Raw genomic sequence first — 72,089 nt, forward strand, 5'->3', positions numbered from 1 at the left:
GCAGGCAACTCTTTTAAATGCATTGCACTGTGCTGCCTGGCCACTGATGCCATGCATCACACACTCTGAAGTGAGAACAAGGTGCCCAGCCATGTCACTGATGCTGATTGCCTCATTCTGACCCTGAGTGAGTGACACACAGCAGTGGTGACAGCACTAGGCAGCACAGTGGGATGCACATGCAAACAGCCATCTAGTGTCAGAATGGAGGGTCTTAAGTAACGGGGGGAGGTTGGGACATTTCTGAGGCCAGGATTCTCTGGGCCGCTCCTGGAGTGTCTTAGCCCATACAGACACCAACTCAGTCAAGGGTGGCCCTCCTAATTTTTCTAGACTGCAAATTTCTATCTACTCTGACCAGCAGAATGGCCCACCCTGACTGAAATATATATTCATTTGGGGAAAAAATCCAAACATATTTAAACACACACATTAATGTGAAAATAGAACATAACTATGATAAATTGTACCAGAAACAGAGAGATCCATCCATGCCTTCCTTAGATGTATACCTCCACTGGAGACAGAAGCATTGCCCCTACACCATGTAACTGTACCATTTCAGGATAACATATATCAATCTATGTCTGGCAGTTAGAGTGTGACATTATGGACTTCCGGGAAAGATGGCGGAGTGAAAGCTGCAACTTGCGGTAGCAGGCAAGAAGCAGTAACCGCTTATAGTGTCTTTGGTGGGGAAAATTGTTCCCCCCGGTAAAGGGGACTCGGGTGGGCCCGCGGGGTCCTCTAGGAACCACTAGATTTTGCAGAAGGAGCCACTAAAAGGGCTTCTTGTGGGGGATCGGTGGGGGAAAGGAGGACGAGGGCAAACCGCGACTATAGGCAGGGCGCAAGCAAAGCCCCGCCAGCCCGTTTTTTAGGGGGAGAAAGAAGAAAGAAGGAAGAATAAGAGTGAGAGGAAGAAGCTGTTGCTGTAGATTGAGATCCTCATCAAATATACTTTATTGGAGGTAGAGAGGAGGAGGGTTGGAATGAGAGAAAGTCAAATTAAGACTATAAAATAATAAGAAGAAGAACGTGTGTTATCAGAAGGGGAATTACAAACCGAGGAGTGAAGCAACCCGACCGCTAGCTCGGAGGAAGGGAGAGGAGGGAAGACGGCGGGTATAGATGAGAAGATAGACTAAAGGAGAAGCAGATACGGAGGAGAGGAAGGGGACAGCGGACCAGGAGGAGAAGAAGACGACAGCAGACTAGGACGAGAAGAAGACGACAGCGGACCAGGAGGAGAAGAAGACGACAGCGGACCAGGAGGAGAAAAAGACGACAGCGGACCAGGAGGAGAAAAAGACGACAGTGGACCAGGAGGAGAAAAAGACAACAGCGGACCAGGGGGAGAAAAAGACGACAGCGGACCAGGAGGAGAAGAAGACGACAGCGAACCAGGAGGAGAAGAAGACGATTTGGGACTGGGAAGAGAGGCAGTGGATGACAGGACTAAAAACTTACTGTTCAGCTTTTTCAAGGTCAGGCGCCACGTGTGGGGAAGGGAAGTGAAGGGACAGGAACAGGAAATGTGAGAGAAAGGAGAGGAGGCAAGAAGGTCCCAGTAAAGAGTTAACAGAAGGGAAAAAGGAAACGACATCTAGTGGCGAGGAGGTATAACTGCACCGGGAAATAGAAAAAAGGAAACAGAAGAGAATTTAAAAGGAATAAGAAATAGAGCGACACGTGGTGGCAAAGAGGTATAATAGCATCGACAACTGGAATTAGAGGAACTTAAAATGATGACCAGAGGACAAGAAAAAGAGAAAGAGAAAAAGATGATGCAAGGTGTAGAAACAAGACAAATGATACCGCGAAGAGCTTCAGTGGAACTTAAAACAACAGACCCTAACTGGAAAATACTAGAGGCGATACAAAAAATAGAGACAAATATAAGACAAGAAATCAAAGACTCTAGAGATGAACTAAGGGCAGATTTCAAGAAAGATATGGAGGAATTGAAAAGCACAATGGCAGAACTATCAGAAGACATGAAAGGAATTAAGAAGAAAGTGAATAAGCTGGAAATGAAAACTGAGGAATTAGAGAGTGACGCAAGAACTATCCCAAGTACAAACACAAGAAAAAGAACAAAATAAAATAAAAGATATGAAAGAAAGAAGAAAATGCATTAAAATAAGAGGCCTGAAAGAAAGATACAATGAGAATCTATATGATAAAGTAGTTCCAGTGTTAGCAAACCTGATAGAATGTCAACCAGAACTTCTAGATCTGGACGTGGATAAGATCTTCAGGATAAATTCAGTTGCAGCTAAAAATAGAAACTTGCCACAGGACATTGTGGTTTATTTTACACGAGAGAGAGTGAAAGATAGAATAATTCAGGAAAGCTATAAAAAGAAAATTACTGTAGATGGGAATGAGGTTCAAATCTTTAAGGACATACCTGGTGACATTTTGAGGAGGAGAAGAGAGTACTCAAACTTAACAAGAGCGCTACAAATAAAGAACATAAGATATAAATGGGAGCCATTGGAGGGAATTTCCTTCATGTGGAGGCAGAGACACTATAAAATAGATACAGTGGAAAAGGCGTAAATATTCTACAATAGATGGTTCAAGGAAGAAGAAAAACTGGACAAAGACTTAGAAGCTAAAAGGAGAAGAGAAGAACAGGAGCAGAATCAAATGCAAAAGGAAGAAGAAGAGAAAGAAAAGAAAAAGAAAGAAGAAAAGGAAGACGAAGAGAAAGATGGAGTAGATGATGAGGATCTCCCTGCAGGAGCAACAGGGGGAGCAGATTTGGAATGGGAAGAGGAATTAAGGAGTCTAGGAGACAATACAGAAATTACAATTGAAGAAAGGAAGGAGTGGGAAGAAGGGAAGGAGTAAGAAGGAGCAAAAAGTCCGAAAGAAGGAGTAAGAAGAGAATAACAATAACAAGAGGAAAGTCAAATAATAACGAAAATGAAGTTCCTTTCATGGAACATAAAAGGAATGAACTCGAGTTACAAAAGGAAAAAAATATTTCATGAATTAGAAAAACAGAAATGGGATATTTGCAGCATCCAAGAGACGAGAATAAAGAAAAAAGATGAAAAATATTTAAGAAATCCAAAATTGGGGGAGGTGGTTGTATCAGCAGGCACAAGGAAAAGAAATGGAGTAGCTATATATATCAAAAATAAAATCCCGATAAAAAAAGTGCTAAACGATGAGGAGGGCAGGTATGTTGGAATAGAAGCAATGGTTAATGGGAAACAGACATTGATAGTGGGAATATATGGCCCAAAGGGAAAAAAAGCAAAATTTTATAAAAATCTATTAAAGAAAATAACAAATTTGGAATATGAATACCATATATTTATGGGAGATTGGAATGGGGTAATAAATCCAAAATTAGATAGAATGTCAAATAAAAAGATAGCAGAGAACCAAGGGAAACTTCCAGAGAACTTTTTCGATATGTTAGATATACTATCCCTATTGGACCCTTGGAGAACCAAAAACAAGGAACTTAAAGACCATACCTTTTTTTCAATTCCACATAGCTCTGCGTCTAGGATAGATATGTTTTTTATATCAGCAGAAATGATGAGAGAAGTAACAGAGGTTAAAATAAAAATAAACAAGAATTCAGATCACAACCAAATATGGTTAGAATTAGAACAAAAAGGAAAAGAATATAATTGGAGATTGGATAATACACTATTAAAAAATAAAGAACTTATAAAAGAATTAAAAGAGCAAATGAAATACTTTTTTTTAGAAAACATTGAAAAAGATACCAGTATGAAAACTATATGGGACACACATAAGGCTGTAATCAGAGGACTTTTAATAAAGAAAAAAAGTGAGAGAGACAGGAGAAATAAAGAGGAGGTCAAAAAAATTTCAGATGAGATACAAGATATAGAAAAAAGAATAATAGAGAAGCCAGGAAATGCGAAACTAGGGAAAAAATTAAAAATATTAAAGAAACAATTAGAGGTAAATATGGCAGATGAGGTAAGTAAAAAAATGAAATTTATAAAACAAAGACAATTTGAACAAGGGAACAAAGTAGGCAAATTTTTACCTTATAAAGTTAAAAAAATGAAAGAGGCTAGGCAAATTGTTGAAATATTAGGAGATCAAGGAATCACAACAGAACAAACAAAAATAAGAGATATATTTTATGAATACTATAAAGAACTGTACGGGGAAAGGGAATATGGCCAAGGGAAACTCAGGAAATTAGAGAAATATATAGAGAAAATAGAGAGAATAGAAATAGAGGAAGGAATAAAGGAAAGTATAAATCAAGAGATCACGAAAAAAGAGATCAGGGAAGCGATAAAAAAAGGGAAAAAAGGGAAAGCACCCGGGCCTGACGGGTTCACTTTAGAATACTACAAGATATTTGAAGAGGAATTGTTAGAACCCATGGAGAGAGTTTTTAATAAAATACTGGTAGAGGGAATACCAAACACTTGGAAAGAGGCAAATGTAACTTTGATCCCTAAAGAAGGGAAAGATTTGAGATATCCTCAAAACTATAGGCCTATTTCGTTACTCAATGTTGATTATAAAATATTTACAATTATAATGGCAGAAAGAATTAAAAAAGTATTAAAGGATTGGATAAAGGAAGATCAATGTGGCTTTTTACCAAACAGACAGGCAAAGCAAAACATAAGGATAATATTAAATTTGATAGAATATTATGAAAAAAAACCAGGAAAGGAAGCAGCTATGCTATTTTTGGACGCAGAAAAGGCCTTTGATAATTTGAATTGGGTTTTCTTGATAAAATTGTTAAAAAAATTGGGTTTTGGGATCAATGTTCAGTCATGGATAGAGGAGATATATAAAGAACAAAAAGCAAAAGTTATAATAAATAATATTAAAACAAAAGAATTTATAATCAATAAAGGTACAAGACAGGGTTGTCCCTTGTCACCCCTTTTATTTATAATGTGTCTAGAAATATTATGTAGCAGAATAAGGCAGGAAGAAAGGATACAAGGAGCCAGGATTAAAGGAGAGGAAATAAGGATTCGGGCATTCGCAGATGATCTAATGGTAATAGTAGAAAATCCAGTTGAAAACATTATCAGAATTTTGGAAATAATAAATGAATTTGGAAATCTAGCAGGATTAAAAATTAATAAAGAAAAGTCAGAAATAATTGCATTTAATATTAAGGAAAGCAAACAAAAAGAATTACAGGGAAAATCAGGAATACAAATACAGAAAAAGGTTAAATATTTGGGAATTCAGATTACGAAAAAAAATAGTGAATTATTTGACAACAATTATAAAACAAATTGGCAAGATATAAAAAAGAATCTGGAAAAATGGTCGAAGCTACAATTATCTCTATTAGGGAGAATAGCGATTGTGAAAATGAGTGTATTACCAAAAATCTTATTTCTATTCCAAAATATACCAATAATAGTTAACAATAAAGTGTTCAGTGAATGGGAGAAAGATTTAAGAAAGTTCATTTGGGCAGGAAGGAAAGCGAGAATTAAATGGGAAACCTTGACAGATGCTAAGGAAAGAGGAGGACTAGGAATGCCAAATTTTAAATTGTATTTTGATGCATGCTGTATGGAGTGGATAAGGACGTGGATAGAGTTGAAAGATGAAAAAACATTAAAATTAGAAGGATTCAATCTGAGATATGGCTGGCATGCTTATATATGGTTAGATAGGGTGGAATTAAATAAAGAGTTCAAAGATCATATTATAAGAAGATCATTATGGAGGGTATGGAAAATATATAAAGAAAAAATTTATAGCCAACTACCAGATTGGACCTCCCCACACGAGGCACTTTTTCAAAGAGGGAAAATAGAGGGTAAGGCATGGCTAAAGTATAAAGATTTATTGAAATGGGAGGAAGGGAAAACAATTATGAAAACAAGGGAAAATTTATATGCGGAGGGTTATAATATATCTTGGTTTTTGTATTATCAGCTAAGGGAAAGATACCGAATAGATGTGAATCAATATGGCATAACGGACAAAAAAACAGAATTAGATATAATATTAGAAGATGGGAAAGGAAAAAAGATAGCAAAATTCTATAAAAAATTTTTAAAGTTGGAACTAGAACAAAATCATATAAAACAAGGAATGGTAAAATGGGCACAAAACATAGGTCATAATATCCAATTAGAAAGCTGGGAAAAAGCATGGGGGAAAGATCTCAAGTTTACATTATGCATGGATATTAAAGAAAACTATTACAAAATGATACATAGATGGTATCTTACCCCGAGCAGAATAGCAAAAATATATAAAAAGGATAAAGCACTGTGCTGGAAGTGTGGAAAAGGTATAGGTAGTTTTTACCATATGTGGTGGACATGCCCCGTAATAAAATATTTTTGGATTAAAGTGCATAGGATTTTAATGAAAATAACCCAAATAGAATTTCCATTACTCCCAGAAATGTGCCTGCTGAATATAATCGAAAATAAAGAATTAAGAAAAGAAAAGAAGACCATACTATATTTGATTACGGTAGCAAGGATAGTATTAGCAAAGCAATGGAAAAGCAAAGAGGCGCCGGATATAGAGATCTGGCTAGAAAAAAGTCTAGGGGTATGGGAAATGGACAAATTAACAACGGCATTAAATGAGAAAGAGGAAGAAGAAGGGAACGATACTTGGATAAGGCTGCTGCAAATATACCAATCTGATAAGAGATAGAAAAATAACTAAGCAAAAATAGATAAGTATATAGTGAATATGTAAAAAATGTATTAAGTAAAGGTGAAGGGACAATACTTGGTTTGTTAAAACAAGAAAAAAGAGGACATATGAAAAATATAGTCTTAGTAATTAAGCATAAGAGTAAGGATAAATAAGAGATAAAGAGTTAATATCTGATTGATTTTATGCGGAATTAAAAATTGTAGCTAAGAGTTCAGCAACACAAAGAACAATAAAGGGGGGAGGGGGGAGGGGGAGGGGGAGAGAAGAGTAAAGGAACAATGTATGACTATATTGACTAGAAATGTGCTTGACTTTCCCTTTTTTATACATTAAAATTCAATAAAGATTATTAAAAAAAAAGAGTGTGACATTATGGGGAAAATTACTATTGTAAAAACATGCCTCTTGATGCTTATTCTGAAATAAGGAAAAAAGTCATTTAAGGAACTCAAAATATAAATATTTTAATTTAATTTTCAACTTTAATGAGAGTTTTAAAATATTTCCTGTAATTTTCTACAACTGTCAAACTCAAGAAAAAAGTGAATATGTTTACAAAAAATAGGGAAGGAAATTGACATTTCTGATAAAATACACTGTATATTGCACTAAACATTTGCAGGCTGCTAGATTTTTTTAAAATACCAGTACAAAATATATCTTCATCCACTGGGCATTAGATGTCAATTGGGTCTTAACCAAACCGTGGCCCGATACAAATGGCAGGGAAGCTCTGGCCTTCTTTGCTGTGCAGCGTTGCTGCAACAACCAAATCACGTGGCACAGCTGCGCAGCAAAAAAGAAGCCTAGAGCAGCTTCTTTTTTGAAGCGTCGTAAGGGCTGCAACGCAGCCCTATTATGCTGCTTGCTGTACAAGACATGCTGTAATAGACATGCCCCCGTGTGGGCAGTGCCACGCAATAATGGTGCCACCCACACATAGTAGGGCTTGAGAGCATGTGGTTGTTGCGCGCTCCCGAGCCCTACTATTGCCTCCAGGACATTGCTTTCTGGTGGTGTGTACCGGCAGTGTGTACCATATTACTTTATCGCACAGGGCTCCAGGCACGGACGAGAATGGGACAAAAGGAGCCTGGCAGGGAACGGAATGAGTGGGGGACGCATTTTACCTCATTCGTTCTGTTCCCCTCTCTTCCGCTCCCAATCCATTCCCAGAGGGGGCGATTTTTGAGAACTGTTCTGATCAGTTCCCCACTCATTCCTGGCCCCTTCCGTTCCGTTCTCATCCCTGCCTGGAGAACGTGGTACGATAAAGTTCCATGACATTTCTAACTGAATTGGAAGAGAGAGAGCAGAATCCAGTCTCAATAGGGCTATTCCTTATTTCTCACATATCTGGGTACACTCTGAGTCTATATATGCATTTATTAATTTAATATTTTTAAATGTTTTAAATGTTCAGCTGAAAGGACTTCTTGTTGTTGTGCTTTCCTTCAAGTCTTTTTTTTTAAACTTATGGTGACCCTGTGGTGAGCCAATTATGGGGTTTTCTTGGCAAAATTAGTTCAGAGGGGGCTTGTCTTGCCCGTCTGAGGCTGAGAGAATGTGACTTGTCCAAGATCATCCAGTTCATTTCCATGTCTAAGAAGACTATGACTTCTCCAAAGTCATAGTTCAATGTTCACTACATCACATTGGATGGGTCCCCACCATTTCTCCCCTGCCCTTTCTTTTCTGCCATGTCATTTAGATTGTAAGCTTGAGTTCTTGTTTCTATTAATGGTATATAAACCACTTGAGAAGAAAGGACTTCTAGAATGGCTTATATACCATCAATATAAGGAGGATAGTAAGCTTACAATCTAAATGACATGGCATAAAATAAAGGGCGGGGGGGGGGGGGGAGAGGAAGGGGAACCCTCGTAAGCAGTTCTCAGTGTTAAATCAAAGTTGTTGTGATGACCAGTTGGGATGGAAATAGTTCAGGGAGAAAAGGAGTTTAAAAAAATGAAGTCGTCTTGCTTTCCCTCTCTCCCTTTGTTGTAGGATGATGAAATTTTTAATGGGATGGAGTGAGTGACCACTGTCCTTCAAAAATAGTCACATCAGTCTTTTAATCCATAAGTTATACTTTGAGAAACAATGTATAAAGTAACCAGAATCAGAGCCACTAATTTTATGTAACAATAACTCCTTCTTGGCTTCTACGACAGGGAAAGAAAGCCATGTTATTTTAAAACTTAAAGGTAAGAGTTCCTCCTCCTCCTCCTCCTCCTCCTCCTCCTCCTCCTCCTCCTCCTCCTCCTCCTCCTCCTCCTCCTCCTCCTCCTCTTCTTCTTCTTCTTCTTCTTCTTCTTCTTCTTCTTCTTCTTCTTCCACCACACCTTTTACTTGCGTATTCTTATGGACTTTTCAAAGCCACTGCCATAGCAGTGTCTCTTTTTTGGTTAGACCAAAATGCATCTACATAGTCTAGTTTCTGAGACCAGAAATAGCACTCAAGGCCTTTGATGTGTTAACATTCTTAGGAAGTGCTTCTCTTTGAAGTTCAAATCCCCTGAAATGTCCTGGAGAAAAGACAAGACATCAAAATTGAGAGGAGGAAAAGGAGCATTAGCAAAGAGCACATTTAATTTTGAAAGCACAACTGTCTTTGAGTGTTTTCCTTCACATGATTCCAGTCATGTGAAGGTGAGAGCTGGGCTTCACTCGTAGGTCCAGCCTCCTGTGCCACATCTTTCCACCCATTGGAAAGAAAATATCTGAAGTGGGAAATCTGCCATGGATTCAGATGCAGCAGAAGACACTCCCAGCTTGAGCAGTAGGAGAGGCAGAAGCAAGGGAAAGCAGCCATGTGGAAGAGCCATGGGGGGCACAGAGTAGAGGTGTTCACTATGTAAAACACATTTTGCCAATGTTTTGTGCAAAAACCATACCAGCCTACTTTTTGCCCCTTTCCCATCCATTTTTCTGTGCTAAAGTACACCTGTTTTGTGACCTCTTCTTTCTTTTGCACACTTTTTTTTGCAAAAACATGCCAGCCCTCTTTCTATCCTCCTCCTTTTTTGCTTTCTGTTAAAATACACTTGCCATCCCTTGTCCCATCCTGCAAAAACCTACCAGAAGTGCTGTTACTTCTGCTTCTGTGCAACTCTGCTATTGCTTCTGCATGAAACTTGGGATGGTTATTAAGGGGAGTCTAGAGGTGTTCACTTCACAATTATCTGTTTTTAGATTGCACTACTATCTTTTCTAAAGGTTAAAAGGTAAGGTTTTCCCTTGACAAGATTGTCTAGTCATGTCCAACTGTAGGGGGTGGTGTCAGTGGCATACTCACCCAGGGAGCTCACCCCATCACACAGGGCATTGTTCTTGAATTTGCCATCTGCCAATCTTCAAATAATCAGAGTCAGCATCTTAATCACTGAGTCACTGCGTCAGCATATACCAGAGGACTGGTAGGGAAAAATATTCATTTTTCCAGGAGGACTTAAATTAAAATCAGAGTAACTTTTAAGACAGAAAAAAGAAAGAGACCCTCAAGAAGGAGAGTGGGGATGATGGGAGAGGGAAGGAAAAAGAAAATGAACACTGGACTGGCACAGGAGAATAAGGAGTTTTGAATGCTTGTGGAACTATGTACTTTTGCTATATCAAAATAATCACAGAGCAGCCTTGATCCTCTAGAAAAGCATTTTATATACAGTTTATTAGCAGCTTTAGCTTTTGTGGGAGGCAGTGATATATTTAAGTCTTTTACTCCAAGTTTCAAGTTGAGTCTCATGTCCTTGAGGAGCCCTGGTGGTGCAGTGGTTAAATGCCTGTACTGCAGCCACTCACTCACAGATCACAAGATTATGAGTTCAGTACCAGCCGGGGCTCAGGGTCTACTCAGACTGGCATCCTTCTTAGGTCACTAAAATGAGTACCCAGCTTGTTGGGGGCAATTAGCTTACAGTTCTAAACTGCTTAGGGAGTGCTTAAGTACACTGATAAGCGGTACAGAAATGTGCTTGCTGTTGCTTGCTATTCTTTGTAAGATACTTTCAAGCCTAATATCAAGTCAAGTTTTAAGTCTGGGAGCCACCTCTTAACAGAAAAAAAGGAGGCAGAGCACATTTCTTAGAGGGGAACAGCAAACACATTAAGCAGTGGGTTTGAGGCAGGTACTGAGGTCTGCTTGGCAGCCTCTCATTGCTACACATTAGAGAAGCCTTCCAAAGCTTTACTAAAAATTTTAAAGGATCCTTCTGACTCAAACCCATTGCCTAATGCATTTGCTGTTTCCCTCCAAGAAATACGCCCCATGCTCCAGGTGCAGGCATTGCCGGCTGCTCAAAGTAAATGACATCAGCAAGTTGGTTGTTAAAAATATACAAGTCACAAGTCAAGATGAGCCAGTGCATCATTTATTACCACTTCTAAGTTGAGTAATTGAAATGACTTGAGTCCAAAATGAGTCCAAGTCCTTTGTTCAGAGTCTACATCACTGGCGAAAGTGTTATTCAATGTGTGGGGGAGACAAAGTGAGGTAGTTACTGCAAGAAGCAGATACCAGGACTGGGAAGAAAAGGTGACGTATGAGAGATAAGGGCTATAATGTATATGCCATACAGGTTACCTCAGACCCCCTGTTAGTTAGCTTGTTACTCAGTTGAAGGAGAGGGTGCTGTACCTTTATCGGTATAGATTTAATTGCCTGACCAGTCAATTTCTCAATATATGTGTATATGGAGTCGGGGGAATTTTACTGTAACTGATGCAGCAGAATATTTTGGGCAGGCCTTGCCAACATGCCTTTGTGAAGGGACACAGTCTGAGACATTCTGTTTTGAGTTCCTGGCAGATACTTTGAGCATTGTGGGATCATTCATAAAGAGTGAAATAACAGTGTCCTGGCACTTGGAGAGCCCTGTATAAATGGCTCCCTGACACCATGTCTAGTACCAACCTACTGAAGCTTAATCTAGGCTCAGAGAGAATAACTATTTAGCCAGATAGGTCCTCTTTAAGAGAATTCTACTTTTAAGTTCCTGTATTACTACACTAATTCTGTTCGTAAGTATCTACCTCCAATCATTTTCACATCCATCTATCCAATTCAATAGACATTATAAAGATTATATCTATGCTCAGCAGTATGGTTTTCCTCTGATAGTCTGTTCAATACTTTTATAGAATGTAATTAAACCATATCAGTTTCCTGACAGGAAATTGATGCTCTTTTAATTATTTCAAGCTAAGTGAATGCTTAAACACTTTTCTTACACCTTCAAATGCTGCACAATGCATTCAGAATGAATGATATGTTTAAATGCATTCAGTTCTTTGTCGATGCCACAGTAAGACTTACTTTGAAAGTCTCAAACAGTAATTGTATTTCACTTAGTTAGCAGCTTTAAGAGGTACATTGCCCCCTCAGTTATCTTTCTTATAGCTGCCAGGGCCTCCATGAGGAAGAGATTATTTGGATTCTTCAGACCTATATAATCATTGCCCAATTTCTAAGCGTGTGGACAGGTAGGGTTGTTGAAGGATTCTGGATAAAAATGATTACACAGATCCATTCCAATTTGGCTCTTGACCTTGATTTGAGGCTGAAAATGATTGTCATAGCATAAGGACAGATGATTTTCAAAAGACCTGGGGGCAATTTTTCACTCTTGCCACCTACCATGGCAGGATCCAAAATTTAATTATAAATATTCATTTAATTTTTATTCCATCATTCTTCTGGCAAGGAACTCAAAGTATCTCCCAGAAATTTTAAGACAAATGCAACACAATCCCGAAATCCCCATGAAGCTGCAATTTCTGGTTTCCTTTATTCAGATTTTGGGTGTGGATGGGCTTTGGGTGGCTCTTCTTACCCTAAAAGATGTCTCTCTGTGTAGGGGTGTTGAAGGTCCCTGCCAGCAGTGCCAGCATCTCTTTGAAATTGTGGGGAAATTGTAGCTCAAGAGGAGGCCTGCAAGAGGAGGGTAACTTCAGGGATATTGTCATCTATGTATACCAGTACTAACTGCAGAGAGCATGCCAGTTTCAGTGAATAGAAAGGTTTTATTTAGAAAGGTGCAAGGGTGCACACAAACATACAGAAATTACTTCATTTTTAGCAACCATACAAGGCTATCAGAAAGAAAGGTGTGGAATGTTGTATAGAGATGAATCAGGAGTTAAAGCAGACAAGAATTCCCAGTCCTGAGAGAGACTAGAGGTCTGCAGAAAATGGAGCGTGGCTCAGACAGCATCTGAGGGTTACAGAGAATGAAATGGAGCCCTGGTCTGTGAACAGAATCCCTATCTGTGAACAAAGTGGCAATGGCTGGGATGAATATTTATATACCTTTTTATGCCCTTGGGGGATGCTTAATGTTACCAAAAAGCATAACAAGGCTTTGATGGTTTTACCATGGAATTGAAAAAGGACATCTGGAAGGGCTGATGGCTTTAGCTCTGGAGTGACAAAACACTGATTAGATCTGAGACAGTCTCTGATGGTTGGGCAGGAAGTGTGAATAGGAACACAGCATGAGGTGAAGAGTATGGTCACTGATTGCTTTGCAATGGCAGTCCCTTTGTTCTCATCACAAGAGGAAATGCAAAGAGCCTGGGGGAAGTGATCAGCAAACCTATGTAGTGTTTTATTTTAGGATGATCTAGGTCTCTGCATGTCCTCAGGTCAGCGTGACTTATTACATGTGTAACTTCCTAGTTTCTATAGGTCTTCATGAACTCTTAAAACATGCCCAATGCGAGATATTAATTATGAAACCTCATATCTAGTGAGAGAGGTGTAGGGTATGCTAACACTCTACATGCCATTTCTGGGCAAAACTGTCATTCTTGGAAGCCTGCAGGAGCAAGTTTTTTTTTTTCAAACCAAGGGAACATTAGTGGCAGGGAGACTGTGGGACTACATTTTGCTCATTCCTGCTCTAGTAGAAAGAGTGCCCCACTATTAATTCTCCAGGCTCTCTCACAGTGTTTGATACCATCTGACATGGCATCTTTCAAAAGGATGGGGATTGGACATACTGTACTGATCTGCTTCCCTTCATTCTTCCCAGATAGGACAAAAATCTGGTTGTGGGTTGTCATTGCTTCTCCCTAGTTCCTTGGCCATGTCCCTCAGGGTTCCATCTTGTCCCCCAGCATATACAAAAAGTGCTGAGGGAGCCCTGTTTGGAGATCTGAGTGGTCTGTGGATGAAATGCAAGTTCTATCTTTCATTTTATTTGATTCAAGCACTGAACTGAACTTTGGAGCTGCAAGGGTCTGGCTGGGGTAAAAAACAGCCATTGAAACATCATTTTGAAAGCTGCAATGCTTGTTGGCAATTGTATTACTTCACTCAGCATGAGATATGCAGTCTCTTTTGATTGGGGCAAAAAGAGTAGTCTCATAGCTTAGAGCTGCTTTTTGTTCTGGAGTGCTTGATATGCCTGCAGATGGTGTCAGTTATGAGAAGTCACCTTCTCACAAGGTCCATCTTTCTCTATCATGACAAAGATGGACCTTGCACAGTAATTCATATACTATTGAATGCCAGATTAGGGAAGTACAATTTAATGGGCCTTCAGCTCAAAAGTATCTGGAAATATCATTTGGCACAAAATCTGGGACTCAGGTTGCTGGTACTTTGATCATTGTTGTTGTTGTTGTTGCTGCTGCTGCTGTTGCAGCTGCTGTTGTCCCCAGCTGATACTAGCCATCGGATCTACAGTGAGGGGGTAGATCAGGCTACCCGCTCAGTGTTGTTGCTTGATTTTGGAGTAACTTTGCCAGCAGGGTTCTGCTGAGGAGAACAGGTGTAAAGTGCTCCATTGCCAGCAATTATAGCAAAGGAGATGGGCAGCATTTGTCCTGAATGCTGCTAAGGCAGTTAAAGTGGAATCCTTCATAGTTTTATAACTGTTTAATATGAAAAGTTCCCAAAAGAAAAAAAAGGAGGAAGGGCATGTAAACATGGTAGACATTGGAAGAAGCATGGGGGAGGGAAAAAAGCAATACACTGAATGATAATGACTTTATCATGCTTCTGAGTAAACTTTTATCCAGGTTCCATATAACCACTATAGAGTGCACCCCCCAAATTGTGCAAAGGTACAAAAGGGATCATGGATCAGGTTTTAGCTACAAGGGGAGGGAAGCAGAATTTTGCCAAAAAGGAAGAGGTATAAAAAACAGGAATGTGCAAGGGGAAGTTAGACAAGAGGAAAATGATTAAATTCAATCAGTTCCTCTTCTGCTGTCCCGAGTCTCCTGAATTACAAAGAGGACATATCCTCCAACTGTTCCCATTTGGCAGGGGTAGTCCCGGTTTACCCTCTGCAATCCCAGTTTTTCAGTTGCATCTCTCTCTCCTCTCCACTTTCCCCTTTGCCCTCTGCTTACTTCATTTGCTGCAAACCCGAGTTCAAAGTGCACAAGTAGTTTGTACTCGGTTAACTCAGCAGAGGAGAGAGGAAGAGGGGGCAGAATCTTACCCTTCCCAGTAGGGTCAGACAAAAGCAAACTACCACAGACTCTCTAGTTTGTGTGTTCTTTCTTATTAATTACATTTGCCATCCTGACCACACTCTGATGCTGTCTGACCACACATATCCTGGATTTCATCTGTAAAATGTTGGAGGATGTCCATGTACCTAGGATTATGTCCCACTGAAGTCATTGCGGCTCACTTCTGAGTAGATATGTATTGATTTGTTGTTAATTTAAATGGAATATTGATATTGCAGAGGCAGACTGTAACCTTCCCCCTTCAAACACAGCTACACAAATATACTCTACACTCTGTCTTTCAGTCTCCTTCTCTTCCCTTCCTCCTCCTTGTTGTCTGCCTTCTCTCTTTTTCACTTTCACATTCATGGCAAAACACACTCTTTGCATTTCTGTCTCATCCTGAAACAACAAGACACCCATAGCAGAGCATAGAGTAGCAGCATGAGCAGCACAGGCCAGGGCCAGGAACATAACCAGGGTTTTGGGAAGGGGGGGGGGTCCAGACTAAGTGCCACCATTTTTTTTGGCAGAGGGGTTAAACACGTTGCAAATACATCAGGATATTAAAGTAATAAACACAATTTTAACTAGATCCACTGGAGAAAACATATATTTTGTGATTAGATTAGGTTTGGTTGATATTATGTTTAACATTTATTAATGGAAGGGGGGGGCAGACCCCATGGATCCCCCCTTGGCTACATCACTGCCAGGGCTTGAACCACCCTTTGGAGAGACCATATCCCCATGATAAGTGTGACTTCAAATGTTGTCCCTATCACTGCAAAAGGAGTGGTGTTGTCCCTCCTGAAGGTAGAAGCACAGTAAAAGGTACTCATACCTTAATAATGGGGGAAAGAAATTCATGGCAAGCAACTCATTGTTTGTAAGACATTACTTTCAAATTCTGCTGCCATGTGTCCATAAAGATGTCCTCCATGATATAACTGGGATGCATTCTTTTGAAGCAATATTGTTTGGAGTTGTACTTTATGTACACTGAATTCGATTTCACATGGTGATTCCATTAACTGGTTGTTCTCTCACACATCTCCTGAAATTTTAAGTATTCTACCTTGAAGCAAGGGGTGCCACATGCTTGGGGACATCTTAGAATAGCACAATTCTAAGATGCAGAAAATCAATAGTTTTCTGACAAATAGGTTAGTACAAAATTAAAGAATAAATTGGTTCTGTGCTAATAACTAATTGCCTTAAGAGGAAAAGTGTACTTCTCCCCACCTCTAGTTGTGCATAAGTACGAGCCACTTAATCTTCGGCAGGTCTTCAGATCCCCATAATTAATTCACAAAATAGTGATGGCTTTACAGCAAAGTACTCTAATTTTGATTTATTAATGTAAATATGAAATAGAAGCCCTTTACTTTGGAGGTAACTTAATTCTTCTTATGACTCACTCTGTTCCAATGTACACTGAGCTGATTATTAAAAATTATTCTTGAAACAAATGAAACAAATTGAAACTACTTGAAACAATTTTCCTTAAATGTTTCCATTCCAGTTTTTGATTGAAATGGCTTTATTGTCAAGGGCACATTCACATCCTAAACATACATTCTCAGTGTGTTTGAAATGTTAATGTTGATAAAAGCTGCTGCAAAGTTATTGACATCAATCACTGAAAATGATTTATCATCTGTAGGAAGCAACATAAAGGACAGAAGAATCTGAGCAAAGTTTCATAATTTAATTTTTAAAAAGCCAGGTGAGAGGATGCAGCTTTACCTACCTGAACTTTTCCCAAGTGGAAATCTGTGAGGTTACAGCTGATACATCATTACTGAAAGGAATTTTATACATGATCAGAGGTACTCCTTTAAAAATTACTGTGTGGTTCAGAGTTTAGCTATTGTAGAAAAGCTGGGTTAGAAGACTTGAGCTTCAGTGAATTGTGATCCAAATTCAGCTCTGCACAAAGATTATTTTAACAACTGAAGGAATGATGATGATGTCAGTATATTTTATTATTACAATAATAATATTATATATTATTATATTTACATAACATTATTATGTTATCATGCATTATGATATAATTATTATTGCTATTATTCTATATTTCATTTCCCCCCTGTCCTCACTTTGTACAGTCTTCCTTCTGATCGTGTGCGTTTATGTGATTCTTCATGCACCTGATGAACTTGAATCATGATAGTTTATGCCATAATAAATGTATTAGTCTCTAAGGTACCACAAAACACATAAGACAGTATAACCTGGAGTTCAGATCGCTCTCGTGTGAAGGAGAAAATGGCATTCTTCCACAATTCTGAATTTCCTTGCTTTTATTAATGCATTTTGAATATACCTTTGGTGGTTTAATTTCCTGTAGGCTTTAAATAACAATGAATCAAGTGAGGGCCTTAAACTTTAGATCCTTTCTGAGCTGACAGCTGCTCAGTCTTGGCATATTTTAAATTGGTGTTAACTTTCTTTGAATTTACTGCTTCCCTTTTCTTTCTTTTCCCTGCTTTTAGCATTGATTTAGTATCCCTTCTTTCTTGCTTCCTTTTTTCTTTCCCCATTTTTCTTTTATCATTGATTTGGATTTAACTTAATGTTGGTGGCTTTATTCTTTAGAGAGTGGTTTCTTTTAATGATGTTGTGTGCTGGGCTGCAAGTGGATTGTAACATTCAGTGCAGTGTTAGAATAAGTTGGTTCAGTGATTCATTCATTGCCTACTTTATCATCCATTGTACCACAGAGTGCCCTGGAGCATCAGCACTCAGTACTGACACAGAAGCTGCAAATGGCCAGACTGCTGTTGCACCCTTTGTCTGCAAAAACTGAGCCACAAAACTGGATGAGGATAGAAATGCCCACAATAGTGTACAATATTTTGTCCATATTTGGACGGGCATCCCTTTACATAGAGGATGTATGTCAAATCCACCATTATCATCTGGATAAGTCACACAATCAACTTATCCATAACAAGTTTTGAAGACCAATACGACTCTGCAGAAAATGATCAGACAGTGGAGGACAGGAAGTCTTGAAGATGTCTCATTCACAGAGTCACCATGAGTTAAAGTCAACTCAAGGGCAGCTGACAACAAGAACACAGCACCTTTCGTGGAATTCTAAAGGTTAGAAGTGGCAGATCTTGGCATTATTATTATTATTATTATTATTATTATTATTATTATTATTTTGTCTGGGGATACTGGGAATTGCAGTCCAAAAAGTAATTTTTCCAAGCTCTGGTAGCTAGCATGAAATAGGTTTTTATTTCTAGTCCTACCAGCATGCCATATGCAATAAAGTGCAATTTTTCATACTGTAGGAAGTTGTGCTCTGCCCTTTTCTCTTTCTTTTGCTGTTTATGCACATTCAGTAAGGGATTCTAGAGTTAGATATACCTTGCCTATTGTAGAAAGGCACAACTGGCTACAGTAGAATCAGCTAGAGCAGAATCCTGCTTTTTCCCAGCTCAAGTTTTGTTGTTAATAATAATAATAATAATAATAATAATAACAACAACAATAATATTTATTTATATCCCGCCTCTCTACAAAATGCAGTCGGGGTGGCTTACAATGTTGATTGGATTGTTTACAGTAAACATGCTGCTGCAAACTGATGCCAAAGGTTTCTCTTTCTCCAGCTTTCCTTCAACATTCTCCCAGTGCCAATGCTATTAAATCTTCCAGCCAAACAGAAGACATGAAGGAAAAGGGGGATGAGCAGGCATAAAAAAGAGCTTCTTTGACAGTGGCTGTCTTAACTGAGGTATGTCTGTACTGTATAAGATGTGGGTGTCATTGTTTATGTAGTCGAAATAGTCTCCCCCGTATCCAGAAGGGGAAGGTACCAGCAGACTTGGGGAAACACTTAGGTTTGCAGAAGTAGAAACAGACCCAGAGCTTGAAAAGGTTACTTTTTTGAATGGCAGTTTCCTGAACTCCATAGCAAGATGGCCACTGGTGATATTGTCAGGGCAATTCTAGAATTGCCATCCAAAAAAGTAACTTTTCTCAGTTTTAGAAAAAACAAACCAAAAGGAAAGAAAAGCCCCCCCCCCTCCCCTGGAAGGCAATATCACCAATGACCAGGGCTCTGCCCACATTATGCAGGGTGACCAGAGGTCCTCCTTTTCCAGGATATGTCCTACATTTCAACTTTCCGTCCAGGAGAAATCCCCAAATGTCCTACATCTTGAGCATGACTGAGTATGTATAAAAATAAAATAAAAAAAAACAATAACAATTAAACAATTTAAATTGTTAAATTTAGAATTCTCAGTTAAAGAGCTGCTGTGCCTTTCCAAACTACAAAATCCAGGATTCCATTGGATGTTACCATGGCAGTTAAAGTGAAATATTGCACTATAAATGTGTAGCGTAAATGGGCCCAGAGTAAAAAAATTATGTGGGAGAGAGAATGGAATATAGAGTCTCACGGAGAAGGACATAGGTAATTGACTAGAAGAGTGAATGGAAACGTTCACATTGCACCTCTTTGATGCATGTTATATTTATTCAAATACAGCAACTCTTTCTCCCCGCTGATTGTAAACAATGTATACAGTACCTTTGCCCTCCTAGGTTATAGAAGATTTATTAGTTGGAGGGAACATGATTTTGAGACTGATATGAGCTGAGCCACTTTCACCATTCCTCTTCAAATAACATTTACAACAATAGGAATGGTATATTTTGTGCCTGTATTTCTTCTCTTGGCCTTTTGGTGTCATTCTGGGATTGGTATAAGGATCTATAATCAATATTTTCTTTTGCCCTCTGTTGTGAGAAAAGTAGGACTGTATGTGAATAATATGTTTGTCAACTAAATATCTTTCAAATTACAAATTAGATTGTAATTATTACAGTTGAGGCATATAATACTGTGTTTTCAGTCTCTGTGTTCAAGAACTGGATTTTACTCTAGCAGTGATATAATATGAGAAAGTGTGTTAGCCAAGTTCCTTAAGTAATGAACATAAGCTTTGGCTAGGAGCTGGAACAAGAAAACTGGTTAGCATTAGTAATACTTGGAAAAATTACTTATCAGAACCCCCTAGCCAGAATAGGGACAGGCCTGTATAATGTAAGGGGAAAAAAAGTTCTACCATAATTTAGAATCATAGAACCATAGTTGGATGGGACCACAAGGGACATTCAGTCCAGCCCCACTCCTATGCAGGAATATACAGTCAAAGCACTCCTGACATATGGCTCTGTTTAAAAACCTTCAAAGGACACTCCACCACAATTTGAGGCAGCGTATTCCACAGTTGAACACTCTTATTGTTCAGAAATACTTCCTCACATTTAGGTGGAACCTCTTTTCCTGTAGGTTGAATCCAATATTCTAGGTCCTAGTCTCTTGAGCAGCAGAACTGAACATTAGGAAGAACTTCCTGACAGTAAGGGCTGTTCGGCAGTGGAATGCACTTCCTCGGAAGGTGATAGAGTCTCCTTCCTTGGAGGTCTTTAAACAGAGGCTGGATGGCCATCTGTCAGGGATGCTTTGATTTGGATTTCCTGCATGGCAGGGGGTTGGACTGGATGGCCCTAGTGGTCTCTTCCAACTCTACGATTCTATGATTCTATGATTCTAGAAAACAAGCTTGCCCCATCCTCAATATGACATCCCTTCAAATGTCACCCCTTATCCTTTTCTTCTCCAGACCAAACATACTCAATTCCTTAAGTTGATCTTCATAAGGCATGGTTTCCAGACCTTTCACCATTTTGGTTGCCCTCTTCTGGACATGTTCCAGCTTGTCAATATTCCTCTTGAACTGTGATGGTCAGAACTGGACACAGTATTCCAGGTGAGGTCTGATCAAAGTAGAATAGAGTGGTACTATCACTTCCCTTGATCTACACTCCTACTGATGTTGCCCAGTAGTGTCTCCACCCTTGGTGTCACCTGGAGTGGGGGTGGGGCTTCTGGTTTGGGGTGGAACCCAAGTAGTGGTAAAAAAGATGCGCTCACCCCTTCTCTGCTGCCGCTGCAGGCTGTTCTAGTCATGAATAGAGCAATGCTGCAGCAGCGAGGTTGGCAGGGCCATGCTTGGTCTTCTCCTTCACTGGTGTGGTGTCATTCTCCTCAGGAGTGGATTGGTGCCATGGCAGCAAGATTGGCAGAGCCATGCTCAGTCCTCTATTTCACTGCCATGGTGTAATTCTCCTCAGTAGTAGAGTGGCAGCACTGCAGCAAGATCAGGAGCGATGTAGAAGAGGACCACTACCACTGCGAAACCATGAGGGGCACACTTGCTACTCCTCACCCTGGAGCAGGGGGAGGACCCAACTACGTGTCACATATTTTCTGGGATGTCACTTAGTGTGGGCTGCACTCCCTCCACACCCCTGGTGATGCCACTGATATTGGCTTGTTTTGCTACTCCCAAAATTTATTTTGTGCTCTGATAGAAATTACATCTCAAGATATATCTTTATGAGAAATGGACATGTACTCAAGGGAGACAAATGCTTTTTTATAATGGATGGATTCTTTTGGGTCCCCCCCCCCCACTGCTACTCAGCACACTGGATCAACATGTAGCAACTTATCAAAGTTTACCTGCTGATTTCTATAATTAAGCAGCAGTGAAAACACAGAGACACAGTGGAAATGTAGGTAGATCTCAATATGCTCTGGTGAGGTTGGATACAAACAGGATCCCTACAAGGAAGAGCACTCCATCCCAATACAAGACAGTGTATTCCACTTTGAATACTCTTATGTTGTTCCTAATGTTTAGGTAGAATTTCTTTTCCTGTAGCTTAACTCCATTGCCCCATGTCATAATTTCTGGAGCAGCAGAAAACAAGCCTGCTCCATCCTCAACATGACATCCCTCCAAATATTTAAACAGGGCTGTTATATCACCCCTTAACCTTCTCTTCTCCAGGCTAAACATACCGAGCCCCCTAAGACACTCCTCATAGGACATGGTTTCCAGACCTTTCACCTTTTTTGGTTGATCTCTTTTGGACATGTTCCAGCTTGTCAATATTCCTCTTGAACTGTAACCACAGTATTCCAGGTGAGGTCTGACCAAAGAAAAATAAAGTGGTAAAATTACTTCCCTTGATCTACATCCCTACTGATGCAGCCCAGTGGCATTCCCACCCCCCAGTGTCACCTGGTGTGTGGGCAGGGTCCAGGCAGGGGCAAGGCTTCCAGGGGCAGCTGCAAAAAATGGTGCACTCACCCCTTCTGCTGCTGTGGGGAGGCTCTACTCATGAAAAGAGAACACAGCGGCAGTGAGGTTGGCAGGGTGATGCTCATCCCTCTCCTTCATTGCTGTTGTATTGTTCTCCTCAGGAGTAAAGGAGCAGCATGGCAGTGAGGTCCAGAATGATAGAGAGGAGGCCCCCACTGCTATGGCAAAATCATTTGGGGTACACTTGTCACTCTTCCCCCTGCTGTGTAGGGAGGACCCAATTGGGTGTCACACCTCTTCTCTTTGGTGTCATCTGTTGCGGGCTGTACTCCCTTGTAACAGTGAACAGTGACCAAATTATCAATGGGGAATTTAATTAGCTCAAGGTCACAAGAGGAGGCCTGTTACTACACCTCAGGGATCGCCCCTTCGATCTGTATACCAGGAACTAGAAATCCAGAAATGAGGCAGAAGCTCTAAGTACAATCAATGTCTCTTTTATTGGAAACAGGGATTCAAACATACATGCACACACACTCATACATTCATACAAGACTCAGGAAATAACGTAGTAAATGTGGGATAGATATTAGGCTTTCTAATGGAAATACTCACCTGATGTAGAGATTCTATCTTGGGAAGTCCAATTTTTGTGTGGGTCTGAAGGTCTGCGTAATATGTAAGGTTTAGCAGACAAGTCAAAGAGAGACCCTGACTTCAAACTGACATAGATGTTGACTGCCAGCAGTGAGAGTGGCTAGTAGTAGCCTGTGGCTGGTAGCAGCCCCTTCCCAAATTTGGGAGACCCTTTAAGAGTTTAACCGGATCAGGGTAATCAAAGGAGACTGTTTGATGTGTATTTCACATCTCCCCAAATGTTTCCATCTCCCCAAGTTTCCGACAGAGCAGGGACCCAAATGGCTATGCAAATGCCATTCCTTTGATTCACCTGGCTCCCCCTCAATCAGAAAGAGAGACATTTCCTTATAGCATATTTCCTGATAGCACTTAGCAGCTCCTTGCATGATCTCATCCATTTCCAGGGCTGGGAAAGGAAATTCGTTTACATATCAAAACTCATGGCTTCCCCTTGTTTCAGTGAGAATCTCCTCTTTTCAGATCACATGCTAGGGCCATATTGCTATTCAGGTTAAGATGCTCTTTTTGATATCAAGATGCAGGTCAGAGATTATTATTTAGATATATTAAAAAGGTGCAGATCAATGCCTATCACCCTGCACCCCCTAGTAATGCCACTGATGCAGCCTAGGATCATATTGGTTTGTTTTGCGATTCTCCAAAATTATATTTTGATCAAAAAGAAACTACATCTCAAAATACAGTCGGCCCTTCTTATACACGGATTTCTTATACACGGAATCAAGCATCCATGGTTTGAAAATGTTCAAAAAAGTATAAATTTCAAATATCAAACCTTGATTTTCCATTTTTTTATAAGGGGCACCATTTTGTTATGTCTATATTTAATGGGACTTGAGCATCCACGGATTTGGTTATCCATGGGGGATCTTGGAACCAAACCCCAGCGTATAACAAGGGTCCATTGTATGTCTTTATGAAAAATGAACATGAACTCAAGGGAGACAAATGCTTTTTTATAATGGATGGTGTCTTTGGGGATTTTTCCACTGTTACTCAGCAGCATACTGGGATTAACATGTATCTACTGATCAAAGTTCACCTGCTGATATATATCATTAAGCAGCAGTGAAAACACAGTGGAAATACAGGAAAATCTCAATATGCTGTAGTGGGGTTGAATACAAACAGGATCCCTACAAGGGAGAACACTCTTAGGTAGGGGGAGTGAAATGGCAGATGATGCATCCTTTCCAAAGACTTTCTCAATTAATACTGACCAGAGTAGGAGAAGGTAGACGAGGCTAGTTTTAATAAAAATTGGTCCAGCGGATCTTTCATCTTTACAAATTCTCCTTCCATTGATAGCAAGGGGGTGTGGAGGAATTAACTGTGTTAGCTGCAGGATCAGAGAAACCAAAAGTCATTTAGACAGCATCATTAAACAGTATGGTGCCACAAGGGTGAAGTAGCCTAGTTTAGGTCTACTAAATGGGATCACCAGTCCAATTCACATAATGTTTTTATTTTTGCAAAATCAGCAAAACAAAGTCCCATTGTTTCTCTGTGCACTGCATGAAATATTTGTTGTTGTGCCTTCAAGTTCTTTCCAACTTATGCTGACCCCAAGGTTAACCTTTCACAGGATTTTCTTGGTAAGATTGTTCAGAGGGGGTGTGCCTTTGCCTTCCTCTGAGGCTAAGACAGTGTGACATGCCCAAGGACATCCTGCAGGTTTCCATGACTGAGTGGGAATTTGAATACTGGTCTCCAGAATTGTTGTTGCTGATGCATTAGGTCCTGTACTGGGAGAAAGGCAGGATATAAATTAAAAACATAAATAGTCCAATGCTCAAATCATTACATCACACTGGGTCTTTTGCATGAAATATTCCAGAATATATGTGGGTGCCACAGTAGACATTCAATGCCCTTAAAAATATTAAAAACCTAAATAATGATTCAGAAGCAGGAAATGGATGTATACTGAGAAAGTAAGGGACAGAACAAGGTTAAAAATGACTAGAACATTGGTTTGATGAAGGCCTCTGTGGCCTAAGTTCTTCTTTTGAAATGCTGATATTTTTCAAAATTATTGTTGTTTCTGAGACATTTTATGAGCTGTAACAGCTGGCCAAATGGAAAAGAAAAGGCACACTCATTTGGAAATGAAATGGCATGCTCCATTGCCCTACAGAGTCAGACTTTTATTGGAACCTGTTTTGTTTGCTTAGAGCCTGTGGCTGTATCACCATTCATTTAATGCAGCTGATAGATTGAAATGGCTAATAAGTGTTTCAGAAACCATATGTGTAGATGTTCTTTAAAAGAGAATTCTACATGCCTGCCAGAAGGTTCCCAATAAATTATGTCCTTGACTTAGGGACAGTCAAAAGAAAACAATTATCGTCACCATCAGCTAGTTTTAGATCTCTTCTTCCATCCTCTTGCTGTTGATAGCAGGATAATTTTCTGATGAGGTTAGAGATTTTCCCTCTGAAACACACAAATCCTTTTCAGTGTGTAAAGTAAATGCTTAGGAAGGAGGTGTATGGTAGTCCTGCCCCTACTTTATTACTTTCATTGTGTTCCCTTCTTGAAGGGCAGCCTTCTGAAGGAGAAATTTCTCTAGGATCCTTGATAGTCAGAGAACAGATGGCTATACTGAGATCTTATAAAGATTACTGCCTAGCAAATTAGCTATAAACCAAAAGCGAGCATGTTAGGAATATTAGATTATAAAAGTTAGGTTTGGCATGTCAGGCATGTTACTCAAACGAACATTTCCATGTTCATTTCCAGCCCTGTGCCTGGGCACAATCATAAGGACCAGCCTCCTGGTCTCAGGTTTTGGCTCTGAAATTTCATGGAATGAGGATGTCAACAGCTTGGCAAATGAAAGATCCATCAGTCATGGGAAGTATAGCTAGGGCCTGGAAGACTCCCCATGTGTCATGTGTACTGTAACTAAGATCACACAGGAAGTTAGCACTAATGGGAGTCATGACAACAGTTTCCTGTTCATCTGTTTAAAAAACACCTTTGTTTGGCTGCCATATTACCTGGTTAATTGGGCCCATCTACTCATGTTGCCCTCATGCTTGTTCCATGATCTGCAGCTGCAGAAGCATTTCCAGCCTGTGCCCCAACTCTTACCTGCCCCAGCTTTGTGACATTTCACGATCCTGCCACATTACATCACAAGGACCAGCTCATGGTCTCAGGTTTTGGTCCTGAAATCTCATGTAATGTGATGGTGTCGGCCTGGCAGCTGAAGGGGCCTCATATTTTGTCAATTTCACAGCAAATAATATACTGCAAGTGCTTTGTTAATTTCTTATACCTTGATAGCATAATTGTTACATTTGCTCTTGCTTTCTGATTACGTATAACCCAATACATTACAAAAAGTTCTGAAATTTCAGTCTTTTGCCTAGAACCTGCCAATATTCAGAAACCCTATTCCCTTTGGGTGTGAAACAAAAGGAGCAGGGATGTTTCTGGGCCAAACTGCAGGCTTTGGTTTGAGGTTTGTTCTGAGGTTTGTAGTTATTTTTGTGCTTTCCTAACAGATTTTTTTTTTTTTTTTAAAATCTATTTGGCAGTGATGGTTTCAATTTCCAGAATCAGACCACCTATTTAAGGTAGAAACAGGCAAGCTAGTACATAATGCATACTGATGACATCCTCCAAACCACAAGCTATTGAAAAGCTACAGTGGTAAATTCCACTGGGAAATAATGAGGAAGGAAAAGCCACACCATGGTTTATTGCATTTTTCACAGCTGCTATGTTTTCATGAGACACAGCCCTACAAGGACATTATTAACTTGTCTCTGAGGAACCAAGTGCAGAATTGCCTCAATCTCATAATTAGTTGAAATTCTAAGGTAGCTTTCCACAAGTTGGTGCTCTCCAGATACTTTGGTGTAGTATTCCCATTGTCCCCAGCCAGCATGGTCATTGCTTGGGATGATGGAAGGTGTAGTTCAGTTCATCTGGAAGTTACCATGTTGGAGAAAGCTGCATCTAGAGCACCGACTTCTCCTGACTGGAAGGTATTTTTCATCTCTTCCACAGAGCACAAAATTATGAAAAGGCTCCCATTGCCAAGGATAAAACAGCTTCCCAAACAAAAGCAGGATTTACTAACGCAAATAAATCCTTTGAATGGGGATGGAGAAATTATTAGTTGCACATTCTTTTCCATTTACATTTTTTTAAATGTCAAGTTCTTTTGAAATCACATATGTGATTAATGAATGACGTGAAATGCTTCAGAAATGAACTAAAACAAATTTCTCCCTCATTTGCACTGGCAAAATTTAATAGATATAGCCATTCCCTGTAGATGCTAAAGATGATAAGCCCCTCAGAACAACAGAGGTGGCAATTGCAAATCAGCAATTACATGGCTGAATACAGGGAGCATCATCAAAATGACTCTTCATAGGCCCTGGGCCTGAATGGATGAATCTGTCAGTTTGGGTTTCTCTTACATTCACATTTAAAAAATAAATTTTAAAAAATCACTTCTTTTCCATTCTGGGTATAGAGAGCTTTGCTAATCATGCAAGTTCTTTAAAAAAAACAAAACCCAAACCCTTATTCAACTCTGTTGTTGAATATACAAGGGCATCTGGATAGGACTGTGTAAATGGTTACTTTTTAGTGAATTTGTAAAATTAAGCCCTGAGATTAAGAATTTGTAAGACTAAACACTGAGATTTGTAGTTTTACAAGGTCTTTAGCTTTCTCTGCCAAAGAGTGTTGGTGCCTCACAAAACTACAAATCCCAGGATTCTATAGGATGGATCCATGGCAGTTAAAGTTGTATCAAACTGCATTATTTCTACAGTGTAGATGCACCCTGAGAGTAGTTGTCAATGACTAAAAAGCGAGTTGTTATGGTCTGACTTACACCACAGTTAATTCATCATAAGGATGCCAGCTGAAGACAAATACTATTGATTCAATATGTCTTTTACTGTTGGCACTAACAATACGATCCAGAACAGATAATTTTTCTTCTTTTCTTGCTTAATGTTTTATTTTTCAGATACAGAAATGACTAATTTTGCTCTAATGGGATAAATAAAGTACTACAGATCTGTAGAGCTACTCCTGAATTTAAGGACAAATTTACAAAATAATATTTTCATTGGATTTTGAAACTATAAATGCAAAAAGGTGTGAAAAGAGAAAAGTAGAGTGGCAAAGAGGAAAGAAATAATTTATGAAAGTGTGTTAAGCACATTTATTAATATAAGCTGGGAATAAGTCCAAAAAGTTATTTACCTGGAGTTGATGTCTGTAGAATTACTGTTTGTACATAGCTATAACAATAAGTTCTTTGACCATTGAATGGTGGATGGTAAATATTTGTCCTTCTACCCTTGAGATATGAATCTTTCAGCTATCATAAGACCATGCAAGACCCAGCCTCCATGACTGTCAGTTACACTCCAAGTCTTAAGACTATAGTTTAAAAGTACATAGAAGCCTACAAAGATCTGGGCCCAACTGCAAGGGTGAAAGCATTTGCAGAAAATAATACAATGGTAGAGATCAGTGTTTCAAGAATTTTTCCAAATGACAAAAGTATTGCTTCCAGGAGATCTGAAATGTTTTCTGAACCCTACCTTGCTCTAGATTGAATAATACAATGAGTCAGGTATAAAACAACCAGGTCTGAGGCTGCATTTGCAGTGCAGAAATAATGCAGTTTGACACCACTTTAACCACCATGGCTATGGAATTCTGGGATTTGTAGTTTTATCAGATATGGAGCCTTCACTGTCAGGGAGCTCTGATGCCACAACAAACTACAAATCCAAAGATTCCATGGCACTGAGCCATGGCAGTTAAAGTGTTTGCCAAACTGTATTATTTCTACAGTGCAGATCTGGCCTGAGTGAGGGTAAGCTATCAATGTAAGAAGTTTCCTCTGTAGGTATGAGCATCATCTGCTGAATAGGGGACAGACATGGATGTGTGAAAAGGTCCTCTATGCCAGTGGTTCTCAACCTTCCTAATGCTGTGACCTTTTAATACAGTTCCTCATGTTGTGTTGACCCCCAACCATAGAGGAGCGGTGTCTCGGTTTCTAAGACCATCAGAAATATGTGTTTTCCGATGGCCTTAGGCGACCCCCAAAGGGGTCATGACCCCCAGGTTGAGAACCGCTTCTCTATGCATTTTTACTAGCACAGTATCTACCTCATGCCACACATAGCATTAAGCACTCTAATCATTGGCTTTTAAAGAGGAACACTGCATTTAGCTTCTCCTCCTTCATGGATTGGGAATGGTTTGAATTCAGGTGCATCATCCATTCTGAACAGATGTTCTAAAAATGGAGTGCCTACATGCAAGATACATGGTGTACTTACTTGTAAGAAGCTAGATGGAACCTTCAGGGTAGAGCTTGCAGGCATACATGAAGAAATCTGTAAAGAAAGGAGACACAGGAGTATATCACATGGAGGTTTTTGCAGGTCAGATCCAGGGTGACTTCAGGTCCGACAATACGAATTCACGTTATAACGTGAATGTTTTATCACACTGGTTGCCTTTCCGAATCGAGGGGGAAGCGGAGTCAGTTCGAATCCAAGGCAATTCACGTGATGCGAATTCATGCAAAGTGGAGTGACTGCAAATTGTATTACCACACCGGTGGGATTCAACTATTTGAATCGGCACCCTTGTGCATGCTCAGTGGGGCTCTGAGCGCATCCTGACCTTTGCGCTTCCGGGGGGAGTGAAGAAGGGAGCCGTTTCCTGTTTTGCGTTATTGCATGATTGCGTGAATACTGTAATATGTATCCTGGTGTGCCTGGCCATTCATGTCAGGCAGTGGATACCAACAAAGCCAACAATGCTGGAAAGGATAGAAAGCAACTCCTCTGGGCAGAGTAAGCAGCACCAGCCAGGTGAGAGTGGCATTGTAGCTGGCTTCCTTGCAAGACTGCCTAAACAGATGATTTAAGGAGAGGAAAAGCAATCAGGAGAAGCGTTGGTTTTACATACGGTAATCAGCTTGGTTTTACATATGGTTGGGCAAGATAGTGCCCACTCATCCTACCCATGACAGCAGGGCCAGGACCAACTACATCCAGCATGACATACTTTCCAGCCAGTGCTATCAAACCAGGTTCCTTTCCAAGCCCAAGAGCAGGGGGGAGGATTAGTGCTCTCCCACCAGAGCATGACCACACAGTAGTATACATTCTTGTGTATGCTTTTTGCTGGATTAGAGCCATTACATTTACTTTTCCAACAACATTCTAAAAAATATTACTGAATTAAATAATTGCAGTGTGTTTGGATACCATCTCATGGATTCTTGCACTTAAGCAAGATTGAGATCGTATATGAACTTTCTCTTCAAACAAACAAACAAACAAAATTCTTTCCCCATTACTGATCTGCTTCTAGACTCCTGGATCTTTCAGGATGGTTGTATTGATCATGAAGAACATTTGTGTTTTTATTTTCCTTTTTAAATCCTTCAAATTTTAATTTAGCTACTTTGGAAGAAAAAGGCTCCAGGTTTAACATAGAAAGTGGAACTATGTTTCCCCAAAGCCATTCTTTCTCTTCATTTCTATAACATTAAGCTTTTAGAGTCAATAACCCATTAGTAATCAAGGGATGTATCATTTATTAATTATGCACCATATTAATATTTAATCCTTTGGGTTGTCAGGCATATTTCTAAATCCACTTTTTTTAATTACATTTGAAAAAAATAATAATCTTCAAGGCAACCATTATAAAAGTAATTTTTCTGCACATTAAGATTTCAATTACTTTGTGAACTGCTGTGATGCTCCAGTACTTGGTAAAGTGGCCATCACAACTCCATTCAAGCTCTTCACTCACTTGAAAGCTAATTGAGCCTTAAAGCAAAGGATGTGTTAGGAAGACTTTTCAGAGAGATCTTGGGAATTCAAACTAGAAACATGATGTCCACTTCCTGCAGCTGCCTGCTTTGAAAGGAAATTTCAGTTTGGCATATTGTGAGCAATTACTTGGCTCTACAAATAAAATATGATTCTTCTCACACTGATGTAAGATATTTACTTCTTGAGATTTTTCTATCTTTAAGATAGTTGTAAGTTGATGTAAATATCAAGATATGTTTTTTTAGCTATGGACAGCCAGTGTAGAATAGGCAACCAAACAAAGGGTAGAAATGGTTACAGTTGTAATAGTTCTGTTTGGCACTAAGACCTGTGAGTAGTTTACTCATTATTTAAATTAATTTAATTTTAGATTGTGTTTAATTCATTTTTGTTGTACTGAAGTATCACTATTAATAAGGATATTGCCCTATATTTAAAATATTATAAATAATACTCAACTGTCCTTAGCTGTGTAATGCCTGCTTCTTTTAATTTAGTTCCCATAGGACCATGATAAACACAGATTGATGGCAAAGGAATCTCCTCCTTCTCTAAAATGAACACTCTGCATATTGCATTGGAAGCATAGGAGTGTACATGTCACAATAAACTAAGGTGAAGAGATTGCATTTAGAAATTCTTTTTAAAAGGAGAATTCTATCTACATTTAGACTTTTGAAGTGAAAACAACAAGTATCACAGTGCAAAACCATAGGGCTGGATTCAGAATACCCATGAGCAGGGCTCCGTTGACAAAACACTCTCAAGGGAGAAATGAGGGAACAGGATCGCTATTGATTTCCCCTTCACTATCTGCAGCTCCTGAAAAACCTGCTCAGGATGCAAGATTCGATGTGGAGTATTACACACAGGTTGGGAAACATACCAAAGCAATTGTCATTCTTCTTCCTCTGTTTGGAGCCTTCCCTTTGTGGAAGGGCAACTCTGGACACAATGCATGGGGTATAGAACTAAATAATATTAATTAAGTAAAGTATCACAAAAGGGCCTCAGTGATCCAGTAGTGTTGATGGTCCTATGGTAGGATCACAGAATCTGGACCAGGGTTTCTTTAAGGGATTCCTAGGGGTTCCACAAGAGATTGTGACTGAAAAACAAAACACATTTCAGTGACCTCTAGAGATAATAATTTTTATGCAGGGGTTCCCTGAGACCTGAAAATAATTTCATGGGTTCCGCCAAGATAAAAGTTTAAGAAAGGCAGTAGACAGTTATGCCCATCACATTCAGCAATATTCCCCACACAGCCCTGATAACACCAGTTGGCTGTGAAGTCTGGCAAAGAATCTTTCTTTTTCTCCAGCAAGGGGAAATAGCATTAAAGCTGATATACCAAACAAACAAAACCATTACTCTGAAAGATAGTATCTGAATCCCATACTACAGTACAGTTATTTTTGTCTTATTTTTATTTCACATCCTATTTCCATTTGGGAACTCAAGAAGACATCTGCAGGATCTATGGGCCATCTTCCAGCCATGTACTGGGCAGACCCAGGTCTGCTTGTGTTCAGAATGACATGCTGGCTGGGGACATCTAAGAATTGTAGTCCAAAAAGTAATATTTCCAAGAAAGGAGACCAAGGATTATTCCCTTTAGGCCATGAATATTTTAATAAGTAACTTTCTGACAGCGCCTTTCCTATAAATGAAGCACCATGAATGAAGAAATAAAATCTTGCAAATGACACATGGAAAGTTTCAATTTCTGTTTACAAACTTATGGCTATCTGATGTGCATGGAAGTTGTTTTATGTATCTGAAATAGGGAAAACCTCATCCCCTTTGCCACCACCATTCCCTTCTCCTTTTGTGTCGTGTCTTTTAGATTGTAAGCCTGAGGGTAGGGAACCATCTAATTAAAAGTAATAACTGTAAGCTGCTCTGATAGCCATTAGGGCTGAAGGGCGGAGTATAAATACCATAAATAAATAAATAAATAAATAAACAAATAAATAAATAAATAAATAAAATAAAATAAATTATATCAATACTTTCCTTCCATTAAGCATAAAGGTGATCAGCCCATTAAGCAGTGTAGTAGCATGTTCTTGGACATTTCAGAAGGAATTAAAAGAGGAAAGATATGAAAGAGACATTCTGTTACAAAAGATCACTAATCAATGTTGATAATATTTCTTATAAATTATTCAGATTTGTTATAAACTCCTCCAGCCCTTTAAAAATTAACAATATATGGTACAACAAGTTGAAACACAATGTATATCTCACCTTGGAAGGCCTCACAGGATATTACTGTGCATTGTGAAGCATTTATGTGTGCTTGACATCAAGACAAATGTTTGGATGAATTGTGAGATATAAATCAAGTGTATGGTCACACAATCAGATAAACCCTGGGCCTTGATTCCTTGTTGTGTATTCTCCTTTCACCACACATTAATTTTTAATTACAACCATTTCAAAATAAAGTCATAATGTGAGTCATAAATCACCAACTGTGGCAATAAACCACTTTGGTTTTATATTAGCCACATACAGATAATACTTCCACCATTAGCACTGACTATTTGAGCTTTCTCCACACGGCATTTCCTCCCTTGCTTCCATTTTAAATAGCAGCAACGTGAGGAAGCAAGCCTGGCTTTCCTAACAGCTGTGGGTTGCTTTCTGTTCTCTTAATTGAAAGCTTGTGTTCAAAGGGCTAAAACATTTTCATGCTATCTTGGCAAATAGAGTGTATCTCATTCGGCTTTACTGTAAGAAACAGAGCCACAGTATTTTAGGGATATTAATAAATAAATGTACATCTTGAAGTGAAAAGGAAAACATGTGCCTCAATGCTGTGGACTTAGACATGGTATGTAATCCATTCCAAGCTCCTCTGCAAAATATTTTTTTCCTGAAGGGAAATGTTGCCTTTGTCACAGAATTCTCACCAAATTAAATTTCCTAGGATTCTTTTAGGAAAGCCATGACAATAGTAACAGAATAATAATAAAAGGTTAGTGTAGATAGGACAACATGATTGATCAAATCTATAATGATGAACACAAATAGTAGATTTAAAGATTTCAAACTATTGTTCAAAAATTATGGTAAGACTTTCTGAAGAATAAGCAAGTTGGGATCCTCCAGATCCTACCAATGACACTAACTATCTGGGGAAGTGAGATTGCATGCTCTTGTGAAGCAAGATGTGAAGCAAGCTCTTTTGAAGCAAGATGTGAAGCAAGCTATGTTGATGGAAGCAAAGTTGATAGTAAGGTATCCCATGTTTGACTGGATTTTTGTTGGGCAGCAACAGTAGGGTGACACTGGCAGAGGACCTCTTAGAGGTAATGTCTCCGTTTGTTAGTACTGCACAGAGTTATAATGCTTGTTAGTACTGTGCAGAGTGGTTCATGGTAAATATCCCTTTGAAAATCTTTTGCCATGAGAACTCCACAGTGAGACAATCCAAAATGAAACAAGAGAGAGTGCCAGAAGATGGGACTCTCTGATCAGATCGCACTCAACAGGCTACTTGGGTACAGCAGAGAACAACTACGAGTAGTGCTGTGGCCAATGACACAACTGAACTCAAACCTAAAAGACTTTCAGCTGTTTATGTGATCAGAGGTGAAATGAAAGTCTGAAGGTGCACAATACATATTATAGGAACACGGGATGTCTGAAGCATGAATCAGAGGAAGCTGGATATAGTAGAGCGTGAAATGGAATGTATGAACATTGCAATATTTTGGGTGAGCGACTAAAATGGACAGGAATGGGACATTTTGAGTCAGATAAGTATGCAGTATTTTACTTAGGAAATGAAATTTCTCTAAAAAGAAATGTGGTGGCATTTATTGTAAGGAGAAAGGTAGCAAAAACAATCAAATGATTGCAAAGTCTGACTGAATCATGTCAATAAGACTTCAGGGAAAAGCCATCAATATAACCTTATTTCAATGTTATGCTCTAAATACAAAGACAGAAGAAGAAGACATTGAAAGATTCTATGCTGGAGTCCAAAAGGAAACTAATCACACCTTGTTGTTAATCACAGGCGATTGGAATGCAAAAATAAGACACAGATCAGAATCAAAGATTGTAGGAAAATTTGACCCAGTATCAAGAAATGATCAATCTGTGCTTTATAGATTACAGTAAAGACTTTGATTGTATAGAATTAGACGATTAGGAGTTGGAAGGACATCTATGAAAGAACTAAACAAGATCCTGAAGTGTCAAGATATATCCTGAAGTGTCAAAAATACTCAAGTTAGGATTGTCTGTGTCATCGTATTCCCCATTTCTATGTATGGTTATGAAACCTGGACACTGAAGACAGTTGATAGGAAGACAATAAACTCATTTGAAATGTGGTGCTAGAGGAGTTCTACATGGACTGCTAGCAAGCTAAATAAATGGGTTCTAGAGCAAATCAAGCCTGACCTCTCCCTAGAAGCCAAAATGACTAAACTGAGGCCGTCATACTTCAGACATATAATGAGAAGACACAACTCCCTAGAAAAGACAATAATGCTTGATAAGACAGAAGGAAGGAGGAAAAGAGGAAGACCAATTTCTATGGATAGACTTAATCAAGGAAGCCATCACCCTGAATCTGCAAGACCTGAGTAGTGCTGGTGACTTGGAGGTCTCTCATTCATGGGTTTACAATAAGTGGAAGTCAGCTTCATGGCACTTGACAATAACACCCCTCCACATGTTTTGGACTGCATCTCACACAATCACTTAATATTGCAGAGTGATATTAATGGGAGTTGCAGTTACCTGAATTAGAAAAGGCTTTCAATTGAATGTTGTTCTTGATACAGTATATCTTCTGGAAGATACTGCTAGTTAACTCTTCCTTCTGAGTTCTCCACAGCACTATTTGTTTGGCAGTGCTAGAATGGGCAAAATCCACTCCTCAAGATGCTGTTGGGCTGCAACTCCTATCAGTCCTAGTCAGCATACCTAACATTGACGATTGTTGGGATATTGAGTCCAACAAATCCTAGAGGTCTGCATTTTACCCAACCCATTACCCAAATTCATTAATGACATATAAAAATTTAACTGGCTCACTAATCTTTATGTATTGACATTGCTGCAGGAGAGCTGCAAGTGTAACCAGTACTCATGAAGATATCAAAGAACATTTGGGTGGAATCTGAGAAAAAACAGCTAGTAGCAACAAATTTACACTGCAACTATATGAATGTCTACTTAGAAGTAAGCCATATCAGGTTCAGTGAGATTTACTCGTACGTTTGTGTGTGCGCACGTGCTTTGCCTTCAAGTCATTTCCAACATATGGTGGCCCTAAGAACCTTATCACAGGGTTTTCTTACTCCTGAGTATGAATTGCAGGCAATATATTTTAGGTCTCCTCTGAACTGGCTAAATTGCAGGACTGCCCATTTTCCAAAACACAGGGCCTGTACAGACAGTCCAAAATAAAGCTGCTTCGGATCACTTTGGAGGACTGGAGCGTGGCTTTGGTGTGCCTTCTGGCCTCTTAGGATGCATGCATCATTTAGACAGCATATCTCCAAAGTGACCAGAAGACCTTTATTTTGGCCTGTCTGTTTGGGCTCACGGTTTGTTTCATCTAACATCTTGAGGGTGAAAGATTAGGGTGAAAGTCTCTTCCATATGATCAACTCTCTTCCATACCAGCATTCTCTGAAGATGCCAGCCACAGATGCTGGTGAAACATCAGGAATAAACTCTTCTAGAACATGGCCACACATCCCCAAAAAATCCCAACAAAAACCTATTAGGGTGACACTTTAGAAGATTAGGTTTCCACTTTAATTGCGCAATGGTACCATTTACTATGGAGACCTATCTTTTTACTCTTGATGTATAGCCAAGTAATGCTAAACAAAAATGGAAATGTAGTTTTCAAAGAAAAACAGTGATGTAGACTTGGTATGTATGATTGAGCCATGGCATTAGTTTGTCAGAACAAGTGGGTTTTTAAATTGGCCTCATGAATTAGAGGCATATGGCTTTTAAATGCACAACATGAAAATAACAAAATAAATACAATTATTTATTCATTAGATCATGCTTTGAAACCATTAACCAACTTTTTTAAAAATGTAAACATTGAACTATTGATTGAGAGGGTAGAGAGTGCATATTGACTTTGCAAAACTCCATTGCTTCTCAGCATAACCTAGCCAACATAACATAAACAAATTAATAGCCATTCCTTTTGACCTTCTTTTACAGTTGTTTAAAACTTTAATTCCAAGCGGGAAGAATTATATTTAAGCATATGCATCTGTAGAATATGTAAGTAGAATGAATGCTATGTACATGGTTAAGGGTTTGATCATCACAACAGGATATTCTCAATTAAATTAACATGTTTTAGCACAGCAAGCAATAAACTGCTTAACACTGAGCCCCAGTGAATTAAATGCCGGAAGAGCATTGGACAAAAGTCAAAGTTGTGCTGACATATTTATTTCTTAGTGAATGAAGACTGTTTAGTTTTAATGCATTTGTGGTTAGCAATAGTTTGAAAAGATCAATGTAAATTTATTTCCAGGCAGTAAATAATGCTTTAATGAGATTTCTGACAGTTTGCTTTCACACCTTAACACTCTTACCTTTAAAAATCCTCAAAGGTGAGCCAATATATTTTTATGGCATTCAGTGATACACAAGTAGAGTGTTCTGTGTTTTATAGGATCTGTTTGATGTGTATTTGATTGGAGGCCTTGTCTTTGAGTTGAACAACTATAATACTAAATCATGCATCTAGGGCACACTGTGTTATTGTTCTGCACCTTTGAAAGCTTAAACCAGGTTCACTTGGGAAAAAAATTAAATATATTCTTCTTCCTCTGTTTCATAACATACCATGAAGGGAATATATAGAAGTGCAGTATAACTTTCTGTCAGTGATATATCATTTTAAAAAAGCAAGTGTCATCAAAAATTTAAAAGAAAGTGATATCTGTTAAGTCAGAACTGCATTTCTTCAGTCTTAAATAAAATATATCCTATTTTATATATAAGAAAGATTTTTTTTGTACAAAAAAGTACTGTCCATAATAAATTAAAGGACGTTTTACAGGAGCACAGTAGATTTTCCATGATTCCAATTCAAAAGCTAAAAATGTCAACACAGCAGCCCCAGCATTCCTACCCCTGACGTGGGAGGAGAATTCTCACTACCTCTCATCCCATGCATTGTCACCATTTGCAGAGAGCAGTACTGTCTATGAAAAATAGCTGTTGTTGCTATCACAGAGCCACTGAAGCCCAAATGCCAGGTTCTGGGGGATACTTTCTCAAAGATAGACAATGTAGGCAGGATATATTTGGCTCTGGAGATCTGCATGCTGGAAAATTCTGTTCTACAAGGAAAACAGGAAAGCCTGCCAGTGCTGCATTCTGGAGACTTGGGGTGCCTGCTTGTTGGCTATAGTATTAACCATGTCCTGAGACTCTCTAGAGGCTGGATCAACACTATCAAAATAATTCCATACCTAGCTCAATTCTGGTGCTGTTAAAATACAAGACATATGCCCATTTTCACAGCAAAAACACTTTTTAAGACTTTAATGGGATTTAGAAAATCTAAAATTTTCTCTACAGTTTTTTCCTGGTTTTTTGCAACATATGTTCTAATTGATTGGTATGACATTGGGGGTGGAGTAGTTGGGCGGTGGGTTCAGAATTAGTTTAGTTTATTTATAAAAGGGAAATCAACACACACACTATGCACACTATCTCTCTGTCACACACAATAACTAAAGATGCAAAGGAAGTAAAAGATAGTGAATTGTAAGGTTGTAAAGTGGTGCTTTACTGATCCTGAAGTGTAGCTCCAGTTGCAGGGTTACTGAAATGAGGATGACACAGTAGTTGCTTGTGATATGTGGGGTGGCTGGCTACTGAGGGGTTTGGTTGATTTCTGTTCAGTTTCAAACTAGATTAAATTGCTTTTGTCTAGGCATGTGTATTTATAGCAAGAAATGGGTCCAAGGGCAGTGTTTCAGGAGTTAAAATAGCTTTTCCAGGAGTTAAATAACTTTCCCAGTTGGGAAGAATGGGACAAGATATATGAGAATGACCAGACAATCAGTGTGAATGTCATCAAACAAAAAGAAATTCATTCCCAGAAGGAAGCTCCCTTTGTCTGTAGTATGCAAGCAATCACCAGGTCCAGCAGCAACCATCACACTTCCTAGTGAAGGGATTATGCTGATTCCGATCTAGAGTGATTTCATCACGGCTATGTGCCTTGGCTTTCTCCATGCTGAGCCATCTGGATTTCCTAATATGGTATTGTTGGTTTTTTGCACTGTGGTATCCCCTTGTGGCTAATTGCCTATGACGTACCTTTTTGATGTTAATGTGATATAAATGAATGAAGGGTGACTGGGAGCTGGATTCTGGGGTAACACACTCCAGTCTTTATTGCAAATATTCTGTTTTCTGTTTTCAGTATAGTTCTATAAATTATGTTGTGTTCATTGTATTACAGAATATAAAATTTCATAGCCTTGATCTGCCCAGAGGCACAGGATTAAAGAGCTGGGTCTCAGTTCTGACCCCTACAGGCCTTTGTTGTAGCTCCATGGTACACTCCGCACTTCTAGGTAGCAACGATTTCTTGGCATGTGCCAGAAATCGTAACATTCCTGGGATCCCTCACATTTGCCCTAGGTTGGCATTTACTGATGTCAGATCTAAGAGTGTTTTTCAGAACATATTAACCATAGTCCATAGTAATCCACTTACTATAAAGATGTCAAGAAAAATCTCCTGTCTTAATCCATCAGTTGTGGACTCCAACTTCTTTCTAGCCAAGTGGCTGCTTGTAAGACTCCTCATCTGGCCCAGGTAGCTAAATGATGACATGCACAATTGCTCATGCAAGTAATGGAAAGTTGTACATTGAATGAAAATCCTAATGAACTTGCCCAGTGGGCACAGGAAAAGGTTGATTCTTCTCTTGCAAATCAAGCTATAAATTCTACCATTTAATTATGCTGATGTGAACCGGATTTCCACTAATGTAAGAAATTCTTGTTTCTTATTCATTTGTCTTTTGAACTGTTTCAAGTGCCAAATGTGTCAGCTATGCCAGTCACTCAGCCACGTGATTTCCAAACTGAATGGTTCTCCAAGTTGCCACAAGCTCATAGTTTATTGCTCAATAAAAAACAAGAGTTCAGATATTTCACTAGGCTGCAATTCTCAAGAGCAATGTTACACTTTCTAGTTTCTAGTCACTGCCTTTTTATAAGCCTTGGGATTGCAACACAAGAGCTTCCATGCAATGATCAAAATCCTTATTTTGTTCTTTCTTTTCTTTTCTTCCTTCCTTCTTTCTTTAAAAAATGTCCATTATATTTATTAGTACAGTAGTACAGTAATACATATACAGACCACAAGGAACTGAAAAATAGACTAAATAAACAACAGTAAATCAAGCAACACTGGAGCGGATAGCCCATGGTGTTCAGAATGTAGCTGCATCTATATGACCTTATTAGCTCCATGGTTTATTGTTGTATGCCTTCAAGTTGTTTCCAGTTTATGGTGACCCTAAGGCAAACGTATCACAGGATTTTCTTGGTAAAATTTGTTCAGAGAGGGTTTGCCACTGCCTTTCTCTGAGGCTGTATTGTAGGCATAAGTTCCCCTCAGTCATATTAGTATTTTGGATCTCTTCTAAGGCCACAGTGTACTGTGACTGGCACAGTCCGGTTTTGACAGCTGTAGAGTTGGACACTTATTGGAATGTTTCAAGCTTTGTGTACTTTCAAAAGGCATGTTTAGGAATTTTAAGAGGCTTTATGATGTGTTTAAAAATATAATTGGTTTTTCTTACTGCAAAGTTCTGAAATTAACGCATTACTCATTTTTATTACATTTTCAATTTTTTTTATTTTTGAAAAGCAGCAACAACAAACCTATTTAGATTGATATGAGAATGACATAAAGTTAGGAATATTCCAGTTAAATTCCTCTTAAAATTCCTAAACATGCCCTTTAAAAGTAAACAAATGAACAAACAGCAGAACCCCTGCACATAATGCCATTTACACAATTAGCAGTTGTGTTGGGTTTCAAAAATTAAATGGTAAAGGTAGGTGCCCTTATCTGGATTGGAATTCAGGCATTGAAGGAATGAGATTGGGGCTCTTTAAATCCTAAATCCAGTTCTTAGTCCCAGATTTGTTGTGAGCCTTCAGGTTCACAGAATGTTAGCAGCTCCCTATGAGAAGAAAGAGAGAGTGCCTGCTTTTAATTTCTGCATAGTAATCAATAGGTAACAAAGGAAAAAGTCAAGAAAGGAAAAACAGGGCAACCCTATACATGTTTATGCAGACGTAAGCCCTATCACATTCAGCAGGGCTTGCTTGTCTATTAAGTTGGTGTCAAATTGCAGCTTCCCTGACCATATTCTGTCAAGTAAAGCTGTCTGGCATTTTGGTTCAGCAGTTTGACCCTGGAATGTGGGTGGATGTGGGGTTGGTTTTAGCCTCACTGAAGACTAGCTGGAGGTTTGGAGACTCCACAGTTATCAGGCAAAATTGGATCACTAAGGAGAATATCACATGAGAGGCTTGAGTAAATCGCCATGAAATTATCAAATCGTGAAAAAAGCATGACCAGGGTTCACACCCCCATGTGCTTCTCCCAGCAGTAAATCATCATGGAGGCATCGGTGCTTGCTTATCCTGTGAGTAAAGCATCAGTGGATTTGCCATTTGGCAATAATGGAAGACCCTAGTACTAGAAGGCCCTGCTGCTGGAAGGTTTGGCTCCTGGTTTTCTTTTAAAGTCATAGCCTCTGCTGGAGCTCCTAGGGCAGAGCTAGAACCAGGCTAAGGCTAAGGGTCAGAGTCCTCCTCTGAGTCCTCAGCCAGGCTGGGCCTAACACACAATAAACTACATTTCCCAGTATTCCCTAACACTGAGCCAGGGCAGTTAACGTGCTCTCAGACTAGATTATTTCTGCAGTGTGTGTTGGGCTTATAGTGTGAGGGAGTGCAGTGGGCTAGGAGACTGTTCAAAACTTTTGCCTAACATATCAGAAGCTCGTGTGAGAGAGATCCACTAAATTATATTTCCCAATCGGTTATGGGCCTCTCACTTCTTGCCTCACAGAAAAAAAGACTGATTTCTCTATCTCTCCCCAAATCTCTCTCTCATTCTCTTGCTGTCTAACTTTCTGTGTCCATCTGTCAGCTGTCAACCACCCAGTCTTAGCACTCACAGTCCTTATTCTCATGTACTGATGAGGGAGCTGACCTGGCCTGTTTTACAGAAACCTGACTGGGGGATGACAGTAATCTCACTTGGGCACAAGCCCTCCCAGCCGGGTATGCCGTTAATGAGCAGGTAAGGGAAAGTGGGCGAGGAGGGGGAGTTGCCATTGTCCACAAAAACAACTTCACCTTGACCAGGATACCTATCCGTAAAACTGACCACATCAAGTGTATGTACCTTCGCCTGAAGGCTAGGGATAGCCTGGGGATTCTGTTGGTTTACCGGAAACCCCGTAACTTAACAGACTCCCTAGCCGAGCTGACACTACTAGTCTCAGAACTGGTGTTGGAGACCCCCAGGCTTCTTGTCTTGGGGGACTTCAACATCCCCCTCAAGACCAGCTCTTCAGATCTCACTGGTGCAGCTCAGGAGTTCATGTTTGCCATGACTAACATGGGCCTATCCCAGATAGTCTCTGGGCTGACACACTGTGCAGTTCACACCCTCGATGCCGTCTTTTGCATGGATCAGGAATATCCGTGGGCAGAAATGATTTCTACTTCCGCTCTGTCATGGACGGATAATTTCCTGGTCAAGATTGGACAGAAGGCAACTATCCCCAATCTCCTCGGGATTGATGGACCTATTAGAACAGTCCACCCTCGAAGGCTGATGGAACCCAAAAGGTTCCAAGAAGCACTAGAGGGTTTAATGGATGGCAACATTGGCGACTCTGTCGAAACCTTGGTCACTACTTGGAATAAAGATCTTTCCAAGGCTATCGACACAATCACTCCCAAGCATCCTTTCCAGCCCGCTTCAGATCGTAATCGTTGGTACACTGAAGATCTTAGAAGGATGAAGCGGACTAGACAACAACTAGAGCATCACTGGCGGAAGACTCGACGTTTATCTGACAAGTAATAATAAAATAATAATAAATATTTATTTATATCCCACCTCTTCCACTTTGAGGATTGAGGCGGGTAACAGCAGAGTTAATACAATATACAACAATAAAAACAACAAGCCCCACAAGACCCTGGCCCAACCCTCCCTCCCAACTATAAAATTAAACATGTTATGTCAAAAAGTACATAACAATACATCAAAATTAAAAAACAAACCGCAAATAAGAAAAATAATAAAAGGAGGGGGATTCAAGTGGTTCTGGACATTATCAATCGGGGAAGGCCTGCCGGAAGAGAAAGGTTTTTGTCGCCTTTTTAAAAGCTTCGAGTGAGGATAATTGGAGAATCTCTTCCGACAGGTCATTCCAAGTTTATGGAGAGGTGACAGAGAAGGACCTCCGGGAGGTCACCGCCAGTCTGGTCTTTCTAGATTGTAAGAGGCTTTTCCCGGAGGATCGGAGTGTACAGGAAGGATTCTATGGGAGGATGCGTTCCTTTAAGTAGACTGGACCCAGGCCATGTAGGGCTTTATAGGTGATTGTAACGCACCCCCAAACCACAATCCTTATTCTATGATGGCAGGCGCTTGGGACCTTTGTTATCCCACCTCTACCACCCCCTATGTATTGACTCTTTTTGCTCTACCACCAAATATAATTGATGACCGCACCCTGTTTAAAACTCAGCTTTACAGTATTATATAATATAGTAGCATGGATATAATATATATGGGATATATATATAGGTAAAACAAAATATGAACTTTATTGAACAAAGGGTTTGAACAGATATTACTTGAACTGAATGGCATTAAACAGCTGTTAGTTCAGGCACGTGTTATTTCTTAGTGGTTACTTTGTTATAACAGTTAAACTTGCTACAGAGTATTATTATTACTATATGTTAAGGTCACTGACACTGTCCTTCCTGCCTACTTGTAGCAAGGTAGAGGTGAAGGAGGAGAGAGTTGGGGGAGGAGGGAGCGATCAGGTGGAAGAATTAAGGAAAGGAAGCCCCGGGGCGGAGCCAGAGGGGAGAGAGGTGGAGCCACGGAGAGGTATAAAGAGGCAGGAGCAGTTGTGCGCGGAGAGAAGGGGCCGGCGCGGAAGAGGTGGGCGCGGAGAAGCGGTCGAGTTAGGGACAGCTAGGGTAACCCATAGCCCTCAGAGGGTGGGAAGACCAGGGTCCCTACAGACTAAGACAAGTCCAAGACCTCCAGGGCCTCATGAGTCTCTGAAGTTAAGAGACCCCAGAGAGGAGGGAGACTTTCCTTTTCCCGAGGGAGAGGACTGGCCGAAGACGGACAAGAAAGGATTGGTGAGCGAATGGTGGGATAGCAAAGGCAGACAGTGGGAACAGGGACCTGTACCACAAGACTGGGAAAAAGCGGACCGGGAGCCCCTGGAGAAACACTCGGGCGGAAGAGCCTCTGACTCTACTTTGGACCCACCGGTCTCGGGGACTTAATTCCACGGCCTGGACAGTTTGTCAAGTTTCTTTTGTTGATTGGGACTAAGTTGTGGGTCTGTTGGACCTGGTTTGGTTAACTGTTGCCAATAAAGGCACCATTGGTACAGCATATACCGACTGGGGAAAGTTTGTTGCACACGTGTTGAAGAAAAATAGAAACAACAACTCCCAGCATGCAACCCGCCACACCGGCTCCGCCCACACTACTTTCCTAAGCTTAGACACCACAGTATTGCCACTCAGGCTTACTATAATAACTCCCTCAATTAGAGTCCTTAGCTGGTTAAAAGTCTCTCACTCTAGACTATAACCAAGTTCCCCTCTGGAACAGACCCTTCTTCTAACTGTCCCCCTCTGGACCAAGCAGTTCTCTGTCTGACTATTCCCTCAGGAACTTCTGTAACCGAAATCCCTCTTTCTGAGTCTGGCTACACTGAGTCTCTCGTTTCTAGACTCTCAAACTAATACGGTCCCTCACTGGACCTATCAGACCCTTTCTTGGTCTATTATCAACACCCCCTCTAACAAAATACTGTTCTCTCAGGAACTATCGGAACACAGTCCCCTCTTGGACTCTCCTGTTCCCCCCACACTCTCTCTGTCAACATTCCAACTTCATCTCTCAACATTCTAAACCCTAACTGACAAAACAACTGCCAAGTGGAATCTTCAAACTCCTCAGCCAGCACCTGATTGGCTTAGGGTCTCTGGCTTCTGACTGGCTGTTTTTTGAGTCAGTTCATCACAGTGATAACCAACACCTTGTACTGAGCCCGGAAGCTAATAGGTAGCCAATGTAGTGATTTTAAAATAGGTGTAATATGGTCAAACTTGGATTTTCCAGCGACCAGTCTGGCTGCCATGTTTTGTATCAATTGGAGCTTCTGGACGTGGCACAAAGGTTGCTCCATGTAGAGTGCATTGCAGAAATCAAGACAAGATGTTACTACAACATGTACAACCATTTCTAGGTCCTGCTGCTCCAGGTAGGGGCGCAACTGGCATATCAGCTGAAGCTGATAACAGGCACTCCAGGCTGTCGCATCAATCTGAGAAGATAGTTGAAGCGACGAATCCAGGAGCACCCCCAAGCTGCAGATGCAGTCTTTCGGGGAACTGGCGAACTTATCTCCATACCCGGATTGGGGTTACCTATCATGAGTACCTCCGTTTTATTTGGATTCAGCTTAAGTCTATTTCCCCTCATCCAATCCATTACTGACTTCAGGCAGTCATTCAGGAGAGAGATACCCTCCTTGGTCACTGAAACAGTCCGGGACATAGAGAAATAAATTTGGGTGTCATCAGCGTACTGATAACACCTCGTCCCATGTCTCCGGATGATCTCACCCAGAGGCTTCATGTAAATGTTAAACAGCATGGGGGACAGAATGGCGCCACGAGGGACACCAGGAGCAGCTGTCCCCCCAGCATGACTATCTGGAATCTGCCCGAGAGATAGGAACGTAGCCACTGCAAAGCAGAGCCAGAGATTCCCAACTCTGTCAGGTATTCCAGAAGGATACCATGGTCTATGGTATTGAAGGCCGCTGAGATGTCCAAGAGCACCAACAGGGCCATACTTCCCCTGTCATTGCACAAACGGAGATCAAGACATGTCATAGGACTTTTCTTAAAGCCTATTGATTTCTGTAATGCGCTCTACATGGGGCAACCCTTGTGCCATGTCCGGAAGCTTCAACGGATACAAAACATGGCAGCCAGACTGGTCACCGGAAAATCTAGGTTTGACCAAATTACACCTATTCTGAAGTCATTACACTGGCTGCCTATTAGCTTCTGGGCTCAGTACAAGGTGTTGGTTATTACCTACATGGCCTGGACCCAGTCTACTTGAAGGAACGCCTCCTCCCATATAATCCTTCCCATACACTCCGTTCCTCTGGGGAAAATCTTTTACATCCAAAAAAGACCAGATTGATGGTGACCTCCCGGAGGTCTTTTTCTGCTACTGCTCCTAAAGCTTGGAATGACCTGCTGGAAGAGATTTGCCAGTTATCCTCATTGGAGGCTTTTAAAAAAGTGACAAAAACCTTTCTCTTCCAGCAGGCCTTCCCTGAGTGACAACCGCCCAGAACCGATTCTATCCGTCCTTCCTACTATATCTCCTCGTCATTCGCGGATTGTAAAATAATATTGTAATGTTTTATTGTATTGTTATATATTTTAATCATGTTTTATGTTAATTTTATAGTTTGGGAGGGAGGGTTAGGTCAGGGTTTTGTGGGTTTTATTGTTTTTATATTGTGTATCATAAACTCTGTTGTTACTCGCCTCCATCCCCAAACGGAAGAGGCGGGATATAAATAAATATTTTATTGTTATTTATTGTTATTACTTCCCCCATCCACAGTGACTTACACATTACTGCCTGAAGCATGTGAATGCCTTCTTATTTCCTTCCTGTTACAACCTGATCATCAAACATCTGCCTGTTTTTTCAATGGGTTCAGTCCTCACTCCTTTAACATGAAAAAACAACACCATACATATTATCATATTATCAAAAAGTTAAACAAATTCACTTTAACATGTGAAATCTAAAGCATAAAATTTCCATGTTTTCAATATGAATATCTATGTATATTTATAGTAGTGCAAACACACAAGTACAAACATTGACATTACTTACATACACAAGTATGTTTCCTGCCTCCCAAAAAACCTAGAGATACACTTCACTGAATAGTTTCCTGTTGTGTCAAACATCAAACCACTTTACATTTTTGTTTGTAAAGTTTTTTATTTTAAAAAAATTAAAATACTTGAAAAAATGTTTGAGTTTTCAAAATACATGAAAAAAAAATCCAACCACACAGACCACCTGAAATGTGTGGTCGGAAGTGACAAACAGGAAGAGGCTGTTAGAAGCTTTATCTGTTTCAGTAACAGAGAAATGACAGAGGGCAGAGGTAGGGGAGGTGAAGAAGAATGTTCACCCCACAACAAAGTAGTTTTTGTCATCTCCTTTTCCAGACCCATCTGCATGGTTGATCGTATTATCCTTAGCAAAAAATTCCATTCTCCTATGAGTGGAAAGCCCTTCCATATTCCATGGTTATCTCTCCTGCCAAATGTCCATAGGGCCAATTTCTATGTGCTAAGATATGATGAGATTTTTCCATTGGTATGAGAGCCAGCATGGTGTAGTGGTTTGAGTGCTAGACTGTAACTCTGGAGACCAGGGTTCAATTCTCCACTTGGCCATGAGGTCCACTGGGTAAGCCACATTCTTTGACCCTCAAGAGAAGGCAATGGCAAACCTCCTCTGAACAAATCTTGTCAAGAGAACCCCATGATAGGTTTGACTTAGGGCAGTGGTTTCCAAACTTTGGTCTTCCAGGTGTTTTGGACTTCAACACCCAGAAGCCTCAGCCAGCTTGGCAAACAGTCAAGAATTTTGGGACCTGAAGTTCAAAACTTCTGGAGGACCAAGGTTTGGGAACCACTGCCAGAAATGACTTACAGTAAAATAAAATTTTTCTGTTAAGCAACGAACAGGGAAAAAAGAGCACTGTGCTGATGAGCCTGTGATATAATCTGCATTTTTGGAGTCCACAAAACTCCTACCTGTAATAATGTTCTCTCACCCTCCCCCCCCCCCCCCATATGGCACCACTGGGAACCTTCTAAAGATTTTTAGTGGGAACAGGGGAAATACTAGCAAGCCAAGTTCTTTCCAGGTCCCACTGCTGCTTCCCTTAACAGCTGTTCACTTGGTCTATTCCTCTGGCCCAGAGGGAGAGCTTCACCAGGGAGCAGAAGCAACAGCAGGTTTGACACCGCCTGCTCATTTGCCTGCTCTTTCTCTCAAGGCAATGACAGGGACTGGGGAAAGGGAGAAAAAGAAGGTAATTGCAGAAGGAAAGAGACATGAGCAATGCGATGAATTCATTCCACCTACATCGAAAGACGTGAATTTACAATAAAGAAATATCTCCTCCCATGAAGGTGGTAAAGGCAATGGAAACCCTCTATGGGACACTGTTTTCTTGCAAGGTAAATACTTCTATTGATTTTTCAGGGATCCATGAAATGTTTTCAAGAGAAGATACCATTCCCCACTGATGTGTTTGCAAAAATTACCCTGCTGTGTTCCAGCCTCAATGGAGAGATTGTTTTAACTCATTGATGTATAGAGTAGGATTGAGGTTGGCAGAGATTTTTTTTTAAAATAGCCATCTGTCAGTCTACAAGAGCTTGAAACTAGATAAACAAATGTTGCTCATTGATCTTTCCCAAAAGAAAATGGGTACCTTTTCCATGCAAGTCAACTTTATTTGGCATCTTGTCTGCAGCTGGGTTCTAGTGTCTCATCACAAGGAAGAAAATACTTTATGAATATTTTTACTTCTTGAATCCAATACGTTGTTCTTGAGGCTTTTGATTAAAATTCAACAATAGTAACGCATCCATACGTTCTCAAAATTCATGGGATCTACTGAAGCCATGTTCTGCCTATCCAATGATGCAACATATTGTTTGTGCTTCCTCAGATTCTGGGATATAATGAGTAGCTTTACAAATTTCTTTTCATGGTAAGAGCCCCGGAGACTCTTGGTTTTAGAATATCATTTGTTTATGAAAGTAGCAGAGGTACCTGACTTTGTATATACAGTGGGCCTTCGGTATCCATGGAGGATCCGTTCGAGACTTATTGCAGATTCCAAAATCTGTATATGCTCAAGTCCCATAGCACTCAATGGTGGCGTGGCACGTGGCTGCACCACCATTGTGACAATGGCACTTTGCCCCTTCCCGCTCTCTGATGCCAGCCTCACCGTTTTCACTGCAGCAGGCAGCAGGGGGTACCTCTTCTTCCTCCTCTTCCTCGCCTCCTCCCCCTCTTCACTTTCTCCTCTTCTTCCCCCATCACTGCTGCCACAGCTCTTCCCCCTACTCCTCCTTCTCTTCCAATTCCCTCACCTCCTGTACCCTCCTCCTCCTCTTCCCCACATCCTCCACTTTCTTCTGCTCCTCCTACCCCCCCCCCCCGGTTGCACTGCCACTGCTCATCCTCCTTTTCCTTCTTCCTTCTCCTCCTCGTCCACACATCCTCCACTCTCTCCTCCTCCTCGTACCCTTCTCTGTTGCTCTGCCACTGCTCATCTTCCTTTTCTTCCTCCTCCTCTTCTCCACTCTCCTTCGTTTTCCTTCTCCCTTCTTGTCCTCATCCCTGCCACTTCCTTCTCCTCCTCCTCTGCCAATGCCACCCACCCACAGGCTTGCTATCTGCGTATGCTCAAATTCACAGATGGCAAGTCTGCGTATACAGAGGGCGGACTGTACTAGAATAACCCTTGCAGCATGATACTGTAAACCCAAGACAATAGGCAACATTATGGAGCTGTTAGAGTTGCACATGTTACCTTCACCTTGCACAGGTGGAATCATGAATTATGGGACCATAGGCACATCTTTTCATGAAGTTTTCTTCACAAGAGGTGTAGCCATTGATTTGGTGTAGCTGAATTTTGCCTCCATTGAAACATTCCTAGAAATATTTCTTTTCCCTTTGTCTGCATGGCAATTGATGCAAAAAGTTGACTCTTAGCCAAAGCTCACTTTTGTATGTTTTAAATTATATTGTTCTTTTAATGTGCAAGCTGCTTCGCATCCTATTTATTTTTGGGGTGGGAGAAGCAGGATATAAATCATCATCATCATTATCATTAATGGATCAGAATCATAACTCAAGAACAGGTTGTCATAAAGTGCACAGTTTTCCTTTTCTTTCCAGATTTGGTTCATTGCTACTATTGCTTTCTATTTTGCATGGTTATGTTTTGGTATCCCAGATATTCATAATGCAGCCATTCCTGCTCTGTTGCTTGCTTTTAAATTCCACCATGCCTCCCTGAACACAGTCAGGTCTGGTACAGATTAGAAGAAAGGGGCAGCCAGAGGCCGTCCCTTTCTCCTCTGGATCAGTGCCGCAGCAACTGCATGGCCACAACAACGATCCACTGCAAAAAGGAGCTCCAAAATGGAGTTTCTTCCTCTGATGCCATCAAGGTGTCATTTGCGCCGTGGGGCATCATGGTGACATGTCTTGTGCACTGCGCTGTTTGGACGCATTCCACAAGACATGTCATGGGCGCACGTGCCATATGGACGGTGATGCATCAAGATGGCGCCACCCATATGTATTAGGGTTGCTGTGTGCTCCCAAACCCTAATATCACCGCCGCCATGCCACAAAGTGCCCATTTGTACCGGGCCTACATCTCATTTGATTTCACAAGTTAGGGCTGATGAGGACAGGAAATCACCAGGAAATACACAGAATTTCTATATAGGGCTCGGAAATAAGCCTGCATGAAACTCTGGAGAGCTGCTGCCAGTAAGACTTTAATATTAGATAGACCAATGGTCTAACCTAGTATACAGCAGCTGCCTATATTCTAAGGTGTTGCTCTGAAGTCTCATTTGTTTTGTATGCTGCCACTACCAGTCCTTCACCCTCTGTCTTGAAAGTTCCTGCTCTGGGCTCTTAACTAATTAGGTAAAGTCTTAACCACTTTGGTCTTACTTGCTATTGCTACAGGTTTTTTAGTCGCCAATTTACAAGCTGAATATCTTACAGGAATTCATCTTTTAAGATAAGCCATTGTTCTTATGGAAGCCTAACAGCTACAAAACAATTAAACTTGATTAAACAATTTAAAAATGTTTTAAAACCCCCAACAAACCTGAAGTACACACCCTGGGGTCCCCTTACTATCCATGTCAAGTGTGAGGCAGCTAGGTCTTGGTACTATGGTGGAGACAGCAACAAAGAGACAGACAAGTGCATTCTTGTGTATTTTACTATTATAGATATACAGAAAGAAAATATGGCAAATAAGCAAGTAGACACTGCCAATACAATGCAACATTTGTGTCAAATCAATAATGACAACATTGAAACCTCAGTGCTGCTTCTGCCAGTCAGTTCCAAAAGCTTCAACCATCTGGTCAAATTCAAATTTGTTGTTGTTTCCCTTGGCATACATGACTTTCAGTCAACCATTCTGAAAACCCTTACCTTGGCAACTCAATACTTGGAATAGTTGATGATTTTAGCTCAAGCTGAACTCCTCCAGTACTTATTTGGAATAACTACCAAACATAAGATAAACTTTACTGGATCAGATCAATGGTCCATGTAGTCCATGTAGTCTAGCATCCTATTTCATTCACTGGAAAACCAGATACCTCTTATGTCCACAAGCAGGACACAAACCCAATAGAACCCTCCCATCATTACTCCCTCATAACAGTCCATCATACTTAATGATTAGATTAGTTTGAACTGAATTACTGGAAAGTAAGTATTGGCATGGATGTATTGCCATCCCATCACAAAGGCAAAAAAATCATTAAATCCAATTAAAGAAACTTCTCATCTGTTTAGACTACAGTAAAGTTATAATGCCACACTTGCTGCTGGCTTATTATGCTTCACAAAAGTGCTGCAGCTCAGACTTTGTTAAGTCCCCAATCGAAGAATTTCCAGAATAGGGAAGAAAGCATATAAAAGACAAATCATGGCTCTCTGTGTATCCTGGCTGTCTAAACCTGGCACAAAGCACCCTAGGTTGATCTGAAATAAGGATCCTACTGACCTTGGGGTCACCAGTAGTTGTCCAAAGGAAGTGGTCACTTCTGAATCTCTTGGTGTTTTAAAGGGCCCATTGGCCACAGTTCAAAGCAATTTGTTTTAGCCCAACAAATCCTTTGGACAGGGTGCCCTAGAGTAACCGGGCCAGACAAAGGCAATCTCTTTTCACACACAGGAACTTCTTAAGCACTCTGAACTTAGCTCCCTCTGTTTGGTGTTACTGATCCGTTAGTCTAAACACGGTACAATGCAGTTTGATGGGAATCATTTCCAGTAAGAGAGGATGTTTCCTCAGCAGTTTTCAAGCTGGCTCTGACTCAGGCGTTCTCAGGGGACCCTATTTAACTGATCATTAGGGAGACAGCAAAAAGGCATTGAGGAATTTCATAACAAAGACGAGTATCCTATAAAAGACCTCCTGAGAATCTTCCTGGCCATGGACTCTCGGCATGCTTGAGAGATTTTATTAATGCTGCTTAAAAAGTAGTACTGTAGCCAATCTATTATTCGTGGAGAATTTTTAAAGATGCTGTATTGTACTTGTTCCAGCAATATGATGAACTGCTGTGCTTGTAAAAAGCTCCGTTCAAACAAACCATAATGAAATGTTTAGAGCCGATTAACACTCTTTATTGGAACTTACTAATCGATGCAGAAACAGTTGGAAGCTGCTAAATGGCTGACAGAAATATCCTGATTTTTCTAGAGATGTTTCCTCTTGGGCTACTATGCAAAGCAACTGAAAAATCACAGCATATACCCATTTGTAGATCCTAATGGAAATGGATCATTAACCCTCTGCATATTTTTTTACCTTGGCATTCTATATATTTGCATGCAGCTGAAGGCAAATCTAGCCTATAATTAACCCCACATGATCATAGATTGATTTTTCATATGGACTGAGTTGTATAATTATCTTCTTGTTGTATATGTGTAAGCAAAATGTGTTTGAATTGTCCCTCCATATCTTAGGAACAGTGGTAGCTGATTCAGAGACATGCTATATGCAGATAGCATGTCTCTGAATCAGCTAACACTGTTCCTAAAATATGGAGGGACATTTTAAACAAGTTTTGTTTACACATATACAACAAGAATATATACTGCAGAAACATTGTATATTGACATGCGTTTAACTGCTTTGGTGCAATGCTGTGAAATTCTGGGATTTGTAGTTCTGTAAGATATTTAGCCTTCCCTGTCTGCTCTCTGGTGCTACAAACTATAAGTCCCATAACTCAATAGCACTGATCCATCATGGTTAGAACAGTGTCAAACTGCATTATTTATTTATTTCTACAGTGCAGATGCAGCTATAGCTAGTTTGGAACCTCAATATACAAAGGGGCCTTGTAGCACTTTTGACACTGAACAAAAGATGCTGTACTATAGTCTTTAGCAGACTTGATCTGCTTCCTCAGATGCATGTAGTAAGTGGTAGCTGATGTCTACCAAGCCAGTGAATCGACCCTCAACTTCAAAGATGCTATCCAAGATGTTGGAATCTATCCCCGCTAGCCATCTCTGCTTAGGAGTAACCATGAAAAGGTTTCAGAGGAGCATGCCCACTTAGGACTTGAGCCCAGGGCTTGAATGTGTAATGGTTATCTCCTCCCTCTATAATTGATTCCTGAAACATTTTACAGTTTCACAATGTTATTCCTGACACATGCTATCAGATACAATCCATGCTTGAAAGCTCCCAAATTGCCTTCATTTTAATGTTTTTTTAAAAATGTATTTTAAATGCACAAGGGGGCCTTTACCATATTCCATCAATTGCAAAGTTCCATTCCAGTGACAACAGGCAAAATAGGGTAGGAAAAATAACCTTAAATTATGGGATGTTCGAATCTCTCTCTTAACACCCCCCCCCCCCCAATTCTTGTAAAAAGGTACTGTTTCTCTAAATTACATAATCAGAACAGCTGACTGGAGGAAAAAAGATTTTTGGAAGAAAAAAGATATATTCCAAATGAGAGACAGACTTTGGGAAAGTTTACCAGTCCTTTACACTATTTTTTAAAAATAAAATTCTGAGCATTAGCAGATGGTGGATTAACATGTCATAACAAGTAGTTAAATAAAATGCTTATCACATTTTTAAACCTATGCTTGTCCGTAGTTTCTAAAATTCCTGGTTGACATACAGCATATATACACTGTAGAAATAATGTAATTTGATATCACAGCTGTAGCTCCATCCTTTGGAATCCTGGAATTTGTAGGTTTTTAACATTTTCATTTAAAATATAATAAAAGACAAATATAATATACAAAATGAACAAACATGCATACATAAAACATAAACATACAATATATTTCTTTGTTGCTCTCTGCTTTCCAAACTCTAAAGTAACTTCCCAACTGACTGTAGTCCTCTTATTTTAAATAAGCTCCTTGATTTTGTCTGTTGTTGAATATTCTTTTCTAATATATTTTCGCATCCCTTCTGTTCATATATTCAAATATGTTATAACCAATTCCCCCCCCCCCAAAAAAAACCCTCTATTAACTGACTGCTATCTATTTTCCAAGTTTATTCCTTGCTTTACCCAATAACTCATAACACATTTCTACTCTTCCTTTATTTCTTTTCTTGGTTTTTCCTGCATAGCGGCAGTCAAAATATCCATATCCATACCTTCTTTTAATTTCAGTTCTTACCTGGCATGATCAGAAATTTGTAGTTTTACAATGTCTTTAGCTTTCTCTGCCAAAGAATGCTGGAAACCTCTCAGGATTCTAAAGGATGTAGCCATAGCAATTAAAGTATTTCCACCATGCAGTTGCAAAATGAATAAAAGCTTTTTAGAAAATCAACATTGAAATCAAAATGCAAAATGATGGGCAAGTTATAATTCTTTTGACAGGATAATTCTTTTGACAGAAAGGACAATCATTTGGAAAATATGACTGAGGTAGCAAATGCTTACACAGTTCTGGCCAACTTAGCTCCAAACTATACATGCTCTATTGTTTATATTTCCAGCACTGAGGGCAGAGGTGTGATTATTTGGCCACAGTTTGGCTTTACCTTTTGGCCCCTGACTGTTGTACCTTTCCAGAAGGGAAGTTTCTTGTAATAGTTTGAATTCTCTCAAGTAAGAATCTACTTGTTTGAATAGGGGAAAAATATGGCAATGAAAATTGCAGGCATAGTTCCCTTTCACCGACCCCTGAATCCAGATGAGACTACAGTGGAGGAAGGATGAAAGTGCTAAAGCCTTCTGCTGTGGCTCCAAACTAGACTAGATCATTTGCACTTTCAATTCATACAAACAAAACACTAAACTCAAAGCCAGACCATCAAAGAAGATAATGGGAATCCTATTGTTAGTCCCAACTAGTATAAAAACCTTGAATCAATGGAATCTACCTATGTGTTATTGTTGTTGTTGCTGTTGTCTTCAAGTCATTTCTGACTTATGGCAATTCTAAGGGGAACCCATCATGGGGTTTTCTTGGCAAGTTTCTTCAGAGGAGGTTTGCCATTGCCATCCTCTAAGGCTGAGAGTTTGCGGCTTCCCAAGGTCAACTAGTGGGTTTCATGGCCAAGCTGGGATTCAAACCCTGGACTCCAGAGTCATAGTCCAATGCTCAAACCACTACACCATGCTGGCTGCACCATTAAATGATCAATTCAATGCATGGGATTAAACAGCAATATTAAGGCCAGTGTGTTGTAACTGAGTGTTTGTAACTGAAGGACAAGAAAGGTTTCTCATTTGTGATGACATGAGAGCTTAGAAAAGATTTTGTTTTTGTGTTTTTGGACTTGGTGCCACATTTTTAGTTCTATTCAAATATATGGCTGTGTTAGTCTGTAGAATCAGTATGTAGAGAGATCTTGTAGCACCTTTGACCACCTTTTTTGGGTCTAGTCTCTCAGCCTCTTCCACATTCAAAATATGCATCTGAAAGGTCTACTCTGCATTAATATTCTTTACTAAGCCTTGTACAGATGGGCCCTTTGTGGTGTCATGGCAACGTGCTAGGGTTGCCTCAGGTCAGTGCATGCACATGCCCTGCAACCCTAGCATGTTGCCATGATGCCATAGCTGTGTGACACTGTCCAGACGGCGCACACAGCTATGACATCACTGCTGTGCACCATCCAGATGGAGCTGCGCAGCAACAATGTGCTCGCGCTGCCTCCAGCAGTTTGTGATGGTGCAAAAGGGGCTCCTTTTTTTGCGTAACCGCACCATGCAATTTGGTTGCTGTGGCATGGCTACACGAAAAAGAGAGGCGGCTGCTAGCTGCCTCCTTCGGGTGCTCTGTACCCCACCTACATTAGGCATTATTTTCAGGTCAATGGCAGTTCTGTAAATGTCTATAATTTCATTTGCTCTGTGAATCATTTTATGTTCTTGGAGTATGTTTACAGACCTGGTTCAGGATGAAAACAATATCAGCCATCACTATGAACATCTGCTGTTCCTTTCTTAGATTCTCACATTTTCTTTTCAAGTTGTGGATTTTACTGTTGCCTGTATTCTGTACGAATTACTCCTATGCTCTTCAAAGATATGAGAATACCTTGTACACACAGAAGCAAAGATAGATGAAAACACTACATTGTCTTTTATGAAGTCTTCTCAGTGTGAAATACAAAATTTAGGGTGAAAATATAGTACCTTTATTACAAATAATTAACTGAACTGTGTCAAAGAGACAAATTCACTGCCACACCAGAATTGAATTATTCTGTTTCTCACAGTGGAATGATAGTAGCAGAAACACAGTACAAGCAAATTTGATGGTAGCAGAGAAAATGTTGAATCTGCCAAGAGTTTTCTGCACTTGTTGCACTTGCATTTTTGTTTTGTTGTTGTTTTGCTATTGCTCATTTTTGCAGAAAGCAGCTTCTTCCAGAAATCTTGCTTATGTCAACATTTTCCATATTATGTTACACAGAAGCAATATGAAACCAAACTAACCACACAGGTCACCCCTCTGAATGAGCAGAGAGCCACACCATGAGTATAATAATTAAAGCAAACATGAGGCGTTGATAAATACGAGACATAAATAAGGCTACCTCTATTTGATGAGTGCTCCTTCTTAGTGTAAATAAGCTTCAGTTCATTTTGGTGCACACACCAACTTCTTGGGTTTAGTCTTTCAAATGGTCAAATGGAGGCAATATGAGATTATTCCCTTTGTTCCTCTGAATGTTTTTCCTAAGTGCTACAATATTCCTCATTCACTTGTCTATGGAAAAGAGGAGGAGGAAGAGGAGGAGGAAAAGAAAATGCTAAGCTTTTTCAAATAAAATGAACTACAACATTTATATCTAAATCCAATCATTAGTCCCAACTAGAAAAGATAATTGAATTGCTGAACAGGAGAGCAACACTTAGGTAAATTACTCTGATTCAGAGGACCTACTCTGACTGGAATTAGCAATTTGATCCAAGCCTTAGATAGCTTAGCCTTTGCTCAGTTATTTATTTACTTTAATTTATTCCTGTCTTTCTTCTGAGTGGAAGAATGGATCACAGCATGGATTAAAATAATGTACATGGATTAAACATCCATAATAAAAAGTTTGAAAAACAAGTAAATAAACTGTTCATTTGCACATCAATACGATTAAACCCAGGAATGAGTGGTCCATGTTAATGAATATTTTTCAAATCATTATCATTATAATTTTGTTAGCATCATTATGTATTTATTAGTATGCACTGGCTATTACCTGCATTGGAACAGGGCTGAAATAGGTACAGTTTGCAAGTCCAAAGACATGGTGGACATCTGATGCTCTGTTGATTATAAAGTCTTACCATATAACCTGTTTCTTTCTCATAAAGTCCTTTGTCCTTACCCATGAGTCCCCAACCCATTCTCCTCAGTTGCCCTGGACCATTTACTTTCTATTGATTTTTGTCAGAACTGAAAAAAAGGCTTGATGAAAAGTCTTAGAAAGAAAGCCTTAGTAGCAAAAATTGAATGTGTGAGAAAGTGATAGGGACAGTTTTCTGCACCCTTGATCAGAGTTCCCATCATCCCTGGATGGTATGACTAATGGGGTCATTGTGGAACTGATGGAGCATCTTCAAGGGCCAAAAAAGTGGGCCCCATGGGCCCCCATGCCCAGCACTGGTTTAGCCCTTTCTGCAATGGAGCTATTGAAAGAGGCTGGTGGAGTTCTTTTACCTTCTCCAAACTCTGCATGCTGTCCAATTTCTTCTCCATCTCCTTATCCCTAAAAAGGCACATACACTAACATTAGCTAATTCATTCTACCACAAGAGGAGGACAGCAAGCAATGGCCTTCACTTTGTTTTGACAAAAGCATAGTTGTAGCACTGTTTCGGTGCAAATAGACCCCAGTGGCTTAACCAGATCTGTAAGTTCAAATGAGATGGACTTTTCAACCAGCTCCATATTTATGGATGACTGACACAAGTAAATTTGGTTGCTTGGCAAGTTTGTACTGTGTTTGATAAATGAAATTACAGAAAAGCAAACTGACGTATGTGTTCTGTGCTGGCTTTTGAAAGAACAAAGAAAATTGGATTGTCCAAGTGAATCAGCACTTCATTGAGTTGTGGATGACTCATAAGTGTTCATTACTAGGTGTGATTAGAATTCTTGTTAAGAGGTTACCAAGAACAACAGTTGAGTATCACACAGACAACCCCAAGCCCAAATATCCAGAGTTTTCTCTTCACAGTATCTTGTTATATCACTGAGAATACGGTTGTCTCAGGCTGCATTTACACTGCAGAAATAATCCAGTTTGACACCACTTTAACTGCCATTGCTCAGTGCTCTGGAATTCTGGGAATTGTAGTTACGTGAGACATTTAGGCTTCTCTGTCATAGAGCTCTAATGCCACAACAAACTACCACTCCCAGAATTCCATACCACTGAGCCTTGGCAGTGAAAACATTGTGAAATTAGATTATTTATGCAGTAAGGATGCTGCTTTAGATTTTCTGGTGTCTCCTCCAGTCCTCCCTCCCTCACCCAATCACCCTTGTATCATCTTTGTTTTTACTGTTCTACCTTTCCAGTACACTCCCCATTCTTTCATTCATTCACTTGTGTGGAGATCTCACACACTCCTTCCCATATATATGTTGCAGATCTCTGCATGAGTGACCGAGTGAGCATATGAATGGGGGAAGGACTGGAGAGGAGAAGAGTAAAAACAATACAAACATGACACTCTGGTGGGGGGTGGAAAAGGGATGGTGTAGCCCAATCTAACCCCTCACTGCTGATCTCGTGGCTGGGCATTTTCATACATAAAAGATAAAATGCATTTTTATTTTTTTATTTCTCCATTATGTATATGTGCATTTATAATTCCCTCCCTCCATCATGGGGACAACAAAGGGGAAAAGAGGATGGCATAGGAAGGCATCCAATCAGAGTGGATCCAACAGACTGACAGGCAAATAAAAAGGGCCATTAGCTGATTGATACATGCTGGAGAAAATGTGTGGCCAGTTGTGCTGAAAAATGCCTGAAAAAAGCAAGGTGAAGCCAACTTTTTTTCCTGTCAGTCTTGATGCACTCTTAGAGCCACAAGGAGCCACAAGGCCCATCTAGTCCAACATTTTTCCATACAAGAAAAATGTCAAATTAGGGGTGGACCTCCAAAGTAGGAGAATCCACCATTCTCTGAGACAGATAATTCTATTGTTGGACAGTTCTTATAGTAAAGAGATCCTTCTTAATGATTAGGAGGAATCTCCTTTCTAGTAATTTGCAGTTGAAGTTATTTGAAAGAGCATTTGCCATGTAGGGCACTGCAGAACATGTGGGAGAATGAACCAGAGGGCATTACTTTTGATGTAAAACGGAGAACAGAAGAAGTACTGCTAAGCAAGGGTGTGGTGGCTGGATAGTTTAGGGCCCAGCCACTGATTCCTGTTAGTGCCTGGCTTCAGTGCCCATTTCTAAGACATTATTACTTTCCACCCACATGTGTGGAACACCCACACAGCAACAGCGAGATTTCCCCGAATGAAACTGGCAAGGAATGTGCATAGCATTTGGCTCTCATTCTAAATTTGCCTTTTAACAGGGTGTGTGTCTTTCAACTGTAGAACCATTTGCAGTAACAATATGAAGGGATGATAATGGAGACAAAGTTTAAAAAGCAGGTAGAAGGCAATGCCTTCATTCTTAATTTCCATTATACACCTCTCATAATAAGTGAACAAATGGTTAGCAAAGACTTTTCAATAAGATGTACTCCTTCCCACATTACCTTTTCCACAAACCAAAAATTGCAGAGAAATATTATCCTATTTATTATGGATAGAAAACACAATGGCAACCTTGTAAGCTTCTGTGTACCCAGTATGATGTAGCATGTTGGGAAAGACATATAGAAGCAGCTCCAACTTATTTTACTTAATTTAAATGTAGAAATTGTATTACAGAAATTCATAAATTTATGGGTATAGTGATGAGGTAACAGGTTTAGTTTTAACAATGCCCTAGGGAGGCAAGGGCAGGAGGAAAGATGTTGCCTAAAGCTAAGGTGTGTCGATAACCATATGAATGGTGGAGGGAGTTATAGGAATGTAGTGTGAGTGTGATGCTGTCTAGGAACCAGATAAAAAGATGTGATAAACTATGCAAGAGACCTCATAAGGCTGGTGTGTTAACTAGTGTTATAACATGTGTACAGCTGGCCTTCCTTATCCATAGATTTTTCATCCACGGATTCAAGCATTCACGGCTTGAAAATATTCCAAGAAAGTATAAATTCCAAATAGCAAACCTTGATTTTGCCATTTTATATAAGGGACACCATTTTGCTGTGCCATTATATTTAATGGGACTTGAGCACCCATAGACTTTGTTATTCACGGGGGGTCCTGGAACCAAACCCCAGTGGATAACAAGAGCCCACTGTCCTGTGCCAGGAAACAGAGACATTCAACCCACTGTTGGTGGACTGGAGTTAGTGTATACAGCGTGCCTGCGCCATACGCGGGCGTGCCTTACGCGGCCTTGAGCATACGCGCTCAAGCCGCGGTGCGTGCGTGGGGCCGAAGGGGCGGCGCATCCCATTCAATTGAATGGGCGCGCGCGCCCGTTGCGCCCCGCGTGCGCCCATGCCGCCGCACTGCCGCGCACGAGCCCCATTGTTTCCAATGGGGCCCGAGCATAGGCGGAATTCGTCTTACGCGGAGGGATCCGGAACAGATCCCCCGCGTAAGGCGAGGACGGACTGTATATTCCAAGCCTGCTCTTTCTATTTCCAATCTTCCTTTGTAGCTCTTTTATTACCTTTTTTTAAAAATAAATTTTATTTCTTAAAAACAAAAGTTACATTGTAAAAACAAAACATCACAATTATACATTGACAACCCAAGACATCAATACATATAGTAGCAATACATATACATATATCATCCTTATAACTATATCCTTCATACAAATATTACCCATACCCCAACACCTATCTATACCCTCCCCCCGCCTATAGATAAGAACAATAAATAAAAAATCATACACATAATAACAAACATGACATTAGCAGACATTACAAAATAAAATTTCCTTCCTGAAGTCTTCTACTTGCTACCTTGAGCTATGTTTCCTTTTCCTTTTGCTAATTTGTAGTACTGTACTAAATTCCGTACTCTTTTATTACCTTTGTACAACCTCCAAAAAAGTGCAACTATTTTTTTAATTTTTAGAAATTTATTTATGAAAACAAACAATAATAACAAATACAGCAAAAAAGAAAAACCAAAACCAACAAACCTCCCAAAGAAAACCAGTAACAAAGATCCAGAACAAATGGGGCAACTTATGGCTGCTTTGGGGGTGTGATGTTTAAATGATGCATGCCCCCCAAAGTGCCCCGAAGTTGTTCCAGACCCATGCACCAGTCCTTTGGAGTGGAACAAAAAGGAGCCAGGACAATTTGGCTCTTGGCAGTGTGGGTTGGAGCCAGTGGCAGTGCCCTCCTTTGGGAGTGAGCTGTAGGGTCACCACAGTCTCAGACATGGCCATGGGCCACTCCTTCCTGCCCACCTGCTCTAGGCCAAAGTCAACCAAGCATCACAAACACTGATTTTAAATTTAGCTCTATCCAAAAAGCATTGCATGATCTCCCTTTAATTGCATAATTGTATTAAATAGATTGGAGCCAAAACGTTTGTTGAAGTGATGGTGGACCACACAATGAATCTTGCCTGGTTACTGTGGAATTAAATGGAGAAATAAATATAGCAAATGTTTATTTTTTTTGAGTTCTCCTCTAGTCATTTGGATTCTACCATTCAATTTTTCCACAAGTGCAGCTCCCCACACACTATCCAACCACTTCAAAGTGAAAGATCTTTCCATGTTCTCACGATCTTCTAAATTTTAGCCATAAAGATCCCAACACTATAGTAATAAGCTCTTTTTGTGAAACTTTTGCATTTCCCCCTTCAAAAATGTTTATGAGTTTCAGTGAGATATAGTTCTGGAGAGAAAATACAATTGGTTGTGTAATTGTGTTTAGGCAGCATATAGCTACAACAGGATTCTGTCCTGAGAGATGCCCAAGGTTCTTACCTTCAAATCCTAGGTATTACATTTCTCTTCTGCCTTTGGCAGAAAATATAAAATATAAAAAAGATATCCTGGGAAAGGTACTATTCCCTGTAAAGTGGAATCAGTAGGATGTATGGTCTCTGATAAGGTGATCATTTACACATTGCCAAAATACAAGATCTTCAAGAAATTAATTAGGAATATGAAACATGGTATCATAGCAGAGGAGATTGTAATCACGTGACTTGTGTGTCCACTCAGTCTGCTGTCAAGGTCCTAACTGTTGTTTATGAATAAAGGTATTGTCTTTTAAAAAAAAATCTTCAAATGAAACCTGATTTGAACAGCCCTTCATATACTTTATTTGTCTATTTACTCAGCAAAGAAGTTAATCTTAGCAGCAACAGGGATGAATATCCACAAATGGTCTCAGTGGCATTGCCCATGGACTGCTTTGACATTCTGTGTGTGATCAACTGAGACATGCATCAGAATTCAGTGATGGTTGGTTGCATATAGATAGAAAACTGAAACCATAGAGCTATACAGTGTTTAAGAAGTTGGGGATAAAGGCCCTTAAAATGCAACCACTAAAATGTATCAGGTCTCTGTGGTTAGACCTCAGGTACCATCTGCCTTACCCACTGCATGGCAATACTTCTGTGACTGTCATGCCACACACACAATCACTTTGTGCAGAGGGCAAGATAAACCACAGATTAAAAGAAGACAAACTGCAATTTCAAAATTCCCCTGGGACCATACTTTCCCTCTGTGTTATGCAAACTGTATAATTATGCCTGTGAGTAGGACAATATTTTAAAGAGCTAATGTACACTCAGCTAGCTGATTCCATCAGCTCCACTGAGGACAACTCAGTTGTGTGAAATATATTTATGAAAATAAATTCCAGCTTATTTCTCACTTAAAACAACAGAAAAGGCTCTTTTGAAAAGAGCTTGCTAATTAAAATACTTATAATCAGAAGAATACGTTTATGACCAAGAAGCTCTTAAAGGATGCCAAAGACCACGAATTGGCAAGGCTGGCCCCACCATTAGGTGTAGAGGAGCATGCCATCTCAGACAGTAGATTCTGAGTGTCATGAAAGGAACATACATTTTAGTTATTTCATTGGTTTTAACTGTATTTTTATTAGCAAGTATGGGAAGAAGTGCTCATAGGATTGTCTTCTTTCTACATCAAAATAATTTCACTGTGTTTAGGCAGTATACAACTTAGCTGAGTTTTTTAGGTGCATGTTTTGATCAGCAAAAGAATTTGGGCTGCCCTTACAGATTGTAAACATACAGTTTGTGGGAGCAGAAACTGTGAAATTTTCCTCTGAATTTTTGCTGATCTTTCACGAAATCCTTAGGGTGTTACAAATGTCTTCAGTATTTTGCCAATACAGGATACAACCACTGTCAGCAATAGCCACACATACACTTTCACATACACTTCAGCTTTTCCTTTAGGTTAATGGAGAGGAAACTTTAGCCATACTCATTCCCCCAAAGACCTTTTACTGAAAAAAAGACTGGCTGAATCATCATACATGTCAGGCTCTAGCTGAGAGAAAACTCTTCATGGACCTGTGCAGGGGTGCAGTCAGTGAAGCTTTGCTGTGACTGTGATACATGAAATAACACTCTGCTAGAAGAACTTGTGTTTTCAATATAATGTTGAGTTCTCCCTGCTTGGCCAGGATAACTGTTGTAAGGAGTCTAAATATCTTGCTAGTTTTGTGAAACAAGTGAATGCTGTAAAAATCAGAATAAGGCAGAGGGGGCTCTAGGAAAGAAGAAGAAGAAAAAGCATTTTGAATTCTTATTTTGTAAGCCTGTCCACATCTCTTCAGAGTTCTAGAAGAAGCTATTTATAAATAAATAAAAAGCCAGGCAGTTGATACCGAGGGCTCTTGGAGGTCTCTCACTCAGAGTCATACATCAAAGTTGACCTGATGTTGGGCAACTATGCACTTGCCTATTGACAGCTCATTGATGGGTTTCCCCCATCAGTGAAAATAGACACCCTGAACATGGTTGAGGGAACACAGCAGCTACAGATTGGAGGCATCGTTGTGTGCTATGCATCGCCAAAGCTGTTTCCCCCCTAGGTATAATTCAGAGGAAGGTGATGACAAGTACCCTCTGAACAAATCTTGCCAAGAAAACCTTGTGATGGATTTGTCTTAGGGATACTATGAGTGGCACATGACTTGAAGGTACAACAACAACAGTTTGCATTATTTTTAAAACAAGTTTTAAATTGTCTTTTTTAAAATCATAAATAATTCAATATGCTTGCAGACTTTTAAAAAGAATTGTTATTGTTTAAAATAGTTCTAAACTGACTTTATTGTAACTTACCCTAGGATCCTAGGATATAGGGTAGATTTTAAATATTTTAATTAATATTATAAATAAATTTCATTCGTTGGTTGGCCACTGAAAGACGAGGTATCCATTTTAGAAACAAAGGAAGAAACAAGACAGTTTGCTGTCTACTTTTTAAGGAAGTGTTTTCAGTTTTAAGTTCCTGGGTTCTGAAAATCCCAGACTGAACCCTAAGAGAGGAATTGTACACCCCTATTGCAAAACACTGGAAAGTGTTTTCAATTTTTCATATTTTGTTGCCAAAAAGTGAGGGACATTTATCTGTTCTTAGAGTACATCCAAGGCCAATAAAATATGGCGTGGAACCTAGAAATACCTTCCACTTTTAAAAGTCTAATGAGATACAGCCCACCCAACAATAATTATTGATGGATGGCTCATCGTAGCAGCCAATTACTCTAAACACTCACATTCTGTTTCATTTCTTTATCATGAAGTGATTTTTCAGCCAGTTGAAAAATGAGGCCTCCAGGGAATGAAGGGTGAGGAAGGCTATCAGGAGATAAAATTAATCTGCTCAATGTTTTAAATTCTGTATTCCCCCCCCCCCCCTCACTATTTATACTTAACTTGGATATGTTTTTACACTTTTGTTTTGAGACTGTTCTCTATTTTTTACTTGCTGGATGTCATCAAAGGAGAAAGATCAGATTTGGTGTGGCTGGGTTTTCAAATGTCATTTTATTCTTGCAAGGTGATAACCCTGAGCCTCAGTGGGCAAAAGCAGACTAAATGGAAAATGAGATGGAGACACTGTGTTAAAGGCAGAAGACAGTATTGCCACAATATGGCCAATATAAAGCACTATTAGTCTAATTGAAACCAAACAGAAAACAATTTTCTACAAGTTGTGCCCCAGTTTTATCCAATAAAGGATTTATACGATCTGAAGAGAAACCAGAGTACAAAGGACAGTTATCTTGATCCATGGATTTGTGCATTGTTTTATGGTAGTTCTTTTTATTTATCTCCCCACTTTTCTGTACTGATGGGAAGGGAAAAGGGACCACTATTACAAAAATTTCTTACCTTGAACAGAAATTAAGTCCTTTCCACTTGTATGGGAACCAGGTTGCTGGATGCCATTTAGGGTCACTTTACCAGTCCCTTGAGCATGGATTAGGACTATTGAGTCTTTGTATTAGTGTGTATGTATATGTGTGTATGCATGTATGCCCATGTTGATGTATTCTGTGTTTTCAAGCATGAATAAAGGTATCTACACCTAGTATTGAAAGGAAAGAAGATGTTCACAACAGCTATGGACATCCTATTGTATCAATCACCCCATTTTTGAGCATTGTGTGTATCTACTTGAGGAGTTGTAAAGAAAATGCTGGTTGCTCATCTTTCAGTAATAGTCTGTCTATATGGGGGTCAAGCTGTAATTTATTTGTTTTTAAAATTATACATTGCATGGTACTCAATCTCGCTGCAAATTTCTTTGAGCAATTCCATGACTTTATGGTTAGCAAAAGACTTGGAAAATGGTATTTAGAGCCATAAGGCTAAAGATGATATCACACATGGACTTCAAACAATCCCTATTTTTCTGATGGAAGAGCTGGGAAATGATGTGACTTATACAGCCAAGGTTTGGTCAAGTTTGACTAAATATGAGCAATTATGGCAATCTAGATCTCATTCATGTCTATGAAAAACATGAAGGCGGTGAATTAGAAGGGGGGAAATGGGCACCAGTCTCTGTGTTGCATGTTTGAATTCTCCTGGGTATTTTTAAAAAATTCTTGGTTGCCATAAACTTGTTCTGCTTAATCCCAGAAAAGAATTCCCATATTTCTAAACTTTTTAAAGAAGGTGTGGTTTTTCTGGGAAAGTTGTTTTAGGAACCTGATCATTCTGAAACTCTTGCAACATAATTTGGTCCAATTTTTCCTCAGAGTAGTTTATTCCAAAAATCACAAGTACAAGTAACTGAAAAGACTTCATTATTTAAAGCTTGTGAAAAACTGGATGCCACATTCTTTTTGTCTGATTTGCAAAATGTAAGGCCCTGGAGCTCATATATTAGAAGAAAGAATGGAAATAACTGTGGCTGGCATGAATAAATAAATAGAATCTATGTATCAGGTAGAAACATAGTAAAAGTACAGATTTACAACTGGGTTATGGGTGTTCAACCACTCTCCAAAATATAAACTAAAATAAGTGTAAATATAAGATAAAGAAAGAGAGAGACTAAAAAAGAGAGAAAACAATGGGAAAACTAAAAGGCATACTGCATTGGTATGACAATGCTGGATCATGCTGAATCATACAAGATGCAACCATCTGATTGCAGGTAAATGGAATAATGGTGGCCAATTACACTCTTAGGTTACTTGGGCTACTGCGACTCTTCAGAATTAATGCAGTTTGACACCATTTTAACTGTCATGGCTCCATCCTATGGAATCCTAGGATTTGTAGTTTCTTGTGGCACCAGAGGTCTAACAGAGAAGGCTAATTATCTCCCCAAACTATAAAATCACAGAATTCCATAGCACTAAGCCATGGTAGTTATAGGTGTCAAGCTGCATTTATTCTGCAGTGTAGATGCCGCCTCGGTGACCTTGTACAGCCATGGCTGCATGAGACACAGAAGGCAGCCTCCTTCCCCTTCTGAGTCCCAGGTGGCCATGGCTGCATGGGACCTGGAAGACAGCTGCCCGCCTTCACCCTGGGGTGTACTTCCCCACTGGTTGACACCTCCTCTGGGGTGTTACCTGGTGCAATCCACACCACCACACACACCCCTAGTGACACTACTGTCCACAACTCATCTGGAGGAGTCTCTCCAGTGCCTGGATGCCTGTCAGATTTAGGATAGGACTAAACCAGGTAAGATGAGAAGGTGAGCTTAGGAAGCTGCTGCTGCTGCCTTTGTGGGTGTGAGAAGGAGGAAAAAGAAAGAAGTGAGGGTAAACTGAGGGTGAATGAAAACACAAGGACCTCCACTTCCCCAGCAGCAAATAGTGGATGGAAATGATATAAAAGCTACCTCCCAACACAAAAGCAAGCTGCTTACAACAAGGTCACTCATAGCTGTCACTGATTGCTTTTTTGCTGCTGATGCTATTCCCGACTGCTAAATAACCTTAAAATGCAACTAAAGACTTATCTGCATGAGCCAAATGGCTTATTTCCTCCTGTTCCAGCGGTTTCTTGTTCAGATGACCCACAGCCCAAACTGCAGGTTTGGTGTGAACAGTTTGGATGGCATCTAGCACTAATAAAAATAGTAATAATAATAATAATAATAATAATTTGTATTTCCCCACCTCTCCCTGCAGATCGAGGTGGGATTACATCAATAAAATAACACAGTACAGATATAAAATACAGTCAATAAAACACTAACATTACTATTAGTTCAATAAAATAGCTAAAACATCTAGAAAACATACATCATAACCAGAAGTGAATCGTTTTATTTTAAGGATCTCCTATAAGAGGTCGGATGGATAAGCCCACCAGAAGAGATCTGTCTTAAGTGCCTTCTTAAAGGCATCTAAGATGGTGATAAGACTGATCTCGTCCGGTAGGCTGTTCGATAGTTTGGGGGCTGCGGCTGTAAATGATCTATGGGAAGTTGATGTTAACCTGGGCTTATGGTATTCTAATAAATTCTTCCCAGATTTAGCACCAGAACTGGGGTATAATACCCTTAAAATGAATTTTTAAAACATATCTCTTTCTCCAGATCTTCCAAATGATGGCAGAAAGATCTGGAGCCCTCTGTTCTGGTGCTGGGGTAGCCATCCCAACTGTCTCACTGAGCTGACCAATGGATCTGCCACTGCTGCTAGTTGCTTGCTCAGAGGTTGGAACAAAGCACACAACCATGTGGTTGTTGCTGGGTTCTGACTTCAGAAATGAGTGACCCTCAGGGTGGTAGGTGGACTGGGCAGCTCAGCACTCATGTGGGAATGGAGGGCCAGGCAACTTCTGAACAAATAGAATCATTATTATAAACCAGTTGTTATCAAAGTTTGTTTGGATTTCATGTATTAATGCAAATATCTAACCCTTTTCATAAAGTTCAGTGTACTTTCTTTCGTATCTACATACAGATGTTTACATTCTGACTTATTCATGACCATGTATACATTTCCAGATGCTTCCAGATGCTTACATTATGGCTTATTCATGACCATTATATGTAAGTCAAACTGGCACTAATCTAGTCCAGCTAAGATGTTACTGTGTCACTGTATAGTAGGTTCACTATGAAGGATGGTAATCGGAAAATCCTTGGACATATTGCATACCATCTAGTAATATGTGAAACCACCAACCAGATTTCTGCATCTCTTAAAAACATTTGATTGATGATAATGGGTTAGTATGACACACTAGTACACACAGTGCAAGGCATGAGGCCGGATGACTTTACTGTATACAATAAAGATGCTTTATTTATGAGCAATTAAAACATTTTATAGCCCGTTATCAACAGGATCTCCTTTATGGAAATGTAGCAAGATGAAAGCAAATTACAGAGAGAAAAATATTGACACACAGAGGGAAAAATTAAAGAAAGGGCTGATGTGTTTTTAAAAAAACAACAACATGTTTACCAAAATTCCTTACTGCAATGGTACAATTTCAACATGTGCTTGCTTTAAATGCCTCTCTTTACTTGTTGGTGACTTCGAAGCAAAGTGGTATAACAAGCACTGACAGGTTTTAATGAAGAGATGTATAAGGTCTCCAAAGTATTTGAGGGAACCTTTGCTGCTTGTGGTTTTGTATATGGTTATGGTAAATAACCATCACGCTGGTTTTTGTGGTCTGGCGTTTCCTGTGAGCATTACAACTGGAGACTCATTTAACCCTGACCTAGACCTACACAGAGCCTGTAATAAAAATCGGGGATGGAGAACGACAAGAGAAGGGGGTGAAAATAGAAAGGTCAGAGGGGAAAAAAAGAGAGAGAAAAGGAAGAAAAGGAAGCTTAGGATGTCTTGAATCAGTGACATGTCTGTTCTCTAGACTAAAGTGGTTTGTTCATACACATTTAAGGAGTGTGGCTTTGACAGGCCTTGGGGCACAGAGAACCTTGTTAGATATTAAGTTTGTCACTGTGAGTTTTTCCTTTTCCCCATGGCTGATTCCCGCACATTCTCTTAGTAAATGAGTCCAAAAGGGAGATAAGATGACAGGGCTGAGGCCCTGAAAACAGTAAGCTGTACGTCACAAGGGGATTGTGAACTTTGCATTTTGACAGAAGGCATTCAACCTGAACTGAAGCTGGAAGCGACTGAGTGTCATTTATCTGTGGATGCAGCTCAGAAGGACATGCTCCGGACCTAAGGGGCTTTTTATGGGAAATTATATTATTATTCCTCATCATACTCAAAACTGTTAAAAGAGGAAATTAATATTGCCACGGTTGCCTCCCAGCAGCCAAGATAAACAAGAAAGGAACTAGATATAGTAAGAGAGACAAACACTGTAGTTAGGATTCTTCTCAGATTAACTGCATTACTTTAGAGAGGTTTTTTTAAAAGAAAAATATTAATTTAGGTGCACTGAAATATGAGGTCTGAGATGAAACAAACCCTATGTTTCATTTCTGTTCAACCCACCCTTGTCTAGATTTTGAGACTTAATAAATCTAGGTTTACTTAACACAAATGGTAGCATACATGTACATTAGAAGGAAGCTTGCTTTGTAGTCCTTGTCAGTAGGTTAAAGCCTAATTAATTCTATCTGGGAATTTATTTATACATTTTTGCTAGGGCTGCCAATTAGAATTACACCAATATCTGCTCAAGAAATAATCTGAAGTAACTGGATTATTTTCCTGGATGTCTACAGGATGGCTGGGAACTAAATGCAACTCTGAATTGCATCTGAAATACAGCAGATACTTAGGTCCCAAAGTAGTGGACACTGGATGTTTCCTCATTTCTCACTCTTCATTAGAGATACAAAGGCTGCATCTGCTCTGCAGAAGTAATACAGTTTGACACTGATTTAACTGCTATGGCTCTATATCCTATGAAAACCTGGGATTTGCAGTTTGTTGTGGCACCAGAGCTCTCTGACTGAGAAGACTAAATGTTTCACAAAACTAGAAATCCCAAGATTCCATAGCATTCAGCCATGGCAATTAAAATGGAGTCAAACTGCACTGTTTATGCAGTGCAGATGCAGCCTAAGAAGCGAAAGAACAGCAGCAGGGGGAGCTGGGATACTAACTGTGCAGGCATTTGGGTCTGGAAAATCAGTGTGCAGGTTTGCAGCAGAAGCAGCAGGTAGAAGCACTGGTAAGTAGCACTGCACATGGTTGCCAATCTCTCTGTTTATGACGAACATGGGTTGTAACATCCCAGGAGACTTGAAACCATGGGAAATTAAACAGTACAGTATAGAACAGAGCCAGGTAATATGAGTGCAAGACAACTTCTTTCCTCAGCTCAAGTCTAATCTGCACTGCAGAAATAATGCAGTTTGATACCAATTTAACTGCCATGTCTCCATCATATGGATTCCTGGGATTTGTAGTATTTTGAGATTTTTAGCCAACTGTGTCAGAGAGCTGGTGCCACAACAAACTGCAAATCCCAGAATTCCATAGTATTGAGCCATGGCAGTTAAAGTGGTGTCAAACTGCATTACAGTGTACCCGTGTCATGCGTGGATGCATTTTACATGGCTTTAAGCTTATGCGGAAGCCGCTTGGGGAGGGAAAACAATGGTGTGCATGCCCATTATTTCCTATGGGGCTTGAGCATAGGCGGATTTTTCCTTATGCGGGGGATCCAGAAATGATCCCCCGCGTAAGGAGAGGGTCCGCTGTATTTCTACAGGGCAGGTTAGACCTCAGTTTGAAATTGTATATCGAAAAGGGAAGAACTCACATTCTGCTAGTAGACCAGACAAGAAAACCCAGTGATGTTATTTTTGTGTGTGTTAAAGATGGTGATGGTCATTGTGTTTCTAAATGGATCACCTTATCCATTAGGTCAAGTTTTATCATATTTAGAATGAAAAATTGCAATTTCTCTTGAACTACATTAACTTTGTTTATACTTAAAAAAAAAATAAAATCCTGGGCTATGAGACTTCCAAAATGCGTTTATAACTCCCAACTATCATGTTTTATCTAATTGGACAGCTTTTCACTTTTTGATA

The 72,089-nt window shown here is 39.9% G+C and overlaps 1 long non-coding RNA gene across 1 annotated transcript; it reads right to left on the reverse strand.

Annotated features, from left to right (window-relative positions):
• Positions 1-25,294: 25,294 nt before the first annotated feature.
• LOC149319598 (uncharacterized) lies at positions 25,295-54,748 on the reverse strand. Its single transcript, XR_016279881.1, has 3 exons — positions 54,689-54,748; positions 29,276-29,332; positions 25,295-25,379 (listed from the first exon to the last, which is right to left on the reverse strand). It is a non-coding gene; the product is annotated as an uncharacterized LOC149319598 (long non-coding RNA).
• Between the last annotated feature and the right edge of the window lie 17,341 nt (positions 54,749-72,089).

The sequence above is a fragment of the Sceloporus occidentalis genome, unplaced genomic scaffold (assembly GCF_023333645.1).
Source record: "Sceloporus occidentalis isolate IW3139 unplaced genomic scaffold, rSceOcc1.0.p SCAF_2, whole genome shotgun sequence".
NCBI classification, from domain to species: Eukaryota; Metazoa; Chordata; class Lepidosauria; order Squamata; family Phrynosomatidae; genus Sceloporus; species Sceloporus occidentalis.